The sequence below is a fragment of the Cygnus olor genome, chromosome 2, assembly GCF_009769625.2.
Source record: "Cygnus olor isolate bCygOlo1 chromosome 2, bCygOlo1.pri.v2, whole genome shotgun sequence".
NCBI classification, from domain to species: Eukaryota; Metazoa; Chordata; class Aves; order Anseriformes; family Anatidae; genus Cygnus; species Cygnus olor.
The window spans coordinates 22,281,255-22,352,855 of record NC_049170.1 but is presented as its reverse complement, the minus strand read 5'-3'; the positions used below and the strand labels follow the sequence as shown (position 1 = coordinate 22,352,855).

General features: G+C 42.8%; 2 protein-coding genes across 5 annotated transcripts; one reads left to right on the top strand and one right to left on the bottom strand.

Moving 5' to 3' along the window:
* Positions 1-33,302: 33,302 nt before the first annotated feature.
* PTER (phosphotriesterase related) lies at positions 33,303-56,214 on the top strand. Of its 4 annotated transcripts, none has more exons than XM_040548293.1 (6): positions 33,303-33,522; positions 38,390-38,431; positions 43,794-44,272; positions 46,573-46,838; positions 49,831-49,971; positions 53,351-56,214. In XM_040548293.1, the coding sequence occupies exons 3-6, from the start codon at positions 43,841-43,843 to the stop codon at positions 53,559-53,561; spliced, it is 1,050 nt and encodes a 349-aa protein (XP_040404227.1). In that variant the 5' UTR covers positions 33,303-33,522; positions 38,390-38,431; positions 43,794-43,840; the 3' UTR covers positions 53,562-56,214. The 4 variants fall into 4 exon arrangements, with proteins under 4 accessions (XP_040404227.1, XP_040404229.1, XP_040404228.1 ...); XM_040548295.1 differs by having other exon boundaries at positions 33,521-33,593; XM_040548296.1 differs by lacking the exon at positions 33,303-33,522 and adding an exon at positions 33,591-33,714.
* A 234-nt stretch (positions 56,215-56,448) lies between these two features.
* Positions 56,449-61,816, bottom strand: C1QL3 (complement C1q like 3). The gene is made up of 2 exons (XM_040548297.1): positions 61,004-61,816; positions 56,449-57,117 (listed from the first exon to the last, which is right to left on the bottom strand). The coding sequence occupies exons 1-2, from the start codon at positions 61,589-61,591 to the stop codon at positions 56,938-56,940; spliced, it is 768 nt and encodes a 255-aa protein (XP_040404231.1). The 5' UTR covers positions 61,592-61,816; the 3' UTR covers positions 56,449-56,937.
* Positions 61,817-71,601: the final 9,785 nt, after the last annotated feature.

Genomic DNA, 71,601 nt, shown 5'->3' with positions numbered 1-71,601 from the left:
ACTGTCAAATGCCAACTCATGTTTGGAGTGGTAAGGAAAAAGGTATTTTGAAGCTATGATAGCTGCAATAAATACAAGACATAAAATACGTAAGTCTTAATAATACAAGCTAAAGCTTCACTTTTCTTTGTTAGTGCGAGGTATTACAGAAAATAAACTAATAAGGAATTCTGTTGACTATGAAGATACAGATGATCCATAAAACACTCAGTGAAGCTCACAATTAACTTCTATAAAGACAAATGCAACAGGTAAACTCCATATTACAGACCAAAAGATGCATAGTACCTCGACAGGACTTGAATATTACAAGGACAACAGCCTCTGTATTAACCCCCTCACTGTGGAGGATCCCAGAAACAAATTGTCCATTAGCAAGATGATTAATTTTCCCTTCTTTTGCATATTGTTATGCCTCGTGTGTACTAGGACAAATGTGTAAGGACAAATTATCAAAAACAGCCTCTGAAATCCCATCTGCCCCTCTCCGCATTCCCAGCTTTGTGTACACGCTGTTGCTTGCTGCTTCCAACAAAAGGCCAGATTCGGGTCTCATTGACACCAGCGAAGGAAGGGAGACAGAAATCAGTACATTTAAGGTAGAAGGCAAATCCCTATAGCTCCACATATGTGAAAGAAGGAACTGGAATTTCCTCACAGAGGGTTTTCTGCAAACTAGTCAAGTCAGTTATGTGCCACACATCAAAGATTAATTAATTAGATATCTATAATTATGAAGAACTGATAAAAACCCCAAGGTACATTAACAGTATTCAAATTAGAGAAAGAATCCTTAAGGAAGGAAAAATGAAAGATTTAGAAGTGTATAGAAAATAAGACGGAAATAAATTTCCTTGCCAGGATAGATTATGCCGAATTGTCCTGATATTATTTGGGGTTTATGCATGATAATTGCTGATTTTCAACACAAATGAAATGTCCTAGATTTCATTTACCTCAATTTAAAATCATCTACATATGGTGCCATATGAGAAACTGTTAAGCTGGAAGAAACCAGCATTAGAGCAAGAATCATAAATTCACTTAGAAACTGGCTTGGATGATGATGGGAAAAGAAATGGGAAAGTTAGTAGTGTAACAGCCAAATCACAAGTTTTAGGATGGAGTATGCCTAAAATTTTTGCTAGTGACACCGACACAAAAATAAGGATGCACAAAATGGACTGGGTGCTTCTAACACCCCTCTGGGATGTACCAGCATCATGAAGGTGATTCAGAACAGAAAAAGAAAAACAAACAAACAAACAAACAAACAAACTTAAAGATCTCCAGGAAAGGAACAGAATAGTAACGCAAGTGGCACAAAGACTTATTAGGATTTAGTAAAAGCAGGCAACTCATTTTCTATTTTGGCTTCTCCAAGCCAACAGTCTCAATTCTGTAGCGTCTCATAGCAGAAGCTTTAGCGATCATCACCCACAGTTTATCTCAGCAGCAGAAATTTATAAACCAAAGCCAGACAAAGTGCTCGGCAGAGATCTCTGTTGTTCTACAGCTGAGTTTCACGGGGATCAGAAGCCGACTCCTTTCCAGTGCTGGGGGTGACCTTCTCGTCCGAGGGCCATGCTGCAGGAGCACTGGTGACACCTGCACCAGAAGCTGCGGGACAGAAGCTGGCTCCCAAGGCAAGCAGGTCTGCGTGGGCTACCAGAATGGAAGGTGATACTTCTAATACACGTTGCAAATGTTCTGTGAGCTTTCTTTTTGGCAGGCGTTCCTCTTTCTGTCTTTTTGGCAAACTGATCTCCTCTCTGCTGTAGTGCTGTGGCTTTGATCTGAAAGCCTAAGGTCCCAAGAGCTGAAGGCACTGGAAAGATTTGGGTGGCAGAGCAGCAGTAATGTCAAATTCCTTCCCTTCCCCTCTCATAGCACCTTCAGCACTGGCCCTAAATGAGATTTAATGCACAGTCTTGCTGGCATGCAGATCAATGGGGATGAAAAGGGATGTGGCCTTGCTGGAGGTCACACTTGTTTTGTCAGTAGTCTGCATCATTCTGCATGGATGTTTTGGGGCACACCGGCTCGCAAAGCATTTTAGTTGGATTTTAGCTGGATTTTGGTCGGGTGCTTGTTTGCAACCTGTTTTAAAAAACAGTCATAGTAGTGTCTACCAATGAAGTCAAGCAGCTTTACACCAAAAACATGCCTGGTAGAGAGGCTTAGACCACCTCTCTCAGGGCAGCGAGAACTACTAGACTGAAAACAAGCATGGGACCAGGCAAAACTGACAAGAGAACAAATCCTCTATGGAAGAAGAATGGGTTACTAAATATTTAATGTCAGTGTTGCACTGAACATATTTAGCCAGAAGAAATAGAGAAGTTAGGCCCATGTACTGAAGCTAAATTTATATTTATTTTTATGCTGGTGATAAACACGGATTTAAATAAACATCAAGTACTGGCAACACCTAAAGCAATTGGATTTGTTCTCGAGAAGAGGCCACGTTCTAATCTTTTGCCTAATAGAAGATGCTGGGCAGAGACTGGAGGCCACCCCTGCATGGTGAAATATCATTAAATACCAAATCCTAAAAAACACAGACCTCCTAAATGTGTGCAGAATCTTTATTTCATGCCTATAGTTGCATATGCAGTTTTCTATCACTGCAGGCACATCATTAGCAGTACAGTTGTGTATGTCTTTTGTATCTTATTTCTAAAGACAACTAAGTCTAGCTCGAGGTCAAGTTTTTTGAAACAGTCCTATCCTTCCCCATTAAACAAATATATTTTTAAAATGTGATTAAGCTGTATAGCAACAAGCAAACAAGAATCTTTTGTAAATTCAAATTTACTACGTGCAAAATATTCAATAAGCACGTACATACCTTAGGATCTTAGCAGTTTCTTTGTTTTGTTTCTTAAGTGACTTAGGTGCCCAACTCTGGAAAATTACACCTAACCACTGAATAAACTTTGTCATGTTCAGACATGCTACCCAAAGTCCTTCAGAAAGTCAGTGGGATTTACCCCGACAAAATAGCCCTATATACCTCGGAGTCAAAAAAATACCTGAAATCACTCTTTCTCTTTCCCAGGTGAACAGTGTTTTGATGAAAAGCTTCTTGAGCTTGAGTAGTGCAGCACAGGGAAGTGAGATGAAAGGGAGGTATTCAGACAGTGGGGTGACGAGAGCAAATATAAACATTTGGACAGATTTCTTACATGTTAGTAGAAGTTTTGCTGAACATCCACCAAATTACTCCTGCCACACAACGGGCGTAATGGCAGTGGTGCAAGGGCATGGCTAAGATAAGGGATTGCACCTCTAAGGATGGCACTTCTGCCTGCGTTCACCCAGATGTGACCACGGCCCTGCTGCTTCTTTCAGTCCTGACCTCTTCATGGTAGGAGAGCTGGTGGCCAGGAGCCTCAAACAAGGGAGCGCATTTATGTCTGAGCTCAGCTCTCTTCTGCTCCCCTTTCTGCCCGGCTGCAAGAAGTCTGGAGCCCCCTCTGCACATAGCACAGGGAAGCCCCAGGAGATCCAGGCCAACATCAGTGGTCACTGCAGAGCCTGGTCCTGCAATGTTTGCCCTTGAGAGCAGCCTTGTACATTTTTCTTATAAATAAGAATTCTTTTATTCCCAGAGCATAAACCTCCATCATTTTCCTCAGACTGAAAGGTAAAACTGTAGTATATCATAAGACAAAAGTTTAAGTCTTCAGCAAATGCAGATAATGTTACAGATTTCTCAGATTATGTTGGAGAAATTCTTTGATACTTGAAAATAATTAAAACGGTCTGGCATGTAAATGTCAAAATGAAGAAATTTAGCAGAAAATGGAGGAGAAATGGCCAGATCTTCCTATTATCACTTGCTGTACATCTCAAAAGACAGCTGATTCCCGGCTCTGTATGGGTTCCAGCATTCAGTGATTTATTGGGTAATTCAGCATTTGCCAGTATGTCTTGTGCTAATTAAATGCATCGCACTCTATTCAGAAATGTCACAATTGATTTGTCTTCTGCAAGCACTGACTTTATTTCAATCTTCTAAAAAAGATTTTATGAGCCCCAGATAACTTATCCTGGCACATTCATCTCCCAGGGCAGCTTCTGCATCTGAGGCCAGTATGGGAAGAAACCAACAGAGAACATCCAATACAAATGTCTCTTTTGGACAGCTTATTTATCTGATATGCGCTGTATATCCAGGAGTAGGTAGCCTATATGGTGAAATTACAAGCTGTTCCATTAATGTATAAAAACCCTTGAACATGACAGAAGTTAATATACAATATTGGCAGATTTTATTGGTTGATAGACTGAGCCAAGCAGCCATGCAGATTGAGAATGCCATAATCTGTAACAAGGTGTTTATTTACAAGCGGCTTTGTGACTGAATTCTGCTATTAACTAAATTGCATCAAGAGGAAATGAGCATAAAACAGCTCAAACTAGATAGAAGATGCCAAAGCATGCTTAGTATAATACTCGATGCATAAAGATGGAGTCCGAGACTGAGGGCTCTTCTCTCTGTCATTTTAATTCACTGCTTTCCCCCCACATGCTATGTATAACTGAATGCTGAGGGTGAACTGCAGCACATTGCTACTCAGTCATGGAAAATACAGTTACAGTGTACAGTAAAAAAACTGCTTTTTTTCTGAGAAAGTGCAATTCCCGACACAAAATAGTGGTTGAGCTTAATCAGAATTGAAGCTCCATGGTGCAAGAAAGGAAAGATTAGTTTTCATGTGACACAGAAAGAAAACAAAAATACCTATTTCAAGGGAGGGAATGCGTATTCAGAGAGGCAGCAGGAAGGTCAGCAACACAAACATTTTAAGTAGAGAATATTATTAGAAAACAATATTTTTCTATTTTATTACTCCTGTCCCAGACCCTTCATTGCTTAGACTCTTCTGAGACAGTAATTGTTGCAGAGAGGAGCCTTGCTGCCTGGATAAGAAACTTTCTGGACTAGCACAGTCTGAATTTGTCGTTTATCACATTAGCAACTGAATGGTGCATTTGTAGCAGTTTGGAGCTTATAACTGGGGGAGGACCCTGGGTCTATTTTTGCTGCACAGGCTTCTGGTGCTGGGCCACAACCAAGGATACCTACTACAAGTGCCTGTCTGAGATATGGCAGCAGCTATGACATTTAACTGGAAGACAGTGATTCACACAGTTTACTCCCTGGTGTCAGACAGTGACTCTGTGTACTCTCCCCGAAGAAAAGCAGTTTCAATGGCCACAGACATGGTCATTTGGCCGTGGCCATTCATTGTGCCAAAACACGGATGACTTGACTACAATTTGAACATCACCGCGAGGTCCTTATCTATTTGTAAATCTTCCTTGTCTTCTATTAGCTTTCTTATATGGGAAAGTGTGGGAAACCAATGTAAACACTAGAATGGTAAAGAAACTCTTGGGCACTTTATTCTGTAACTCCTAGACAGCAGCAATATATTCTTCTTTTCATGAACTCACCGAGCTCTGCTGTCTGAAACTACCTCTTTGGCAAAGCTGCTCCAGAATCTCACCACTTCAAGAGTTTGAAATGTTCTTTTTTTGCTAATGTACACCTTAGTATATATTTACATATTTGTTCTGTGCTTGTTTTTTGTTTTGTTGTTGTTGTTTGTTTGTGTTTGCTTAATTACATCTTCTCTATTCTGACTACATATGTCCTATACGTCTTTCTAATGCACAATCATATGCTCTCCCGGTTTCCACTCAGACAGCTTGCTAGACTTTACCAACCTATGGTTTAATCTCCATTCCTCCTGGTCATCCTCATTCCCCACACCAATTCTAATCTGAGTTCATCATTCTAGCATGCAGATCCAGAGCTATGTCCAATAATTTACATTGCACAATGACACTTATACTTCCCTCTTTATTTTCAGAAAATGCTTCATAGGCTACGTTAGTATCAAATTTGAATTTTTCACAATTACATCATAATTATTGCTGGCAGCCATTCTGTCATGGACTAACACATCCAGGTTTTTCTTTTCTCATTTCAAATCAAAGAATTCCCAGTTCATGTCAAAAGATCTTGTTACTCTCCCTTAAGTGCAATTACCTCTTATTCGATTTTCTATTACTTAATCTATTTTAGTCCTCTGGTCACCCAGTTCTTTCTTCATGATATTCTGATTTGTTGTTCTACACTATTTTCTTGTGCAATAAGGATGATGTCATACGTAAAGAGGAAAGGTAAAGGCAAGATATATTGCCTACTTACTAACAACAAGCCATTTGTTAGCAGAAAAAGTAAGTTTGACCAAGAGATTCCTTTTTCCATACTAATAATGTTTTCCATATTAAAAAAAAAAAAATGCAAATATGCTGTTTACACAAAAGAGGGGAAAATTACCTACTGGAAGACTCGTCTTTGCTGCAACTATATTTTAGCATTGCTTAATTTGTTTTTGTATCACAGATAAAGAAGGATGCCATGTACGTAGCCATCCATTTACTACTAATAAGAACATTTACTTCTGTAGTAAAGGGTAAATATTTGTCTCCAGAAGTGTTCTGGGATATCATTACTGCAAGAGATTGCTGAGAGTGCTCACAGAAAAGCAGTATTTTCAAAAACACAGTGTTTTGTAAGTGGCTGTTTGGAAAGTACGAATTAATAGTCTGGCAAAGCCTTAGAAGACTGCATTTTAGAGAACTCCTGAGAATGAAGGAACAAATCTGGTTAATGAAAAGAATCACCTCACATATTGAAACGTAACTGATTAGTAAAGTTATGGAATATGCTTCTATTTCATCAAGAAAACTCTGTCAGGTTGGGGGGGGTATGTTGATCCAGAAAGCTCAAATCTAACATGATATCCTTCTGTTCCAATAAGTCTTGCTTTCAGCTGCAGTAGCCAAGACAAGGCCAGGTTTAGGTCACATAGGCAATTAGTACTCACCAGGGTAACCTCCAGAGAACTCACTGCTCTTTTGCCAACCCATGAAATCACAGACTATTCCTGGTTACTTTGTTTTTCAACACAATTTTTTTTTTTTTTTTTACCACAGGAGATCATGATTTCAGACAGGGCCTCCAAAATTGCAAATCAAGTTTAATATTCCACTCTCTGGGTTTGTTAGTCTTCTGCTTTCACAAACCAGATAATGGCAAAGGTGTGCTTGAGTGAGATGGCTCAGAGTCAATACCCTTCTCCTACTTACACGCAGAAGTGAAGGTCCTGTGTAAATGTGACCCCCCTGCATGTCTAGCTGGAGACATGATGACAGTGTCACTTCTTGGTCTGCCTGTGGCACCGGGCAGCACTGCCACTGGGAAGATTGCTGGTGTCCCAGCCAGTCTCTGCGGAAAGAGCGCCATCACAGACTCTGCTGTGTGAGATTGCTCTCATCAGCTTTAAACTTAACTTCTTGCTTGAGCCCATTACATAGCATGCAGGAGGAGAAATGGGGCTTAGTCCAATTAAATATTCTAATCAGAAGGTAGAGTAAAAACGTACAGTTAATGCCTGGAAGACAGAAGTAATGAATCTTGGTTTCCCTGAGCACCTTCTAATGGGACAGTTGCTAATGCAGCTGCTTTTTCTTCTACAAATACAAAGCTGATGCACTTCTTCACAAACATTCCCCGTTCCCTTTCCTGCCAATTCGTTCCCATTGGAGTCATTGGCAAAACCCCATTGATCACATAGACAGCATGATCAATGTCTCCTGTACTTGCACGTTTGTCTTTCTCTTTAGAAGATATCTGACCGCATTTCTTCTCACTAGCACACTTGTTCTGCTTACTTGAAGGGCTTCCCTTTATGGCACTGTCACAAATGAGGATGGTCATCTAACAGAAGTGAGCAAAACCTTACCTGTGAGTCTTTCCAGGTGGTAAAGCTAGAGAGAGATAAATAGACAGGTAACAGTGTGCAGGTCAGCTGGTATTTAGCTTAAAAGCAAGTATAAAGCTTGGTAGGGAAGAGATGGCCCAGCTGCTGACTTGCAGGGCACATGCATCAAAGAAAAGCATTTTCTTAGATTCTTGGGATACACATGCACCATGGAGCAGCTCTAAGTCAGAGCTTTCCAGAGGTCCAGGCACATAGCTCTGCCAGCTGAAGCCCTGGGAGAAGTCCATCCTTCCTTCCTGGTGTCTGGAGCGCTCTCCTTGGGAGTGGAGAGTTTGCAGCACACCACAGCAATACAGATATGGTTGGCTTCTTCTCCTCCCCACACCACTTGTCCTTCCCAGCCAGCAAACAAATCAGCCACTCCTTCCATATTTCTGCATCTTCCTTTTGCATTCCCTGTCTCTTCGCTGTGTCCCAGTGGCTCCAGTCCTGAAAACAGTTCCCCGCAGGGCACTCTGTCTGGAGCCCATTTCTTTCCAACAGCATGAATTTTCACTGGGTGAGAGACAAACGCTGAAGTCAGAGAAGGATTCTCCTTATTTTTATTTGGACATCTGTCAAATAAAAGCAAGCATGTGCTGTCTGAGCCAGGTCCTCTCACTATGGCAACAAAAGCAGTGTTTTGAGAGCTTGAGCTCCTGGAAGGGAAAACAGGTTAGCGAGAAATCTCACTCGGGATGGTCACCCCGAGCTCATGCTTAATGGCTCCTTCACACCCCATGGCCTGGGGGAGCTGCTGCAGGATCCCCCACTTTGTGAGGAGTTTTTCCAGCCCCTTCTCCACCCTCACACCACCAGTGCCTGTGCCAGGAGCCCCCCTCACCAGCCAAGCCAGCCACCGAGCTCCTCTGCACCCCTCATCTTCCCCAGGGCTTCTGAGGCAAAAGAGCCTCTTCCTCCCAGTCGGTCTCTAAGAACCAAGCCTGGAAGGTAGGCGTGCATCCCCCCGCAGCAAGAAGACTGTGCTTCTTTCATTTACAATTAAAATACCATTCTTAAGCACCACATTTTGAGGCAGAAGTAAAATAAACAAGAAATCAACAAGAGCGTAGTTTGTTCGTTGAGAGAAAACTGCTAAATTCTGCCTTTGCTGCTAGCTCACTGGAGTATGAATCCCGTCAGGGCCTGGGTGCCAAGGATTCAAATAAAAAATAAATACATAAAAACAGACAGCTACTTCTAGCAGAAAGCCAGGATTCGTGCACGATAGACTCTAGAATAGATATTACTCAGTAGCTGCATCTGCTGAAAGTCTGGATCTTTCCCTGGAATCTGTCGTCTCACCTTCAAGCCCTACACCAAACCAGGCGCTTCTTAGGGACCGTGAGCTCGTGCTGTGGGGGTAAAGGTGGTCACAGGTGCTTGGGACAGCTGAGACAGCAACATGCAACCACAACACTGACAGAAATGTTAGCCCTGCTGTCAGAAAACCATAAGCAATAGCATAACTTGCGCCCCTTGCACACAGGCTACCTGCTTCATTGGGTTTGCTTAAATCGTCTGTGCACATCTGAATGCCCTGCGCTTGGCCACATCCAGCAGATCAGTCTGTGACATGTGAGCCATGTGGAAAGCTACAAGTGGATGTCTTGTCCCAGAAAAGGGCCAGGCTGTTGGAAGCGGCCTCAAAAGGCAGTCAGGAAATTTGCTGTTTCCCTGAGCCCCCTACGCGCTTCCCCATTCAGTTCTCCCTCTGCCTGCAGTTCGCATGCTAGAGGAAATACTCCAAGCTGAACTGAAGCACCCGATACTCTCATAAACCACCAGAAACATCTGTGCTCGGTAAGAGCGTGACTATTCACGGCGACAGGAGTCTGCAGAGCCTCAGCCCGCGCTGAGCAGACACCCGTTGCAGCTGATAGATGAGGTGATTACCACCAGAAGCGCTACCCAAAGGAAGGCAAAAAGGCAGCTAAGCGCTGAAGGTATCCTGCAGTCAAGTGGCAACCGAGTCACAGAATATCAGTCTTTCTTGTTAATTGCTGTGATTTTGTTCTAAGACAGCTGGAGGTTGGCAAGAAAGCAATTTGTTTCCTTCGGTGGAAAATAAAGGAGCTTCTGTGGTGTAATCCAGAAAATTCTTCTGAGAGAGCACTCGCTTGGGCAAGGTCAGGCCCAAAAGTGCACGGTTTTATCTGAAAAAGAGTTTTAACAGAGGAAGAATACTGTGGCAAGTATGACAGCCTCTCTTTGGGGCTGCCTGGGACTGAAGTTTTAATGAGAATTAACCCTTGTGGTCTGGGCAACAGGAAGGAAAGTGGAAAATTCATTGGCAAATGAGACATTTGTTTCTTTTCTGTGACTTATTGTGCCAACTCTGGCAAGGAGTACGGTGACAGCCAGGAAGGACAGAAAAGATGTTGCCTAGTAATAAAAACAAAATGCTTTTTGCAGGAAGCAGAAAGAAATGAGTCAAAAAGGGAATTAAGAGGAAGCTTCAGAAAACAGATCACACACAAACAGAAAAATGAAAAACACCAAAAGCTACTGATGCTTTAGAAGAAGTAGGGGAAAATAAGCAAGGGGGGGGAAGGACCTAAAAATTGACTGTGGTCCAAGAGAGGAAAACAACACACCATTGAGTAGAAACTGATCAGTCGAAGAGTCCATAGGTAAAAGACATCACAAGACAGGTCTGTATATCTTGCCACATCCTCAGCTGCCTTCAGTAAATCAGTAAATGTCAACCGAAATGACATCAGTGGAGTTTCTGGCCCAAAGATTTCAAATGGTTGTGATTAGCTGGCTGTCAATAGGCAAATGTCTAGCTGAGGTAAAATCCTTTCGAAAGGGAGACTGCAACTGTATCATCAAAAACAAATCATGGTGAAACCCAAAATATGGGGGAATCATCCGCATTGACTCAGCGATGTTTGAGAGATCCAACAGAAACCTGGAGTCCTATTTTTCAAATCGGGAAGAAAAATTGTAGAATCATAGAACAGAATCATAGAATCGGGGAGGAAAATAGGTGATCCAGATAGGATAAGAAAAATAGGCTTCCCAGATCCTGGGAAGCCTCATGGCCTTGGGTTTGAGCAATATTGTATAAAGCTGGGCCAGCTAATCAGATCCCACTTGAAGGGCAGGATTACAGTTACCAATGGTCACATCAGCGAAGCCCCTTGTTTCTGGTATCACACTGCTATCACTAAGCATGCTCAGCTGCCTTTTGGCAATTAATTTGCAACTTTTCATTTGAAATGCCTCGTTAGAAGGAAGAGAAGATAGCATGTGGGAGGTCAGCTGACATATTCAGCACAGGAAGCATCCTGCTCTTGACGGAGAGCAAATGGTGAAATATGACAAAAAATAAGAAAACTGCAACCACCAACATGAGGGTTCATCAAGCACACAGATTTTGGGGACATTTTGAAACAAACCTGACCAGCATGGCTACCTCCTATACGGAGTTTGAAAAAGCAGGGTCATTAAATGTGACTTTAACACTGTTCTGTGCTGCCTGGAATGACTGTAGTGAAGATAGGTACTCCAGTTTGGGTTTGCAGGGCACAACAGCACTGAATTCACTTCGCCTTGCATTGCTCAATCAGTATTTCTCATGGTGCTACCAATGACTACCTTTCCTCAGCACAGAAAGTCTAACAAAAGTCTGCTATTGACATTTACAAGAAAGAAGTCCTTTCTTCTCTCATTGCTAGTCTACTTCTCCTGGAGGACAAAAGATGGATCCACATGTTGGTGAGAGCATGTGTTGGCTAGCAGTCAGTCTGCATCTCAGGGAAACTTCATGCAATCAACTCTGCGTGGAGGAACGGTCCCTTACAGGACTCTGAAAAGCCTAACAAGAAATTCACTGAACCTAAACACCAAGCAAATGAAACTGAAAGTTGGAAATGTTTGTTCTTTTCTATTTTGTCATCCTTTCATTTTGCATGTTATGAAAATCTTCCTACTCTTTTAAAGTCTCGCTTCAGAGTATCTGCAACAGTTTCAGACCAGATGGAGTCATTCATTGACAAGCAATACTGTATAGCAAGTGTCCAATAATTAATAATTATCTTGGCATTTCATAATTTGGTATAAAAATCATCATATACTAATTTATTGCAGTTATGAATCCAACAGACAATTCCAGATGCCTGCTATAGCTTGGCACCAGCTAATGTTCTTAATGTACTTATGGTACAGCATTTTCATTAAAAATAAAGAGCTTTAGCAAAAGTTTACAACCAAAATACACAGGAAAACAGCTCCATTTCTCTTCCCTGCACTCAGACCCAAATGTATTACAGCTCTTCTCTGCCAGTTGAGTGAGTGTAGATCTTCTCTTGCGAAAGGGAACTGAAGTTTTGTGTCTGCCTGATGGAAACCTTGCCACCAGCTCCAGAGCCATGAGCATTTCTCTGTGCAACAAAATTAGGCTCAGATTTTGCTGTCTTTAAGGTGCACCAGGGATTTCTGGTCCATGGCCTGAGATGAGAAGCCTCCTAAGAAACATTACTACTCAAGTACAAAGATTTTTAACTATGTTGCACAGAATGTACAAATGCAGGTTTCTTCATCATATTTGATGAGAACTTGGCATTAGAGCAGAGACTGTTTTGAAAGGAGCAATAAGAAATCTGTTCACATAACTACTATATGACCCTATGTGATTTTAATACGATACCACTTCATAGGCCATTTTGTAAATCAGCGCATGATCCTACGTTTGCACCTTGTCTATGACCCCTCTCAAGCCTGGAGGTAGGACCAGAGCACAGCTACAAAGGTAGTCAGCACACTGCTGCAAATACGGTGGCCAGAGGCTCTTTCCCTTAGCTCCAGTTTATCACGGGAGGATAACTAAGGGAGTATCTGAGACATGGGGCTTTCAGGTGCTTTTCTGAGACATGAAGGTTTCAGGTGTTTCTGACCACCTTTCCCACACTGCAGCACAGTGCAGAAGTACTGGAATTAACGCCAGGTTTGAACTTCTCAAAATGATTTTGAATCAGACTAATTCAGAGCTCATGACAAGTACTCAGAGAAACTGAACTGCTTACTCACCTACAGATGCAAGGCATTTTCATTTTTACCTGGGGTAACTTCATTTTGGCTTATGATCTAACAGCATCTATCAGTGCAGTGAAGTATCTGAGCATTTTTCAGACATGAAGCAAAGCAGTATCTAAAATTATACTTGCATTTTTCCATGACAGATTTTCGCATGTACAGAAGTTTCAGATACGTCTGTGTACACTAATTAGATAGTTAACTGTAGAGTTAATGAAGAAAATGCCTATATGGGCATGCAAATGAGGGGTATAATTACAGAAGTCTCCAGAAGAGCTCTGAGCACACATGTTAGGGTTGGTTTAGGGCACCAGGACATTGGCTTTCCCCTTTCTAGAGGGATTCTGCACACACATCTCTGCTCCATCCCCACTCCAGCCTCCCCCCAACAGGAGCAGTGGGGGATGAGAGTGCCCAGACCACATATGATCCTCCGTTTTGCTGGTGGAATATTATGAGTCCTTTGCAATACTTGACAGTGTTTCTTCAAGTCATCTCTTGATCTTCTTCATCTTTGGGTTAAATAGTTTCATCTACAAATATTCAATATTCATTAAACAAACAAAAAACAACAACAAGCCAATGCGTTTCCCTCCCTGACATCTCGTCTCTAACCCTAAGGGGAACCACCACGTAAACCCCATGCACATGATCCAAGCGCCCTGAAAGCAGATAAATCTGAAACAAAGTGATGGCAAGTCGTGTGCCTGCTTCTCTCAAAAACCACGCTCATGGGAAGGGAGGAGCTGAGCTGTGATTATGGAGGACTCACGCTGATTTTCTAGCAAAGTGTCATTAATCTGCCAAAACCCATGGGCACCGCTGGCAGAGGCGAGTTTCATGCCATGCCTCCTTGCCCTGCACACCCTGGGAGAGGGAGGAGGCTCCCCAGGGCTAGGATGGGAGTAAGCCCCAGCAGAGCAGCCCCAGGCCACTGGGGAACAAATCCTTTGCCTACCAAATGATGTTGGTGGCAGGAACATCCATCCCTGCAGCTACCTGGCTGCTCCCCCCGCTCCCCCACCTTGGTGCTTTTAGTTAAAGGAGCTCCTCGAGGCAGAAATTCCTCAACATTTTTTCATGTGTTATTTGTAGCTCTGCAGGATCCTTTTTGAATAAGCCTCGGTTTCGGTGTTTTCTGCCAGCTCAGACAAGCTCTACAGACCTGAGGTTCCAACTTTTTCTTAGCCTCCAGGCAAATTAGAAATTCATGCACATTTTAGGAGACTGGAAATCTCAGGGGGGCACCTGAAAAGAACTGGAACACTTTCACAGCTAAGTCACACCAAGGGATGTTACCTTTATTCAAACAACCTTTACATAAGTGATCATTTGTACTGCCGGCAAGATGTCAAAGCAGTCGAGATAATCAGCAAAATGTCAGTCCTCCTGCTTCTGAGAGACTTCGCTGCAGAGCCGGCAGGGTCCCGTGCACCTCTGGGGATAGAGTTGTCGTGCTGCAGGAGCCAAAGCGAAGGTGGGATAGTTATAACATCCTGAGCAAAGCACCTGCTTCGATCGCCAGTCAGCTCCCATCCATGCTCCTCTCCACGGGATTAGGGTCTCCCCGAAGACCACCTAGCGGACAGGCCGTGATCCGAATGTCTCCAGGGCTTCTCCATCAGCACCTCGCTGGGGACAAACAGCCAGCATTTCTCAGGCAGCTCTGCCCTTTTGCTTAAGGCTGCTTCGTGCCTGCTAACTAAACTGATATCTCAATAATGGCAGATTAACGTCACTTTGCTCTACCCTCAGGAAAAAAAAAAAAATTTAAAAAGATATATATTTTTTATTTATAAAGGCCACTAAGTGGGAAGTGGCTGAGATGGAACTGCACCAGCCATTTGCCCACCTGTCAGTCAGGTGCTGGATTTTCTTCCTCTTTAGCAAGGGAGATGCCATCCTGAAAGCTGCACTACGATGCTGGGTGACGCAGCTCTAAATGCCACCAAGCCTATAAAGGGGGCCGTGAGTGATAAATAATTTACTTTTATCAGAGCTACTGAATCTTAACACAAGTTCAGCAACTGCGTGTCCTTTTAGTCCACGATCATGCCAGAAAAAGGGAATCACTTCAATAGTCTTGTGGTTGGATGTATTGACCGGCTGTACAAGCAGGGAACTTACCTTTCTTTTGCCTTTCATCCTTTGAAAGCCAGTGAGGCTGCTGTTATGGTAGGGCCTGCAAAATGCAAAAGGGAAACCATTCCGATTTGATTTTTGGAGAAGATTTAATCATAAATCAATGACAAACTGTCCCTGGAGGACACTTATATCCTCACCTTCTTTTCAGCCTCACTCCAGGGCTTATTGTATTTTATATGACCAGAGATATATAAAACTGCTCTGTCTCTCATTTCCCTCCCCACCATTAGTGTCTATGTGTATAAAAATATGTGTGGCCACAAAGGAAATTGGGTAACGGAGCCTCCATTAGCCCTGCAGTCTGTTTCAGAAGTGACAGCTAAACAGAAAAAACAAACAAACAAACAAACAAACAAAAACTTTTCTAACATTTCAGGCCTGTGGAAGACCAGGGCATAGTGCCCTTCTTAAACTTCCACTTCATGTTTTAATAACCCAACTGTGACAACAGCAAAAAAGAAACCTCTCCCATCCCTTCTCTTATTCAGAAAGCTGGAAACATATATATGTATATATATATTTTGCTTTGCATGTTGATTCTCATCTTGATTCCAGAGAAGAAACAGCTTGGGAAAGCACATGCCTCCCGTGAAATAACCAAAAGTCCAAACCACTTAGTGCTGTCTGTTCTGCTCCTGGCCTTCTGATCTCTGCTAATTGCTAAACTTTGAGTATGCACTTGAAATTTTCTGTGGGCAATGTAACTCTCTTCAAATACAAATAGATGCCAGAAATTTTATTCTAACTGAAATATAGAGAATGACATTTAATGTAAGTGTTTAATCATTATTAATTGCTTTGGTATTCATTGAAACCATGATGGGTTCATCTGAATGTGCTGCCTCACTTCTGAGAATGCTCTGAACATGTAGATATAGCAGATAACAGTAAAAAAGCAGAGTAAAGCCTTCTAGGAATATTATCTAGTCCATAGGTGTATATGTTCTAGCTAGTTAATTCAAATTATTTGACGTAAAATGTTTTAAATAAATAACCCCCACTACTTCACCCTATAAAATATTTTATTGAAAATCTGAAGCTTAAAATTTTGTCAAACCAAACCTATTTAAATTGCTCTTTTCTATTTTTGAAATAAATTGCTCCTGACAAGTTTTGTGATACAATCAACCAAAAAGAAAGCAACCAGCGGCAGCCCTGGCAGCCGGGCACCAGCTGGCCAGGCAGACAACACCCATCTGGCACGCAGTACGGCACCCCAGAGCCTTGCCAAAAAGGCCACCGCAGGCTCTTGTGAGACTCACCAGCCACTGTGGTGAGACTCACCAACCAGCTGATGGGCACGGAGACACCAGAGTACACCAAGAGCACAATTTTTGGCTGCTAACTATTCTCTCTTAAGATATGCCCATGTAGCAAGTCAGGGCTCCAACCTTTTAACACAGGGTCTGGTGCAAATTTCTCCACTTCTGTCTTCTCTGAAAAACCCTGTTAAAACTTTCAGCCTCTTTAAAAAATCAGAAATGTAGATGGACCCAGAGTTGCGTCCCAACCCCAAGCATTCAGCATCACAGAACGGTTGGGATTGGAAGACACCTCTGGGTCCATCAGGCCCAACTCCCTGCCCAAGCAGGGCCACCCAGAGCTGGTTGCCCAGGACCACGTCCAGGTGGCTTTTGAAGATCGCCAAGTGTGAGACTTCCAAGTGTGAAATCTCAATGGGAGATATGAATTCTCTTTCTCAATTTTGAGAAAACGTTTGAAAATATATGTCTTAAACTCTCTCCTTATAAATTTGTTGACAGAATCCCTGATAGAACTGGAGTCTTGCTACTATGCTTCTAAAGGATCAATATTGGAATTAGTAGGATTTTTTTTTTTTCTGCTAAAATAGCTTCCTGTCACAAATATGTCATTTTCACAGAACCAAAAATTTGGGGGGGGGGGGGGAAGGTTCAATAAAGATGACTATGCTGAAAACAAACAAGTAAGCAAACAAAGAGATTCAGAATTGGTATTTGCATCTAAGCCTCCTCGTCTCAGGTGAATGGCCAAAATACCGTCATTGCAGTCATTCTGAGGTGAGCAATGCCAGAGCCAGAATTGCAAGGAAGAATAGGCTGTAACCACCTTTCTTACATAGCATGACTTGTGATTTTAAACCTGAGACAGGGAACGAGCTTCCCCTTTCACACTCCCATCCACATAACATTTATGTCTGTCCTGAATGAGAACTGGTCTATCTAATATTCTCTTTTCTACAGTTTGAAAACAGGTGAACATACTTGGGTTCATCCCCGTGTGGAAAAAGAATCAAGAAAACTTTTCCAAGGAGGTTGAAAAACATTTTCCATTTGGACCTATTTAATATTACTAGTGGGTAGAGAGCATTTTCAGAGCTTTAAAAAAAAAAAAAAAAAAAAAAAGTCTTTTTACAGCATCATCTTTTTGCTATGTGAAAAAAGCTGGACAGCAAGACAGCTACCTTAGCAATTAAAAACATCAGCAAAACTCTAGCTAAATGTGTTTCAAATTCAGCTCTATTAAGTGTCAAACTCCACCAAATTATATGAATCGCCTTTTAATAGCCAACTGCTTGCTATCTAGCTGCATAGCATCCTTCTGGCACGTTTATGAGGACACATAGTGAAAACCAGGCATTTTAAGGTATTTCATGCCATTTTTTTCAAGTCAACACTGAAATTCAATACTCTTCAGCAGCTGTTACTTTCCACAGTGGTAATACCAGCAGTCATATGGTCTCCACAGACAGTAGCAATATGTACAATTAGTACATTGCTAATGCAATTGCAAACTAAAAATGATGTCCGAAGCCTTTCAATGTACTTACTCATGATACTAAGAAACAGCTTTTTAGTGGTAAAGATGGAGGTACAAGTTGGACAGTTCAGACACAGAAACTAAGGGCTGGAAGATTGTGCCTCTGCTCAATACTCACTGTTTACTACACAGAACACTGAGCTGTGATGTGTGCCATTATATTATACACAGTTGGTAGAAGAGGTAGAAAAAATCCTCAAATTCTTATCAGGTTTCCTCATTTTAAAATTAGCCCTTTTAAGACCCTGCACTGAGGTATCTAATTAAAAAAAAAATGCAGAAGAGATTAAGAAAATATCCCCTATCCAACAACACTGAGCTGATCCACTATTGTTCATCAAGTTGCAATCAGAGGCTTTGAGCTCTAAGAGAAAACCAATAGGAAGAGAGACAGGGGAGATATTTAAGAGGACAGAATAAAAAAAGAGAAAGGAGTAGGCCATGTGTGCCTAATACATATGTACACGTGGAAAAATAAAGGACCAACATGGTGAAACTCAATATTTAGGACTACAAGATCTTTGCAGACTTGGACTGATAGAAAAGATGTGTGGAAATGTAGTTATCTTGGTTTTGATTCTCAGAAATGTGAACATCTGCAGGCCATTTTTTGGTGTCTAAACATGAAGATCTAAGCTAGAGAAACAAACCAACCAACCGAACAACAACAACTAAAACACACAAAAAGGTTTTGTTTGTACTTTGCTGTATTCTTGTCTTCAAAGCTAATGACCTAACCAAGTAGAATGCAAAAGAGGTGGGAAGAGAAGCAAAGGAACAGAAGGATGAAGCAACTAGTCATGGTACAGGTGGACCTTGGGTTTCCAGATTCCTGATGTAGTACCTAGATGCGTCCCTGTCTTGGAGAGGTCCCACTATTTCACTGATCCATGTGAGAGCTGTTGGTAGAAAGTGCTGCAGAACTGTCGAGTGTTGTCACTGAAGCAGAGAGACTGAAAGCCTGAAAGAGAGACTTAAGAGACTACAAGAGGGTGAGCATTTATGGAGCAGAGAATTTTGTCTCAACATTTCAATATCACAGACACAAATTTTGTTTGAGTGACTGTGGATCATGTACAAATGCATCCTTTGATTTGAAACCAAGATCATAGAATCACAGAATGGCTTGGGTTGGAAGGGACCTTAACGATCACCCGGTTCCAACCCCCTGCCATGGGCAGGGACACCTCCCGCTGGACCAGGTTGCCCAAAGCCCCATCCAGCCTGGCCTCGGACACCTCCAGGAATGGGGCATCTACAGCCATCCTGGGCAGCCTGTGCCAGTGCCTCACCAACCTCTGAGTGAAGAATTTCCTCCTAACCTCTGATCTAAATCTCTCCTCTTTTAGTTTAAAACCATTCACCCTTGTCCTGTCATTATCTGCCTGAGTAAAAAGTTGCTCTCCATCTTTTTTATAAGCCCCCTTTAAGTACTGAAAAGCTTCAATGAGGTCTCCCTGGAGCCTTCTCTTCTTTGGGCTGAACATCCCCAGCTCTCTCAGCCTGTCTTCAGAGGAGAAAAGATATGAACAGTTTTTTTTGTTTGTTTGTTTGTTTGTTTTCCTAGATAAATCTTTCCAGTGATCAATTGCTTTTACTTGTTGAAAAAACGGGGTATTATTTCTAATCTCTTTTTGTCTAGCTTCAGGTTCAGTGTTTTTACTTTTCCAGATGAAGAGCTGTATACAATTGGTGATCTCAATACACAATGATCATATTTTTAAATCTTATCTTTGATAAGCAATATTTGAAAACTTACAGACTGAGCTTTCTGAGCCTCTTTTTTTCTCATGTTTTCTGACCCTAGACTCTTTCTTGTAATCCTTCCCTGAGCCCGTTTTGTGTTTTTCAGTACTGTTTGTGAAGAGACAAAAAAAAAGAGAAAGAATAGTGAAATAAGACCTGAGGCACTGCCACTACGGATTTGAGGTAATTCTATCTCCTACTTCTATTTGATATTTGCAGGTATAAGCACGGAGGAATTACATTGCTGTCCTGCATACAGCATCAGATTGGGAACTCAGCTTCTTTTGATTATTTGCTGTGATTCTTATCTCATTTTCAGACTTGTTGAATTCACACTCTCATCAATACTTTCTCTGGGTCAGGATCTTTGTATGGGGTTGAACTTAAAAAAAACCTATATTATTTAAGTAAGCACACCATATATAATATATCCCATTATGATTTTTGTATCTGTAAGTTTTACTTTTATGATTCAAAAATATTTAGTAAGACAATTGAACAGCAATAAGCCAAGAACAGATGTCTTGTCCCTGCCAGGTAATTATTTTTCCATTTACTGTTTTTTCTGTGAGACTTACTACACAGCCAAGTTCCAGATAATACGGTTAATGTCGATCACATGTTCTGTGGTATATTTTTCAAGTTTCAATTTGTATTTCTAGAAATTGTTATGAGAAGTGGTCAAATGTAAGTGTTGACTTTTTTATCTCTTGTGTGAAAAATACTTTTCTTTTTTTGAAAACAAAACAAAACAAAACAGAATTTTATGGAGAAAAGATACTACTCTGAAAAAATTGAGAATCTCTAACAGCCACTTTCTGTGAAAAATGTCGCAAATTCAGGGGCACTCTTTTTTTTTTTTTTAACGTAAATATAGAGTATTCATCTCTTTTTTTTTAATGTTCAGCCTATTCAAGGAGTAAAGCTATGCAACAACCCTGGAACCAATATCTGCAAACTGGTGTCATCCATAACTTTGACTATAACTTTGCTCACTCAGCAGTTATAAACTCTGTGTCTATGGGCTAAACAGACTCATGTTAATGTGTACATAGTATTATTTCAGCATACAATTATAACTAATTATTTAATATGTTCTCATTACAACCTGAACTTGGGAGTACGAAGACTAAGGCTTCAGAAATATAAACTGATCTTGTATAATGCATATTGCATAGCCGATGATTTCCTTGAGCTACACTAAACAATCTCACATGATAAAAGGTATTTTACCTTCTTTCTTTTTTTCTGCTTAAGTGCCTTTAAAAAGAGAGATTACAGGAATGAAAAACATATTCAAGGACATGTGATTTAGCGAAGGTAAATACAGTTTGTGTTCACTCTATAATGAGGGCAGGAACTAAATCTATGACCTAAGGTAGCAAGGAAATCCCCTTTGTGAGCATCCACTGATTCTCAGACTTCTAAAATGCAGACCTTTTGTACAAAGAGATGTAAAGTAGGAGTATTAGAAGGGGGTGAGGGAACAGACTTGTTCTGAAAAAACACATGACAGTGAGGTGGATCGTACTCAATAGGACAATTTATTTTCGAGAGAGGAAGTTTCTTAAAATGAGATGTTTAATATTTTAGCAACTATTAATCGTGTCTACATTTTTAGATCACAAATGAGAGAATTTGCTTGTATTTGCTCCCCTAGTTATAGAAAATATCCCCATTGTAATAGTCCACCATAGAAAGACACTAGAGGCCTAGGTTTAACCTAAATGAAGCACCTTTCCTGCAGTGAGATTCCAAGTTGATTTACATGCTCTTGCATCCTATGCCTAATGACAAAATACAGGCAGCTCGAACCTGAAACCCACGAGCTATTTTACAGTGCACACCAACACTAAACAATACTTCAAGGCTTGAAAATGAGAATGCTTCACCCTAATCCATAACAAGGAATTTGGGGACAGCACAACACATACCTACTGCATTTTATAACACATGCTTACACCCTCAAAACCTGTAGGACTACTTTTGGCTTAGACCCAAGACTTTGTCTGTGAGTTAGCTACACCAAGGCACATTTCCATGAATATATCAAACTGCACCAATTACTTTATGCTGGTACAAGGTAGGTCTGATATATTCTGTAGGTTCGCATCAGACCGATTTCCTAGTGAGCGAAGACAGTCCCTCGTGCTTCAGTACACCGAGTCTCAATGCTAACATGCTGATGGCCTGAGAAAAATGATGTCTCTTCTGATGCAACGCTTACGTATTGGAAGATCAAATACCGCTGAGCTCTGCTTTGCCTTGCCCCCTCCCTGTTCCTGACCCATATGTTCACTGACTCACAAGGCAGCTGGCAGAGGAGACAGCAGTGCATTCACCAGCACTTTGGTACCAAAAATCAGTAAGCCTCCTCTGGCTGTTGTTGGGTCAGCTAACTATCGGAGAAAATTTTATTACTGGTACAGGAATCTAACTCGTAGATCCTGAGAAAAACCTATCGTGATGCTACTGATGATGTCGCAGTTCCTTCCTATTTCACTGAAATCATAGTTTTAAAAATGCTTCTGCTGATCTTTAAAGAAAAGCCAGATAAATTCTCTTGATGCCCCCTTACAACCCCACAGCATGTGTAAAACCAAATCAAACGAACAAAAATAAACCCTATAAAGTTTTAATTAAGAAGAAAGATTTTGGGGCATTCAACTGCACTGAAAACTAGTTTTCCTCCTGTACCTGCAAAATGAAATGCAGGTACATTTGGGAGTGTTTGTACTGCTGCCTGTTTGACTGGCACCTTCAAATAAATTGTTCATGGTCCAAGTACTCAGGTGTAAACTTTACACAATTGAATTCTAAGTGCAAGAAGCAAGCAAAGCTTGACACCTGCTATATCATGGTTTTAAAAATATCTCTCTGCGTCTGAAGTCCTATCTGCACTATCTGATAACGCTTGCTTATCAGTCAGGATGCTAGCTCCCAAGTCACTCAAACACATGTGAAAATATCCTGTACCCTCAGATTTCCGCGTGTTTTGGTACCTAAAAGAGAAGCTATGTCTTGGACTTAAATTATTTTATAAAGGGTTACAAGAGGACTTAGTTATACTACCCAACAACTCTCAATATTAATCAAAAGTGATTAGCAGCACAAAGCTGTTACTAACATAACAGTCTTTGAGAATGAGGTCAATGGAACATTTAACTATGTGTTTAAACCAAAGCAGGCACCCAACCTCTTCTGTGGGACCATGTTTAGCTGCTTTATGAACTCATGGCTACTTATCCATCAGTGTACAGCACTTTTTACCCAAACCTACCAAAACACTTTCCCATAGCAAACAGACCTGGAAAAGCTGTGAGGAAAATCCAGTGACGTGTTATGAAGGAAGATGTGGCAGATGGGCAGATCTGTGATTTTAGCTCTCAGTGCTGCACAGCACTGCGATGCCTCCTTTTTATGCAGCGTGAGCGGGACAGGCAGAGACTCAGCCGCAGGAATCTGAACTACCTTATCCTTCCCTTGGGGTGGTCAAATGAAAGTCACATTTCTGGGGCAACATAGTGAAAACTGGAATCTTGCTGCTGACCCTCTGAATGTCCTCAGGACAAAGAAAGGAAATTCTCTAGGGCTGTTAATTTGGAACCTTTCATGAACACTAAATTCACACAAAAAAATTAAGAGGGGAAAAGTCATCAGCCTAGCTTAGCAGAATGACACGAGCTGTACCGAGCAGTGGTAAACCAACACAAGTGTGGAAGTGGGTCTATTTTCAAAGCAGTTGAAAAGGTACTGTTAGAGCACAGCACTAAACATAAGTAATTTATTCTGGTAGCAACTTCAGGCTGCCAAATGCATTTTAAGAAGAATCCCACTTAAAATGCATCCTTATAGCAAAACTTACCAGTATTATCTAATTGGAAAACAAAAGGAATGAACTGCTGTCTCCTTTTCAAGCAAGAACAGAGCAAGAAAAGAATATTTCTGTTTCATCAAAATAATAAACCTGTAGGTTACAATTGCATTTTCCTGTTTCAGTCTTAATAGGTCACTGCAATCACTATTATGCTAAGCTTTGGCTTGCTACATCAAAAAAATTAGAACAGACAGGCACCACTTTAAGGTAGTTGGTACAATTTACCTTGACTTAATAAGGTCTTTCTGTGGAAGGATGGCTAGGAGTATAAACAGTCCTACAGATATTTTCACACCTTTCTTTCATAGAGAAGAAAGAGAGAGGGGGAGGTTTAGCTTTCTCAGAACATCTGCTTAGTCTCTTTTGAGAATAACATCCCTGTTTTCATTCTATTAAACGTTAGCAAATATTTTTTTCAATATTCATCAGGTTCTGATACAGGCAATTACAATGTTTTTCCCAGGTTTTTCATGTCTGCGTGCTCGCCACTCTATTTTATGTGCAGGTACATTTTGGAGGCGACGTCCTACGTATTTCTTCTCCTGTGCTCTCAGTGGAAACACCAGCAGAGCTCTGCAGGCCCCACATCAGGCCCTCTTTGAGGACCTTCTTTTCTAGACAAGGTATCAAACTATCTTAGGCAGGTTGGACAAATGAGCAACAAATGTGCTGTTGTTTTGGGGAACATCACACTTGCCAGTAATGTAAGGGCATTTTAGTACGAGTGTGCGGGTGTCCTTGTCAAAGGAGGCATCCACTTCTCAGGGCTACTGAGGAAGGTGGCATGACTGGGGGGGAATCTATACCCAGGACCCTCATCCTCTTGATGGTGTTTTGGGGGCCACTGGACAGAAGATTTCTATACATCAAGCACTGAGCATTGAGTCTGGCTGGGTCCAAAAATCTGGCTTGTAATATCATATATGAGTTGTAAGTATTCCTACTAATTTGGTAAAGGAAGCCACAATCTGATAGAAACACAAGTAGCTGGATCAGACTCAATATTTCTAGAAAACTGGCACCCATTTTACAGACAATTGTATTAAATATTCATACCAAGTTAACATTTCTGGATTGATAGCTTTTCAAAGAGAAAACAAAAATAAAACCAAAATTTGTAAAATGTGCCTATTATCTCTGATTAATTTGTCCCATCTGTTTTGCTCAGAAGATGATCTCTCTGTAAACATGGGCTTCCATGTATGATTGTTGTCACTGGTACAAACAAAGGAGGAATTTCGGTAAGTACAGTTTTCACAACCCTTTTGCACAAGGGTAAGTGATTTTATAATCTACATGGCTATATGGGAACTCACAGCTCGTGCACGGTGATTAAAAAGGCATCTACAGTGTCCCGAGTGCAGTGTCTGAGATAGCTACTGTAATATTCAGAACAGCAAATGGTAGCTTTGCCTCCTAAAATGTAAGCTCATCTGATTTATCTATCACTGAGAGAGGAGCAAAAAACACTATTATTCATAATAGGAATATTGTGACTTGAGACTTGGTATGTTGTCCAACATAAACCAGGCAACAAATCATAGAACACAGCAGCCAAATTTTTAAGGAAAGAGTGCTTTCAGCTGAAAGGGAACTGTACTTGCCTTTTTTTTTTTTTTTTCATCTGGATATAAAACTAAGATTCAACAGAAAATAGGAATAGAAATAAAAATGCAAATATATACACTAACTGTAGCTATAGCCAATGAAATCAAAACATAGGGAAATGTGAAAACTCTTCCTGTGAGATTTTGCAACTGATGAACGCTGTTTTAAGATATGAGGGGGTACTGTCAGCTCATAATTTAGACAACACAAAAATTCATCAGAATGGCTTCTTTTGGTGTCTAGTCCTGTCTTCATGCATGTGTACTTTTGCATGCTTGTGTTTGAGGATGCATGTATGGCTTTCAATTCTTTGCTACCTTTTATCTTCCTTTTTTTTTTTTTTTTCATGGAAAATCAACACAAACAAACAAGAGAAGAGTGACTGGCACACCTCATGCTGGAAGTCTCTCTCCAGGGGGAAGTGCCTTTGCCCACACAGCACACCATTAAAAATGGCGAGGCTCTACATGGGAGCACAGCGCTTCCCACGTGCAGCTGCCTGCAGCATCAGGGGCTAATTAATGATGCAAAACATTGTCTAAAGCAGGAACTTGACTGAAGAGCAATAGATCTAAAAACTCAAGAAATTCCTTGTAAAAGCAAAATAGAACACAGATTTTTTCCTTGTCCTTCCCCCATGAACATTCAATATGAGAAAATCCCTTTTATTTGTTTGCCTGGTTTCCAGCTGGTTATTCTTGAAGAGCTGTCAATTCTCCCCTTTCCCCATGGCTACATCAATCCCTGCATGGTGAGCACAAGGCAGAAAGGAAACATTTTCACTTTCAAAGCTGGATTCCTGTCCCTGTTAGTGATTTTGCAACTGAAGAATTATGCAGGAAAAGGTAAATCCAGGTCACCCTCACTCCAGCAGTCCCCAGCTGCTGTGATAGCCCCTGGAAGTGACAGTAGTCAGCCTTGAAATTTCTGTGGCTAAGTAATATGGCTAGAAGCAATACCATCTAGTATACAGTTGGTATCATATAAATTAATACAGTGCAAATCTTGCTACTTTGCCGTTCAAACCCATAGCTCCTTCATTCCCTTTCAGAAAAGTTGCTGTGCTGATCAATAACTAGGAAATCTGTAAGAACCAGGGAAAATTGTTTGCTTTGTGAAGACTGGTTCTCTCCTGTAAACATTTGCTTTTAAATAACATGGACTGCAGCTGCATGCTAGATGGAGCAAGTCGGCAGAATTGGCTCACTGTAGGTTGACTTGAAAGGGGCAGTCATTTCTGTTCCTTTCAATCAGCCTCAAACGCGACCCCTTTCCCACCCAACTTGTGGTCAGTGCCAAGGGACTGCAGGATAGGGATCATTAAGCAGTGCTGAATGGACAAGTCCTAAAGTGAAGCAGAGGGACAGTCAATTGTAGGCAGAATGCAGCAGATTTATATCCACGAGGTGAAAGAAAAATGACTCCTAAATGGGCTGGAGCAGCTGTGAAAGTAGTCTGCCACAAGCAAGGATGAAGCATGGGAATCTCAGAGTAGAGCCTCTTTGCTCTCCAGCTCTAAAAGCAATTACCATAGATAAAAGCAAGTTCCTTGCAGTGCAGGCAAACTGACAGGGCTCAAGTCTTAAATAGCGATCTGGTCCCGGGGGAGCTTCCAGGTCACTTACAGACCTACTATCATGGCAGCTTTACTGGCTGGAAATATGAGAGTAGAGCAGGAGTGCAAGAGGCTGTCCCTACAAATGCACAGATATTGTCCAAAAAGAGGCATTAAAAAGAGGATTCCATATGAAAAATGACTGTTTTGATGCACGTCAGCTGTTAGGGGAATAGAATATAGCCAAGGTTGCTATATGGTAAGAATGAGCTTCATCTTTACAGACCAGAAGTAAAACCCTCAGGCATTTAAATGTTTAATTGAATCCCCTTTTAGCAAGCTAACTCTGATCACGATTAGCGTTTTGTAGTTAATTTCACAGATCAGACCAATTGCTGTGTAATCTCCCAAGCACAATTCTATAAGGCTTAAAACTGAATTATATTTTTGCTGTGAGCACAAACTAATTTTATTTCTCCAATAAAAGATGAAATAATAATATGTTGCATTGTATGGGGAGGCATCTCCTTGGTCTGATGTTATGAATTGGTTTATATAAAAATTAAAAAAAAAAAAAAAAGAGAGAGAGGATCAAGGTCAAAGTGAAGTGAAGAGACTGGCGAAAATACAATACCTTTCATTTCTCTAAAAGAAAGTTTTGAACCGTGTGTCTCATGAGCCATGACAGAGAGCAAAAACTGAGAAGACAGAGCAGAGCAAAAGGCTGGACGCTGAAGCATGGAAAGATATATGCTTAGTATTACTTAGAGAGACAGGTGAAAACAACGGCTAAGCGAACTAGTGAGAATAAAAGTCCAAGAAGATGCTGTTAAAGCTGAAGTGGTCATACTGCAAGAAGGGAGAATAAAGAAACTCCACTTGTGAAAAAATATAGACCAATAATATAAGTTTATAAGAAAAAGCCATCACAAATGAAACCTTTAGGATGTGGATGGCTGGAGACAGAGCTATTGAAGTTCACTCAACAGGGAAATGGTTAAAGGCATTGTGTGATACCTCCTCTGCTGTCTATGTAGTTCTCTGGATCAGGCTAGCTTGGTGCAAAGTACAGGCAAGCCAAAGCGTGCAGGAGTGCACCACAATCGCTAGAGGTAACCTAGACAGCATTAGTAAGTACAAACACTTGGGCTTTACTTGATTGAGCATTAACCAGTTTCTGATCCATCTGCCCCATTTGGGATAGCAGTCTGGATGTTTTGTGTTAGCAGCACATGCTTCTAGACTGCCGTCAGTTGTACCTTCTCCTGTGATAATCTTCAGAGTGCAACACCCATCTGGCCAGAACAAGGGCTTTGTTCTCCTCACTAATTTCAAAAGGGCTACTTAGAGGATGGGGCTTGGAAGACCTGATCCCATGCCCCTAAATTCACTCCTAGGTTTAAAGAACACTACTTACAACAGCTTTCTGTGCCCAAATTAGCAGAGAAACACATTTAAACAAAAAAGAAATGTGCTTTAAGCAAGCAAGCAAGCAAAAGGCTCATGACACAAATTTTGTCTTTTCTTAAACATAAGCAATCTCATGACCTTCAAAGGCCTTTCCCTAAGCTATGGTAATCTGAGGCTATAAAGGACAAATCTTGTTTACAATAAAGTAATGGGAGGCTGGGAATTGATTTAAGGAGATAGGATTTGATCCAGGGAGTTAGTGGGAAAACAAAGCTGTCTGGCCTCCCTTTATGGTTTAGTTTGAGTTTGTAGAGCCATCTCCATTTCAGTTCCTCTCATTAAGGAATTTTTCTCATTCTCAGTTTCTCTCATTAAAGATATAAAGTTTAAAAGGTGGCAACTAACTAGAAGAAATTGTGTTTGTACAGTGAATTGAAATCTAATGGCCTCAAGTTTTGCCCTCAATTACATCCGCATGATGATATTTGTAACTTTGGTACTAACTGCAAGTACAGAGAGTATCAAAGTAATTTAACTGCAGCTCTTGGGTTTTATCAAAAGAATCAAAGTAAGACATCAGGCTGAAGTGACCACTCTTTGTTTACCCATGTGTGTTATACCTGATCACTGACAGAAATAAACTGCATTTTGTACTCTGAATGAAGCCACCATACCACAGAGATAGAAACAAAGCAGTAGACGTTTCCAAAATTCCTCCACATAGTACTATAAAATATGGTGAAGGCAATAATAGTGAGTGAAACAGTAAAAGTCTCACTAATTTATTTATTTATTTATTTATTTATTTTGTGTGTGTACAGGTTAAAAAATAAATAAATCTTTATTTCTTGAAAAGAGACTGAAATATTTATTTGGGAACTTTTTGCTCTCAACTGGAAGCCCATTATGAATCACGCAAATTGCCCCACCATCCCATCTTCCACTACGGCAGTGCAACCAGGAATTTCATTCCTCTCCTCCTGTTCCTTTACTTTGTGACCATCAGTAGTAAGACACCTACAGCTTAAGGTTAGATCTGACTAGTAAACCTGTCATTTTCTAAAAAAAGTCTGTGTAGTCACTTGTCATCTAGATCAAGTAGATTTACATGCATATCTTTGGTAAGTTCCTCTCATCCCAGAAAACAAATACGTATTTTTTGTCGCAAATACCTCAGAAGTTTACAGACCCCCAGCAATACTTGTAAACAGCAAGTTTACAAAAAAAAAAAAAAAAAAAAAAAAAGGACATTTTTCAGATCAGACAAAAGCTTGACAATACCTATACTCCTCAAACATGAATCAACAAAAAAGGCACCACTATAAAACTCTCTTCTTGTCTAGTCAGACAAAGAAAAAACGGGTGAAGGTGGTGAAAGAACTGTATTCTACAGCTGGAAAGCTATATTGTATTCTAGAGATGCTTGGTCCTCCAAACTCTCTCAGTTATAACAAGCAATTTATTTTCTTCTGCACTATTTCCATGGATTTTAAGCGGATGCTGAATCTAAATACAAAGAGAAAAAATGTCATTCAGAAGTAATATTAAAGATGAATTCTTCGAAGTTTCTTAGTGATCAGCCTAGCTTGGCTTTTTCTATATACCCTCCCCCATCTTAAATAATAACTAAGACTGTAATATTAAGTTACTGTGTAGTCAAAAGTCAACAGTGTTCTGCTTTTAGCTCCAGAAAACTCCAACTTAGTATTCCTCAGAAACAACAGTTTATTTTTGCTGTTAATGAACAGCTTTGTGCTATTTTCTGTTAGGTATTACCTACTTCTTCCTGTTCCTTTTGCTCCTTGGAGCACCTGCAATTCAACCCTCACTGATGCAGCACATCAGAATTCTTCAAGAACAGCTATTGTCAGCTTTGAATAACATTGTTAAACAAAACAAAACAAAACAAAATGACAAACAACCAAACCAAAAAAAGCCTTCCAAACAAAACCCTGCCTATCATTTAATTCATCTCCTGCATGTACTGAAGGACTCCTGGCTGTTGTCCTGTCATTTCAGAGCAATGGGTGTATGCCACACTGACAAGTAAATTTGGTCTTTGCAGCCCTCTCAACTCATGAAACCACTTTGAAAGGGGGTGGGTGGGAGTTGATTTATCATGCTAAATAAAGGGGTTTTCTGAAGGATTAATTTTGCATATTTTAACTTTGCTGGATGAATTTTCCCATCATTCTGGGGGTTCCATTTATACATGCTACCAACTCGCAAACTGTGGAGTATATTGCACATGCATGCAAGTCCTCCTCTCACTTCATACTTTTCAATGGTATGTGCATTCACGTTTGTTATGGCACTTGCACAAAGATTGCTTTAAATGGCACGTTGCCTCATTTTCCTTTCCTTGCTTATCTTTCTGAAGAAAGAATAATAGCAATCTGTGATCTTTGGTTACTAATTTTTGTTCAAGCAAACTAGAATTCTCATGTGAGCCCCTTCTCTGGTACAGCCCCTTTATGCCACCTCCCTCTTGGTCACAACGAAGAGCTCTCCTCATATCCCAGTTGGCATGCCAGCTAGTGGTCTGCTCTCTTCTTTGTCTGCCCATGGAAAGAGGACAAACGATACTGAAGCTAATAAACCACTGGTATTTGGACCTTATTTTGTGTCTCCTGTTATACATTGGACCCAGTTTACAACAATGTCCAGATGGGAAAAATATAATTCACGGGCTGCAGTGCCCTTTTTGATAATTGCATGATGGAGATAGGGAAAAGAACGGATGTTATTTAGCCCTTAGCAGACTGTAACTTCTGCAAAAGCTACTGCCATCAAGCTTTTCTTTAGTGCAGACCTGGTAAAGCAAAGAACTTTTTTTTTTTTTAATAGCAAGTTGCTGCCCCTTGTTTCTGAACCATGTAATATGGATATTGTAGTTTGTGATGTTACTAACAGTTGCCACTGCTGTTTGTGTGGCAACATAGCTGAGGTTTCTTTTGGTTTTGTTTCCCACAGTTTCATGAGCCATTTAATGTGGTAACCAATTCAATGTTTCTAGGAAGCCCACAGCCCGGCTGTCAGACTTGGGAAAGGGGCTACAAAAGCCAGATATACTACATAAGGTTGTATATCACATAAAGTGTGAATGCAGTGTCATATGTACAGACTCTGCCAGATGCTGACTTGTTTTCACTGTTCACTACACATTTGGTCTGAACAAGACAGTCTCATTACTTTATGTTTACAAGCCTCTGTTTTGTAGGAGAGTGAAGCAAGGACATAAAAAAAAATAGTACCTTACTTTGATTTGGACATACTGAAGATTGCTTTAAAGAGAAACTCATTCTATGTGTGTAAAAATGCAGATTGAATATGGTTTTACTTTGTACCCACCCCAGTTTTAATATTGCCTTTATATTTTAAAACACAAAAGAGATGTAGAGTTGTAGGCCTTATGTAAAATTCATTGCAAATCTTCAAAATAGGTTTGATATGGCCAGTGACAAATGATGTCCCATAAAGCGCTGCATGACTATTTTTAACATAGCTCTCATACATAATTTCTCCTGCATTGATTGCCCAGCAATATGAACATGGTGAAATACAAGGCATTATAAATGACAGGCTTTCATATCTCCACTTAATCTTTGCTGGACCCATGCTCACTTGACTCCATATGAGAAGCAAATAAAAACAAGTGAGGCTGACAACTGGAACTGTCACAGCAGCTTAGCTCTAGCCATCTATCTATATTAATATCTGTTGCACATATGTGGTGACTGGCTGCTAATGGGAAACATCCCAAACATTTTACCTGCCTCACCTTCTCCACCTTTCCTTTCCCTTTACTGGGCAGTAATCTCCCTTTCGGCTGAGTCCCTACAGGCCCAGCCCTCCCCACATCAATACCACCAGTCATTGTGGACTCTACCCCTCACGGTTAGCATTCCCTTGATGCTTACTTTCAGTCTCTCTCTCTCCCTCTCTCTTTCTTTGTTTCCTTCCTCTTCCTTCCTTCCTTCCTTCCTTTTCCTTCCTTCCTTCCTTCCTTTTCCTTCCTTCCTTCCTTTCTTCCTTCCTTCCTTTTCCTTCCTTCCTTCCTTCCTTTCCTTCCTTCCTTCCTTCCTTCCTTCCCTCCTTCCTTCCCTCCTTCCCTCCCTCCTTCCCTCCTTCCCTCCCTCCTTCCTTCCTTCCCTCCCTCCTTCCTTCCCTCCTTCCTTCCTTCCCTCCTTCCTTCCTTTCTTCCTTTTCCTTCCTTCCCTCCTTCCTTCCTTCCCTCCTTCCTTCCTTTCTTCCTTTTCCTTCCTTCCTTCCTTCCTTCCTTTTCCTTCCTTCCTTCCTTCCCTCCTTCCTTCCTTCCCCCCTCCTTCCTTCCTTCCTTCCCTCCTTCCTTCCTTCCTTCCTTCTCCATTTCTTCATCACTTTTATAAAAGTACAACTTTCTCTTACCTCCTACCTAAGTTGTTTACTCCCAAATCCTTCTCATTTTTCATCCACTACCTCCACTTTTGTCCTTCACAGTAAGATAGATGATAAAAGGCCTAAGCATCAGAACGCTTTGGCTTTCATTCCCAGTTTTGCCCACTCACTTTCTGCATGATACTGAAAACGTCGCAGGATTGTCTGGGATCCGTATAAGAGCTAGGATCCAACTCCCCCAGGCAAGGAACACCTGTATTAAAGGCAGGCACATGAGAATCTGTTCACAGGCACTGTGCTGTACCTCCAAGCACAGGCTGAGGCTCTGCATAGTAAGGTGCTGGGCCATTGCTGGCCCCATCAGGTAGGAATGGGGACTGGGAAGGGATCAAAGTAGAAGGGAGAGGAGCGAGAACTGCAGTAATTCCCTCAGAAAAGCGTGAGGTACCCTGCCCAGGTTCAAGCGACATGTGCACAAGGTGGCTTTGCTGCAACTCTGACTGTGCGAGGGCTGGAGTTTGTTGTCCTTTGTGCCTTTGCCAGTCATTTTGCCAGCGTCTGCTTACCCTTCTGGAAAAAGGACTAGTACCATAGCAGGCGATGCTGTGAGCCTTAGGGAAATAAGACACTTCTGAGATCCAGGTGGGAAGTGTACAAGCTTCGGTGTCAGACTTGTTTTCACTTCATACTTTGCATCTGTGTTTTTACCCAGAATCACTGTTCCCGCCCTCCTGCTTGCGAGCGCTCAGAAGCACCTCTTCAACCTTGCTGTTATGTGCATCGCAAGGGCAAATTATAAAATATAAACGCATTCAGCACAATCCCACAGCCCCTCACCCTCCCCCAAAGGACTCGGGGGATCCAAGCACCCTTCCCTGCTGTGTAAACGTGGGCTGGGAGCAAGGACGGGCAGGGTCCGTCACTTGGAGCCACCGCTGCCCGAGGCACGGCTCCACGGCACGCCCAGAGGGGGCGGCCCGCTGGGGAGCACAAATTCCGGCGGTTCGGGCACGGGGGGCAGCCGGGGACGGAGAACGAGCGGCAGGGCCCCGGCCCCGGGGCCGCCCTGGCTCCAAAGTCCCCGCCGCCCTCGCAGCCGCCTCCTCCGAGCCCGGCTCCGGGTAAGTCCCGCCCCGAGCGGGGCCGGGCCGCGGCCGAGGCGCTGCCGGCGGAGGGCCCTGCCCGCGGCGGGGTGAGCGAGCGCGGCCGGGCCCGCGGCGTGGCTGCGGCCCCCCGGTGGCTGCCCCTAATGCCCCGGGCAGCGCCGGGCCGGGACCCTCGGCCGGAGCTGCGGGGCGAGGGCGGCTCCGGTGGTGAGGGGCGGCCGGGTCGGGGCGCTGAGGAGGGAGCTGGAGGAGGAGGAGGAGGAGGAGGAAGAGGAGGGCGCCTGCGTGAGGCGGAGAGAAACGGGAAGCGGGAGGGCTGGGGTCTGGGTAGGGGAGCGTCCCCTCTCTCTTGGGCAGCCGCTGGGTGGTGTTTTGCCAAGAGTAGCCCGCCGGCTGAGGCTGGCTGCGCAGCGTGGTGTAGCGGCGCTGCTATTATTAGCGCTGGTATTTCGTGTTGGTACGCCCAAAGTTATGTGCTGGAGCTCCGTCCCCTCCGGTACTCCTCTCCCGTCAGTCCCTAAGGGTGGATCCGTGAGGGAACAAGTGCCTCAGTCCAAACCTTGGACCTTCCAAGCCTGCCCTCGGCAGCCTCTCCATCTGGAAGCGCCCGCAGACCTCTGTGAGATGCTTCCACAGTTGCTTAAACTCGACAAGGCTTAACAGCAAAGCTCCAGGCTTGCTTGCAAGCCGCTTTGGGTTCCAGACACCATGTTTTCTTCCTGGGGTATCTTGCCCTTTAGGAAGCTCAGTCGTGGCTGAAGGGCCGCTTTCTCCTCACCTTGCAGCGGTTTGGGCTCACGGAGCGAGGGATGACCAGGCTGCCACCCAGCAGTGCACCCAGCGGTGCCCTGGGCACGGGGCAGCCTCCGTGCAGCAGGTCCTGGGCTGTGTGAACTTGGACCTGAGCTGAAGCACGTAGGTCATATGGGTGAGGAACTCGGATGAACACTTTCTGGCCAAACAACTACAGCAATATACATGACCTCCAGGAATCTTGCAGGCACAATTCTTTGGGTTTTAGGCCCGTTTGTTGCTGAGGATGTTGTTTTCTCTGTGCTGGTGGCTTGTGATAGCTCTTGGATGAAACAAGTTTTTTAGCCAGAGGTTCCTTTCTTTTGGAAAATTGTGTTTTGCCTGTCTAGAATTCTCCTGTGGTTTATAGTGGATGCGTTATTCGACGTTCTCTGCCATAATATGTTCTGTAGTGTTTAAAGGTTGTTGCCTTCTTTTTGCTGGGGGCTGTGTTTCAGTGATGGGCGAAGTGATGCTTGTAATAGGTAGTTTTGTATCATTTTGTCAGGTACTGTGGGATTGTCATATGAAGGACTATGTGCGTGTCATTTACTATTATGAATGCCTCTCGTGTTTTGGAATTTAACAGACATAATATTTACCCTTGTGTCACCATCATCGCATTCGTTTCTGTAGCCGTAATCAAAGGTGGCAACAATGGCATTCAGATGCTTAATTGCATTTCATAGAGGTGAACAGTGTTAACTTATTAAATTAATGCGTGGTGGAGCAGGAGCAAGTGTCACTGCCTGTGGTTAGGAAGCCATCAGCTTGCTCCTCACATATCACAATCAGTATATAGTGAACCATATGGCATCAGAGAGTGTTTATTAAAGAGTCGTTTCTCTGAACATTCTGTGTATTTTATTTCTTATTTCACTTTATGTAGATCTCAAATATTTTTTCCATCTCAAAAATTAAAACATTGAACAACATTAATTTTTCAGTAAGCTGAAACCAAGATTTCTTAAGGTTTCGTGGGAGCAGAGAAAGGCAGTCTTTTGCTCGCATCCGACACGCCACCTGTGTGGGAGGATTGGAAATCCTTCTAGGATGTGGAACCTAAGGTTCAAGTCCCTGGTTTCTGGTTTAGAGCAGAGTTTTGAACTGTTGAACTGTTTTTCTGGGGGATATCCAAGTCATTGCATTATCAGCTGTGTTTTGGAGGGAAAGGGAGTATCCTACCCCCCTGGTTATAAAAAGAAATTTCATCTTTATCTCAACTGATCAAGGAGGTTTTCTTGTAGGATTCTGCTTTGACATCTCATTGCTTTATGGTCACAAATTAAAAAAACATACCCAGAACCAAATGAAAGGAAGTTAACTCCTTCATCACTGCTGTTTGCATACCATCTGGCATTTTCAGATGGATCTGGAAATGTTGCACTAGTCTTACTGCTAGAACTCTTGAGGGCTGTAAACTTTATTGCAAGACTTGGTTCTTTGTTATTCGCTTTAGACTGGGTAGCAAAGATTTTTTACAACACGGCTAATTAATAGTTTCCAGGATAGAGATACTGAGTTTGTATCTTCTTGCAAAAATACTTAGTCATTCTGTAATACAAAAAGCCAGAGCAGTTGCTGGCTTCTGTGTCCAGCTCCTGTTAAGATTGAAGATTTAGCAATACCTGGTGAGAAAGCAAAAGGCTATGCAGGGGATCTGACAGTCGCGTCAGCATCTGTGTGTTGGCTGTGCCCGCTGTTCCGCTATTGTACCCAGCCAAGGGAGAGAACTTTGTACCAGCAGTTGTACAAGCAAGAGGTCGTTGGCTTTGACCACTGACAAAGCATGCAGACTCTGTAAAGACAGTCTCGGAGTTAAAAGATATTCTCGGAGATACGCCTGTCAGCTTCAAGCTTTTAGTTGGCTCACGTTTTCTCGTGAGAGTGGCTGTGGAAAGCTGTGTGGCTTCCATCTCATAACAACTGCAGCAGAGCAGTCACAATGGGAACTATGAAGCCTTTTCTCAGGGTATCTTCTCTTCGGTAGGTCTTCAGCTTGGTTGCAAGTCTGGGGATCCAGTTGTTTGCAGCAGCAGGAAAATGAATATGGTTCCATGCATGTAAGCCTGTAGAACCACAGAACGGTAGGGGTTGGAAGGGGCTTCTGGAGATCATCTGCTCCAACCCCTCTGCTCAAGCAGGGACACCCAGAGCACGTTGCCCAGGATTGTGTCCAGGTGGGTTTTGAGTATCTCCAGGCAAGGAGACTCCACAGCCTCTCTGGGCAACCTGTGCCAGTGCTCGGTCACCCTCAACCCATCCACCACAATAAAAGAAAGTGTTCTTCTGGAATCCCTGCTTGTCCCAGTTGCTGCAGTTGCCATTTCGAATGAGGCACTAAACCTTTTCTCCATGCTATTTATCTCCATGTGTTTCTTCACAGCCCTCAGTGGATCGAGCTGGCCTTGGGTTTCATTCATCTGAATCTTCTAGTTAGGAATGGTTCCAGTTCTTGGTGTAGTCTTGACCAAGAGGCAGTAATGAACAGCACCCTTCCATTGCCTAGATTTGTGTGGTGAGAAGGAAGGTGTTGGGTCTTTGGTATCTCACATCTCCCTCCCTTTTCTCTTTATTTCTGCGCGTAAAGATCTAGGGAGTGATTTGCTGTGGCTTTTGGTGAAGGCACTTTGCAAGTGAGTGACAGTACTCATCCAACATGCTTATTGAAATATTCAAGCTTGTGTGAAAAATGTTTAGTATCTGTGACCTTAAAACCAATTAAGCCAATGAGAATAATGGCAAAGGTAGTTAGGCATATGCTTAAGTTTCAAATTTGAAATTCAGAGGGAATGAAGAATGAAGACGTATTCCTAAAAAGCACAGGCTGCTGTCCTGTTTGGTGTTCTCATTGCAAGAAAGGGTGTGTGCTTGTAGCCCAGCGCCCACGAGGGGCAAATACGATTCACCTAGGGTAAAGAACACAAGTGCACGTAGCAGCATGCAGGACTCGCCCGGCCTTGCATGGACTATTGTACAGTGTAAAGTCTCCTCAGGCCTGATTTTTGGCCTAAAAACACTGTGTGCATGTAAAATATAATTAATGTAATGTTGGACCCTAGGGGAGAATTTTTCGATGACCTTTTATCAGGAGTAGTTTTGGAAGCTGCCCAAAGTGTAAAATCCCCTGAAGTTCTTGTAGAGGAGCTGCTGATGAAAAAACATTTATGGGGATGTTGGTCTCGTATCTCTGAGGAAAAGAAACTTCAATGTGACTTTGCTCAGAGAAGCCTTGATTTTGCGACCCTTATCTGCGCAGAAATAAGGTGAAACGAAAGTCTGACTCTGTTGCATTAGCAGCAGCTGAACTTTAACCAATTTGAGAAAAAAGCACTCAAAGTATTAATTACTAAGGCAGTAGTGCACATATGGCCCCGTGCAGGTCACAGGGGCTTCCTCTGGTCCCAAAGGTCTCCTATGAGAGCCACAGGAGAGGCTGCCCTCTGTCCTGGTGCAGCTGTTGAACTGTAAGGCAGAAGCCTGCTTTGTGCATGTCTGCTCAGAGCCAAGGGGGAGCAAGAGCGGAGTACGCAGGGAGAGTTTTCGCTTACCCTTCCAGGTGAGCATTTAAAAGCTTTGCTTCTCACTTTTTGTATATTCCCCCGAGAAATCTCTAGGTTTTGGATCTGTTGGCCAATTTTTACCCAGTCAAGAGATTACAGATACCTGAAATGGTGAGGTTCTTATTTTCTCCTTGACAATATAGCCACACAAAGATGAGAAACTGATGTTAAGGGAAAATCTACAACATATGCTCCTATGGGGTTAGATGAGAGTGCTTGCAGGAGAGAGATGCTGTAAGTGTTCCCCTCCACTCTGAGAGCTTTAGAGAAGGCGTGGAAAATCCCCCATGTGGCACAGGTCCTTAGGACACGAAGCCTTGCCTCAGTGTTATGTGCAAGGAAATACTCGTATGCCACCCTGATGCAGTTTAACTGGGAACTAGGAGGAAAGCCAGCACTCTACATCCTTTTCCCTTTAGTACACTTCTGCACTAAACAAGCGGCTGTGAAAAACTTTCACAATGCTTGTTTATACCGTGAAAAACTGTCATGGTACTTATGATACTTGTTTTTTGTTTAATTTACAGAGTGTGAAGCTAGTGAAAAAAGATAACACTGCCTCTGAATAGGTAAGGTTATTTGCCTTGGCTCTATTTTCTGAGTTAGCATGAAGTTCAGCAAATCATGTTAGTCTTGTAGTTCCAGTTTGGGAGAGGAAAAAGATCAATGTCCCTTCTGATCATTGAGCTGGGGAAGGATGTTTAGGACTTTAATGGAAGTAATCTGCTCCATCTTCAGAGAAGCCCATCTGCCATTTCTGCAGAAGAGACAAGAGTTTACCCAGAAACATGCATTTTTTCATTGTCCTTTCACCCCATTCCCAAATTCTGTTTCTGAGGCAAAATAACCCAGAGGAGACACTCTCTGGCATCTCACATAACACAGAGACAACTGTGTCGTGAGAATGCCTGTTTAGGAGGATGGCATCACAGGCCGTCAGCCACCTTTGGCGCCGGAGGAGTGTCTGCACTTGCTGACACTGTGCATGAGCAAAAACGTCGTGCTTCTTGAAAGCAGCGTATGAGAGGGCTGGTTTTCAGGCATGCTTGTCCTGTAATTAAAGCTTCTATGTACATTTTTGAAGGTGAAGTCGATGTGGAACCTGTCGGTCAGAGAAGTAATAAAAATTGCTTGTCTGATGGGTATAGGGGAGAAAAGTCCCCGCAGAACTGAGTTCCTTTCACCCCACAAAGCTCTGCAGAGCTGGCAGAACCATGTGAGAAGAGGGAAGGAAGTTCTGTTTTTAACTTCATCCTGAAACAGCCTGCATGTGTTCTCGTACCCTGTGCCTCTCCTCTTGCATCGTCTTGCTAACATTTTCCCTCATTGCAAAATGATCAAATACGGGGGATGCTGAGATAACACAGAATAGATGAGCTAATGGGCCATAGATGTGTCCTATATTTCTGATACGGGGCTTCTCCATGCTTTGCAGTGGTCACTCACAGTAGAATTGAATGCTCAAAGCATTTCCTCCAGCTGTGACTACATATCGAACCTCTGCTGTGTCACCTTTCCTCAAATTGCATGACTGTACAGGGAAAAACCCTCTTATAATATGCCCTCTTCATGCAGCCAGGGCAGCACGTGTTTCTAAATGTCAGCCGTGTGTAATTTTTTTCTGAACATAATAAATACCCATTCAGCCATTCATTTTGCTTTTCTGTAATTTTTGTCACAGCAATCTCCACTTAGTGTCCCTGTAATCTCGCATTGTAATGTAACAACAATACAATTATTCTCATACAAGTCGAGAGAATCTGTGCTAATACCATTCCAATGTGCTTACCGAATCAAAACAAATGCAGCGTTAGCATGTGGAAACCACGTTTATGCGATTATAATGTTTCAGCAATATGAAATTACTGTAGGAAGCAACTAATCCAAACCTAGAGAGACTTCCCATTACAAGACCATTAAAATGACACAATGACTGAAGTGTGAGTTTCAGATGGGAAAAGCAGAAACACGACTCTTGCCATCAATATTCAAGCAAAACATCTCTTGAATTTAGTGGAGTTTTTACCAGAGTAAGGAACGCAGTACCGTGACCTTTTTAGCAGCAAGTTTCTTTCCTCTTAATAATACCTCTAGGAAAAATATTTACTTCTCCAGTATTTAACAGGAGGGTGATGGTGAGAGTTGTATTTCACCATACAATGAGTAGTAAAGATTAGTCCAGAGTTTTTTTAAGGAAATGTTAGGTTGTTGTTTCAAGGCTGTTGTGAAAAAAAATATAAGAGTTTTGATTGTATATTAAAGATTATATCTATTTTCTTTTTATCTGAGTATATTTCCAGGAAATGTAATTTATTTCTCTTTATACAGCACCTAAACAGAGAAACCTTGATGTGTGGGGGAGCGCCTTGGCAGTACCAGAGTATAAATTAGTGATTTCTAAAACCAAAATACATCTTGTTGCCAGATAAGAGCCTACCTGTTTATTTTTTGTCATAGAAATATGAATTCCTTTCCCCTTTTTCCTCTTCCATTCTCTCCCTGCCCCTTCCATTGAACTGGGTGAGGATTCAGAAAGTTTATCTAACATGTCTCATGCAGGGCCATCTAAGATATACTGGCTTGTCCAAGATTGCTTCTTGGCTCCTTCCTTAGTCCATGGAAGGAGGCAGATGTTAGAGAAAGTAACTTGTCCTGTCCTGTCACAAATATTCAAAATAGGCTGGATGAATTGCCTGTAGATATGTCTTCCCATCTCCAGTATGAAAATAGTCTAGACAGTTATTTTATAAGGACGTGTACCATTTTAGATGGCTAAATGAGAGGGTATGAATTCAATCCCCAGTGTACGAAAGAAGAAACTTTCCCAAAAAAAGAAAGTTCTGTGTAAAACGTGGCATACAAGTCATTAGAAAACCGCATGAACATTAACGTATGCATGTTTAAATTAAGCAGCAGTCATTATTCAATTTGAAAGCTGTTTGCACATAAATCTATTTTAAAGACACTAATTAAATTATGGTTCCGTCAGGTGAATCTTATCAAGAATAATGTATCATTATAGCATATTCATGGCATGCTGTCTATGTAAATGATGGTAGAGAAGATACCAGGACTGTGTTTTTAAAAATAATTCTAGTCACGATTTGTTGGCTGTCTCTATTTTTCTTTTTTTTTTTTATTAAAAGTGTTGGTTTTCTAAAACTGTTAGTAAGCAGGCACTGACATTAACGTTAATCATATTTTTCAGGAAGATAAAATTAGGCCTGCTTTAAATGCTGTTTATGTCAGTTTCCATTTCTGTGATGCTTCTTATAGTCATAAAAGCACTTGGGCTCAATCAAAAGGTTCAATAGTAGGCATTGGTTTTGTAAGCTCTGTATGTATGCTATAATCTGAAGTACAGAGCCTAAAAATCAACGGATTCATGTCTGCTGCAAGAGAAACCTGGCACTGGAACAGGTAATTTTAGATGTTTCCTGCTGTTATAAATCAGAAGACAGCGGCCTCAGGCTGTAAGATCTCACACAACCATAGGTTTTCACAGTGTATGGGCCAGATTAATTGATGGTAGTCTAATTTAGCTATGTCAGAAAGGAATTAGTGGGAACAAATGTTGAAAGTAAACTTTTAATTATTGTATTTCTTACATTCAAAGGAGGAATCTGAAAGTGAGCAAAAAATCTGAATCAATTAGAATGGCTGCTTTGAGCCACTGCACTGTCAAAAAAAAATAAAGTGGAAACTTTTTAAGGAAACCAACTATAATCACTTTGTGTCTAGTTCTATTAAAAGAGCTTCAGTACTTATATACTTAAATAAATACAAACTTATTTATATAGGTCTGTTTTCCTAACTTAATAAATAGATTTGAAAATTGTCAATAAATGTGGAGAAAAAAATGTTTCTCCAGTAGAGAGTGGATATCACTTTTTATGCTATAGGGACTTCATTGAATACCAGAGCATAGATACCTAATGGAAGAAAAATAAAAATTAAAGAATACATTATCATAGTCACTTTGCTGTGTGTATAACAATGACCCGGATCGTTGAGCTTTTTCCAGACTGGGGCGTTGTTCTACAGAACACTGGCTTTATTCAGGAGTGGAATTAATGGCTCAGTTGGACAACTTAACTGACTTGCAGTTAGCAGTAGTTTCTGACTAGGACAGGTATTTTGCTTTTCATTATTTTCTCAAGAATAATATTTTCTGAAATCATGCACTTCTGAATTTATTTGGCAAAAAAAAACCCACAACATTATAATAATCAGCCAGCAGTCTGTTCCGCGAGAGTTATTATTATTCTGCCTTCTCAAGTCAAGACACTAGTCTACAAATGCAATTCATAAAAGAACAGTTCTTCCTACGTGGGATTATTATACATGTCTGGTTGTACACAAGACAAGCAAACACAGTCAATCAGTCCTTTCTTTTTCTTGTGGATGGCTGACTTTTCGTATTAAATTAACTGCTAGCACTCAAACATCACTAGACAGGTGGTATCTGCCTTTTGCAGGAGCGGGGTCGCTATTACATTGGTACTCTGACAGTGAGTCTTTCTCATGAAAAGAAAGTATCCCCAAAGAGATACAGGCATTCTTGTGCCCTTTGATATGTAGAGTTCAGTGCCCTTCAGATTTCAGTTTTTCTGTCTTCCTGGTAGATTAACATTAACAGTTAAAAAGGAAGATGTCCTTTGAGGGCTTTACCAGTAACAAACCCATGTTTATGATATTATTCACTAAAAGGGAGACAGAAATGGGAAAGACCTCTCTCTTTAATCAATAATGCATGCTCTAGTTAGTCCTGTCCTCTGGACATGATTAAACATGTATTTTGTTTCATAACTGATGATTTTGGTTGACTAGGGATTATAACTACATATCCTCAAGCCTTTGCAACTAGCATCAGGAAGATCTAACATGAGCTGAGTAGTCAGCTATGTTTAATGTTAATACGGCACATAAACTATGAAGATCATCCCCACCCTCAAAAGAAAAAAAAATCCCCCCAAATCCCAATGGAGACAGCTGCAGCTAATTCTAACCTGTAGAGATCCAGGCTAAACTTTCACAGAGCAGATGCCTGTGACATGAACCAATTGTAGACAGCAGCCCCAAGGTATGTCTTCATCACCACTCATTTGATGTTTTGAAAAATAACCTGCTTTCATTTGTATTAAAGATGAGGGAAAAATCATCTTAGGGGCTGAGCCATGGAAATGAAATGTTAGGCTAAGGTCTGTTCTTAACTGGTAAAACATTTGGCCAATGAAGCTGACAGAAAAAGCACTTTGGAACCAGATGGGAATTTCTGCCCAGCTGGATGGGGGCCAGGTTGTGTTTTCAGTGACTGTTGTCAGCTTTGGAGGAGTTGCCCTGGGGCTAGGCCAGGCTTCCCCAGCAAAACTGGCAGGAGGACTCGAGCCCCTGCTAAACGCCCGAGAAGATGTCACCCCATCCCTGCGTTCCTCGTGTGGAGGAGCAGGGGAGGTGCCCAGACCCAGGCGGGTTCCTCGGCATGAGAAGGGGATAGCGAGTCGTGGAGGACACAGATAAAGTGAAAGTACCAGTAAGGAATATTCACTGTTGGTGCCAAGTATGTTCATCTGGTGGCTCAAGCTGACAAAAATTGACAGCTGCTGAAGAGTAAAGAATCCTAAATAAACATACAGTGGTTGTTATTAGATAGGAAACATTTACCTTAATGTGGTGTTGACTGTAGCACGATAAATGATAATTTCCTTTTACTGGAATGTGATATTTTTACATTGTTAGAGTACTGATGAAAGTGTAATTGGGTAAAATAGATGCTTTGTTTTCATATTGACTGCTCTGCTTGGACTTAGCACTTGAAAACATTCTAACAAACACACGGCATATAGGTATGTGCGTGTGAGAGAGGAGAATTCAGACATTTTCCAAGAAATGTTGGCTTTTTCTGAAATTTCCTTTCTTCTTCCTTCCTAGACTTCTGTAGAATCTGTATTTTCTCCTTTTGAAACTGCTGAAGAAAGATGCCTTCCCTGAGAGGAAAAGCCCAGACTGTCTTGGGCCTTGTGGAGCCGGACCAGCTTGGCTACACGTTGACTCATGAGCACTTGTCTATGAACTACAGCAGCTGTTTTTGTCCACCTTCACCAGGCCAAGAGCCTTTGTCTGATGGGCCCATTGAGATGAAGAACTTGTTTTGGATTAAGCAGAACCCCTACAGCCACAAAGAAAACCTTCTTTTGTGTCAGGAAAGGGATGCTGTAAAGGAGGAGCTGTTGCATTTTAAAGCAGCAGGCGGTGGGACTATCGTGGAGAACACTACCACAGGAATCGGTCGGGATATGCAGACTTTGAAGAAACTCGCTGAAGAAACTGGAGTGCATATTATTGCTGGGGCTGGGTTTTATGTGGATTCCACTCACTCTTCTCAAACACAGGCTATGACAGTGGAGCAGGTAAGTCTTAACCATCTCTTAGGAGCCTCTCTCCTATGGATCATCCCTGGATGAGTCAAAATTGGAGAGAAGTTCAAGTAAAATAGATGAAATCTAAATGTTCTTAATTTGCAGAATTTAAGAGCACTGTTACTGTTTGTGTGCTATAGCTGGACCAGCCCTACTTGTGTGTACTGGGATTATCTGTCAGCATTTCCAGTTCTTAAACTCCATGTTCTCTCAGGGATTAGTTACAATGCAACAGTAAAGGAAAATAAAATATTTCACATGCGGGATTTTGGTACAACACCATTTATCCTGTGCATTTTACAATTTTTTAAGGAGGAAGCATTATTCCTTATTCCTCATTTGTCTATTTTCCTGGCTAATTACTTCCCAATTAGATCACCCAGAATTCCTGTAAAAAGCATAAATAACTGCAGTATTTATAGGACAGTTGTAAATCATCGCTCTGCTCAAGCTGCCTGTTCTCTCTCTCTTTTCTGCCATTTTCCCATTTTTTCAGGGCAGAATCTACATCCAGTTGTTTCTGCAGTGCCCAAGACAATTTGTTAATAATGACAGAGGTCCCCAGATACTTCTGTAATAATAAATATTCATTCATCTTTTATTAAGAAAATGTGATGATAGGGAGAAGGAAGCGGAATTCTCCAAGGCTGGAGGCTGTGAATGAAAATTTATAGAGCTGAATTATTATTATTTTTTAAGTCTATCACAGTTTACAAATGAGTCAAGTTCTTTTTAATAATAAATGCTTAAAGCTTCAGCAGGTGTAATGTGACATAGCACTGTCAACTCTGTGGACCCTATTGGCCCAAGCTGTATGGTCCAACTTTTCCTAAATATTTTTACATCACTTGGAATTTGATACAAATAGATTTCCTTGGGCAAAGGTTTCCCTTCTGTATCTGGTGGACTGCCGAAGACCCACAGATGTCCTGTAGTCAACAGTTCATCAGTACTTAATGCAGTCCAAACAACGATCAGTTACTTAACAAGGGTTGTGCAGGGATTGCACCATGATAACTGGTGGTTCCTCATTTGCTAGTGAATTTATCATAGCGATACTTTTCCTGATTAAGCAAAGATAATTTGAATATTCTGTTGCTTGCTTTAGCTGAACAAGAGAAGTATTGAGGCTTCTGGTAATCTGTGTTCGTTTAACACGAGTGAAGTTGCAGAGCTGTTTGGTGACACAAGGGTGTTGCTGCAGGAGAAATGTTCTTCAGGTTGCTCTCAGGAGAGAAGTGAACTCCGTGTCTGGTTGTCCCTGGAAGTGGTTGGTAGATTGGTTATACATGAAGCAGAAGGTGTGTGATCATAGGATAAAGTGTGGGGCAGAAACCTGCCGTAAAATGTGTTGTATCAACCTGTTGAGGAGACAAGATGTAGAGTAAAGGTAAGTTAGAAATTTATTTGAAAACTGATGTGAGCTTTTTTGATTTCCTGGGTTTGCTTGAAAACCTTCTTCCTTTGTTCACTTTATTTTTCCTTAAAATCGTAATTTCTTTAACGTTCAGGGACAAACGTTTAGAACGTCATCATCACTGCCATTTTGTGCTCTCAATTCTGAGTGTGTTCTTGAAGATACGTGCCTATTCTGGAAAAGAAAAGCGAAAGATTTTACAACAAGCTGATTTTATTCAGATTCTGATGTCTTTTTTGCCTATGAATATTTTAAAAGCAAGCTAATTTTGACCCTGTAAGTTTGTCAGCTGAGCTTTGTTCTTGTAGTTCCAAAGTCAGCAGAGTTACAGTAGTTTTACATTGGCATTCCCAAGAGCAGTATTTGCCTTAAACTTGTCTTTTCAGGATCTGTGGCCCAGAATCTTTGCCAGACTTCCTTCCTTCCCTGTTTCAATGACAAGGATTCCTTAATCTCTGAGCCCTTGTTTAGCAAGAAATTACCTGGAATTGTTTCTGGATCCAGTCTAGGACTGTAAGGCACAACGTTTTATCCTGGAGTTGTTTGGTTTTTTTTAAGAAAAATTAGTCTCAGCTTAAAGCAGCATTCAAATTATATGTAGACAATCTTTCCTTGCAAACCCAGGCAACCGTGTGAGTGCTTACTGTTAAACTGATTTGCTCCTGTGTTTATTTTGGTCTTAGTTAATGGCTAGGTTGGCGTGAGTTGGCAGAAACCAGATTTTAACGGCAGTGTTTTCACACACCCAACTGTTATTTAAGTAGGGTCAAAAGGACCTCAGGAGTATAACCAGTGCAGTGTCCATCAGCCAAATGTGGTGCAGTTTAACACAGACAGTGTTACTAACCAAACCTCTCAGTTTCCTGTTCTTTAGCTTACAGACATTATTGTTGGCGAGATACTCGACGGAGCGGATGGGACTAACATCAAGTGTGGCATGGTGGGGGAAATAGGCTGCTCCTGGCCCCTGACCCAGAGCGAACGCAGAGTGCTCCAGGCAACCGCGCGCGCCCAGTCGCAGCTCGGGTGCCCTGTGATCATCCACCCCGGCAGGAACAGCGATGCGCCCTTCCAGATCATCCGCATTCTGCAGGAAGCTGGGGCTGACGCTTCCAAAACTGTCATGTCTCACCTCGACAGGTAAGGAGACAGCTTCTTTAGAGCTTAATCGGCTTCCAGCACTTCAAACTGGATCAGCTCTTAGGTTCACACTGATAAAATGCTCGAGGGGTTTTAAACGCTCCTTTTGAAGGTTTGGATGCAAGATTAGGAATAACCGTAACCATATTAGGAAAAAAAAAAAAAAAAGAGGATTCCATTAATTGACATCCCTGTGCAAATCACTGCATTTAACAAGCGCTGGATGTTGAGAAGCTCCTGCCAGGCTGGGTGGGAAGCTGTTGGGCTTCCAGCACTTTTGAAAACGGGGCTACTCTTAAGGGCCTGACCAAAGTCTCACAGATGCTAATGTAATCATTGATTTGGCTGGACTCTGGATCTTTTCAGTTCTGCTACCAGACAGAAGAAATAAAAAGAAAACAGTTGGATTTTGGATAATTGTCATCTTAGACCCCAGAGCTAACTTTTAGTTTCCTTGAGAGCAAAACCCAGAAGCCCTACATCAGACATGCAGAGGAATTGGGGTGCTTTTCTCTCTCCAACTTAGAAACACAGCCTCTATTACCAAATCAGTTTCGTGTGACCTTGTGTTGCTCGTGATGACTTGGAAAATGTCCAAGCATTGATTGGTTTGGACAGTTGCTGAATAATGGAGACTGTTTGTGGTCGTATGACTCTCAGCAATCGGATTGTTTGTCGTCGATGTGAGTGTAATACAGGCAAAAGCACTGTGCTCTAAATTTCTAATGATTATAGGCTCTTATAAATCAAGTGTCAGGTTGGGTTTTTTTTTGTATTCATACAGAGCTCAGTGTTGCGTGGTGATTTTAGGAGCATAAAATTCAGTGCCATGAAATTTTATTTATATTCGATTATATAGAAATGATATGGGCTTTCTTTATTTACCTGCATTCCATTGTATGTCTAGCTATATTTTTTCTCAATTATTAAGACAATCTGACGGCTTAAATCTTTTTGTGAAAGAGGACTGAGCAAACTGCAGTGTCAGTACTTATGTAGCCATTTTTGCTACAACATAAACATCAGTTCTGATTTTTTCTTGCTTTCATACACTGTTGTAAATCATTGAATTCAGTGATTTATTGGTGGAAAAAATAAACAGCGTAAGTAGGAAAACAGTCAAGGCAGAGGTGCAGTTTCGCTAACAGCCGCTGATACACAATATGGCTTTTCCTTATTCTGCTTCTATCGTTATTTTCACACATTCAGGTTGGCACTTGCTGTAACAAAGGCTCTGAACTGCTGTGAAGTTTGGCTTTGCAGGGTGCGTTTAACATTTTAAGTCTCTTTCAGTGAGAAGAATCCACGTGGGAGCATCCCAGTCCCTTAAATGTGAGATAAATTTGTGCAGAGCTCCATATTTCATGCCTGCTTTTGACACAGACAGAAGGGCAGTTTTCAGGTGGATTTACAGTCAAATACAAAAACTAAAATGCTGGCTGCCATGTTTTGCAATGTAACATCTTAGAGCAAAAGGTTGCAAGTGTCCATCGTGAAAGTACAGTGCCCATGCAGGCTAGGGAGGAACAGCTGCTGAACCTTGGCTACCGAATTGCATCATTTAATTGGGTTTAAGGTTACAAAGGCGTCTTAGTAGAGATCAGCGTACGCTGAATTCAGCAGCTTTTGTTAGAAGACTCACCGCAGCTGCTAGGAATGCTGGTCTGAAGATGGCTTGGTGGGTGTCCCTGTGGTGACTTGTGGATGAGGTCCAAACCACTTCCCTGTGTCCCATCTCCTCTTCCTTGAGTTCAGGACCACTCAGGGACACGTTGCCCAAACAACCTCACTCCAGCACCCAGGCTGCCAGCTGGAGGAGCTGCCAGCTACTGCTGTTGCTACGTCAGCAGGGCTTACAAGGGGAAGAGTGGCTGATGGAATTAAGTTCTCCTGGCCCTTGTTGGGACAGAGCTTCCAAAAGCACAACGTTAAGACTAGTTCTCAAAAGAAATTGTTCTGGCTGTGATTTTGAGATACACTGTTAGTGGGGTTTTTTTTGTTCTTTGTTTTTAAAAACATGTAGGATCACCTGCACAGGAATGAGTACTCCTGGCTAGTTTTGGTTACCTATGCTGCCCTGGTGGAAACCTGTTTTTTTCCCTAGATGAAAAAAAATGTGTTGTCATAAATATAAAAGATAAATTTACCAGGTATCATTTGAGGGTTCTGTGGTGGGGTTTGTTGTTGTTGCTGTTTTTCATTTGGATAGTTTATGCTATTGGTAAAAACATTTCACAGAAAAAATATTCCAGAGAGCTGTTATTTCAGTTGTCATTCTTTTCCAAATGAGGGATGGGTTTTAGCAGCTTTGTTCCTTTGCTTTCCACATCTGATGCAGAGCCCATGCCTCGGGTTCTCACAGTCCCATTATATATTTTGGTAAGAGCATTTCCTTGAGGTGTTCTGGGCAGACCCGAGCACAGGCTAAGATATATTGCAGTTCTGGTGACGGTCTGGAGACATCACTGTACATTATAGAAACTAAAGACAAAGTTGTGTATTAACGGTGTTTGATGGATGAAACAAGTGCTGGATGTAGCTGTCTCCGGTAGCTGTTAAGAACGTAAATCTGTCTTATGTCAGTAATCTATTGTCCTTTTTTTTTAATGTCACTCTGAATTAACCTCCTCCTTAAATGTCCTTCCTTGTTAGGTTGTCTATTGAGAGGTTTAGTGATACCAAAAGTAAGTAAGTTTTCTGTTTCCCTTTAAAGATGATTGTAAATGTTTTTTTTTTTTTTTATTGTATCACGGGGGAAGAGTTGCTTTTGCTTCATATTTGTTTAATGCATGAAGTCCCAGCTGAATGTAAGAAGGACAGTGTTGTCTACCAGGTTCAGTTGCATGTGCCAAATGGGAGTTCTGTTTTTCAAAATCGTCGCTAGCTGGTTTTGTTCCTTGCAAATAGGAAGTCACAGAATACCTCACCTTCACACCGTGAGATTTTTTTCTTCCCGTTACAATGCTGACTTTGTGTTATATATGTTCTGCAGGACTATATTTGATACAGAGAAACTTCTGGAATTTGCTAAACTTGGATGCTATTTAGAGTATGACCTATTTGGTACGGAATTTCTTCATTACCAGTTCCATCCTGACATCGACATGCCGAGTGACAATGAAAGAATTACAAGGTATCTGCTTCAGTGCGGTTTGAGCAATAGCATTGCCATTGACAAATGAATATTATTGGTACTTGTCTTAAAGGGCATCACGGAGTGATTCTGCTAGCAGTTCAAAAGTGTCTTTTTTCATACTAAAATAATGGCAATTTTTTCTGCTGCTGTCACTTCTTTAGGGCAGCATGTATAATTTCTTCTATCTGCAAAGCAAAATGTGGAATCAGAAAGTCATAGAGTGTGACTTGAGGGAAAGATCAAAAGCTACTCTAACTTCATTCTCTGTCCTAATTCCATGCTGATTTGGTTGAATTTTATCATTTACTGCGTTTATATATTAATGTATTATAAAAAATTAAAGTGTTATAAACGGAGAGGCTGGAGATAACAGGATTTATGTTAGGATTTGGCTTCTGTTGGAAACCTAGTGTTGCTACTATGCCTCTTCTGAGCCTATTACATCTTCTCACGAGCGTCTTACAGGAGCAAAAGTCATTAGTTTCATCGGGTGGATTTGGTCCTGTGCTTCCATCCTGAAAAACAGCCTTTTGTTCTTCCATGCATGTCATCATTTATCCCGCCCCTCTCCTGTTGTCCTTTCCCACTTTTGAAGGCTGAGAGCCCTGTCTCCTCACAACTCCCGTGCTCTTCACAGCCACACTGTGACAGTATTGGCCCTAGTGGCCAGATACCTCTTCCCTGCTTCTCTCTCAGCTCAGCTGCATGACAAATCTTTGTGCTGTGCTAGCACAAAATATTGCCAAGGAGATGCATTCCTTGCAGAAGCTGCCTGAGGCAGGTATGGCCAGCTGGGAGTGGGCTTCTCCCTTCTTCCAGTCTGTCCAGGGGTGTGAGCCTCCTTCACCGTTCGTCCTCAGTGTTCGGGTGTAGTCAAGCGGCAGCTATCTGAGGGATGGGATGCCATCGTGCCCTATGTCTTGTTTCGCTTCCAGAGTCAGAAACAATTCTTTCCTTCTCTTTCAGGAGAAAGATTTTAAGGTCCCTGATCACTAATGAAGGAGCTTTCTAGCTTTCACTTACACTTCAGACAACGCTTTGCCCTCACTCTCAAATTAGCTGCAAAACTTTTCTTCTCTGTTTTCAGGCCGCTCTCCTAAGAAGGTATTGTGGCTGCTGTTCTACTTACTGCCAGGCGTTTGCTGCTGCTTTTCACACTAGAAATAGTTTCTCTCTCTAACAGGTCTCTCAGTCTTGCACACGGTATTTTAAACTGCTGTGATGAATCTGCAGTTTTTACATTCAGAATCGCTAAAGTTGCTCCCCTCTCCTGTGCCACAGTAGGTCAGCGTGTACAGAAGCACTGAGGAAAAGGTGTAGAAGAATGGAGCATGCCCTGGTTAGCAAGTGTTTGTTCAGCCATGGCAAAGCTTTTATTCCATCCATGGTACTTGCTTAGCCACCAATATTTCTCCTTAAAATTCTCAGGCAGTTGAGTGTTTATCACAGCAGGCTGCTTATAGGAAGAACATACTAAGAGTTTGTCCTCTCTTTGTATGATGTGGCTATCTGCACTCCAGCTAGAAATGCCATTGCATGGATTTTGTTGAGTTTTCGATGCATCCACCCTGGGCATATGTTGACAGTGGAAGTCTCCTTGGATTGTCGGTTTTGTTTGTGATTTTTTTTTCTGGTCTAGCAGCACCCCAGAGATGGAAATCAAACTGATCTTTAAATGTGTCAGTGAAACATATTTTGGCCAAACTAAATGGAGAATATATGCTCAGGTCTTGTCTGTCCAAAAGATGAGTAAACTTCTGTAGCCATACCATACCTAGTCTAACACAGTTTAGCTGTGTGTGTACTGAGGCATTTATGCTGCAATCTACTGCCAGTGCAAGTGGAAAACTGAATTTTTTCAAGAAGAGTTTTCCTTTGAGACAGCAGGAAGTACTAACTAAACTTACAGAAACAAGCAAGAAGAAGCAACAAATGAGGAATACAAAGGACCGAATGCCTCCACACACCACAAAATGGGTCCAAACGTGAAAGGAGATCATTCTAAGATGATGTTTGGTCAGCCAAGAACTTACACAGTCACTCCAATGCCATTGCTCTTCTTCTCTTGTTAGCTTGTGTTCTCTTTGTATTTCAAGGTGGAGAAGATACTAGTGGTGTTGTAATCCTATAGCGTACATAGAGCTGTGTGCTATACAGCACTGTTTATATTGTTTTTATGAAAGACACTGATTTTTTACTAAGTTCTATCTCACTTGCCTTCTTTCTGCTCTCCATATTGATGTATCTCCTCGTAAGTAGTTGTAATAAAAACTGACAGTAAAGGCTTTCAGAAACAGTGTGGTTACTTATAAAACCAGTGTTTGCTTTCTTGCTGATCAAAGCACAGGCAAGAAGGTGAAAATTAGAATTTCACAGTGCTGGCATCTGGTGGAATTGGGTGGCTTAGTGAGGAATGAGCACTTCCAGGCCTGCTCTGTCTGTCTCTGCCCCCTCAGTGCTGCAGCTTGCCGCCAGTGCAAGTGGAAAACCGAAACTTAGCAGAGTCATGCAACAGAGAAGTTCAGACACCTACCGAATAAATTCTAAAAACTGGGCTTAGCAAGGGACTAAGGTTACCTGAGTGCAACGTAGAACAGAAGGACGCCATGTAGGAGGCTTGCTGCAAGGGAATGACCAGAAGGACGAGTTTCGTTTTGTTATTTTTTCAAGCTGACTTGTCAATTTGCCAAGTCTGCTTAGCTGGACTGCTGAATTAACTCCTCTAATTTGCTGGCACATGCTGGCACTGTACAATGCCTGTCTTATTTATCTTCTTTAATGAACATCTTTGAAACATGTTTGGTTGATAATTGCCTGCATGGAATATGATGCTGACAACCTGGTTATTCTAATTGGGAATAAAGCACGGATGTGAAAGTATTTGCCTTGTTGAGCCAGGCTTCACAAAGGACCTGTCAGAGGCAGGGTCTGGTCCTCCACAGTTGTTATGGGACCAGTGTTGTGACAGCAGCAAGAGCTAACCCCATGAGTAGATCGTGCTGGCAAGGAGTTTTTGTAGGAAATGATTACTTACTCATGTATGTAAAAACTGTGTCGCGTGCTTGGCGATAATGAAATTCTTGAATTCCTCCATGGACCCGTGAGACTGGAAATTCAAAGTCATGCCAGCTGGAAACAATTTTCCTTGTCCACATTGCGATATTTGTTGGTATGTTTTTATTATTATCATTCAATAAAGTAAGTGTTTTAGGTTTAATTAAACATCAGGAACATGTCTTCTGAGTACCTTAAAGTAGTTATTTTCTACTAGTAGTTATGATGCCGTGTAGGAGTGCAATAATTTTAACTACTGATCAGTTCTGTGTTGTTGCAGAGTGAGAGCTGTCAGTGACAGGTACACTTTTTACCTTTGCAGGGTTCGGATGCTGATCAATGAAGGCTATGAAGACAGAATTCTGATGGCTCATGATGTGCACACGAAGAATAGGTTGATGAAATACGGAGGTCATGGATATTCACATATCCTTAAAAACATAGTTCCTAAAATGCTCATTAGAGGCATCTCCCAAGATAAAATTGATAAAATACTCCTAGAAAATCCAAAGCGGTGGTTGACTTTTAAGTAAGAATAATGAATAAATTTATAAATTCCTATTTTATAGGGGAGCTTGACATAATTCAGATTTGTTTCAGGAGAGCAGTCATTTAAAAACATGCTTATTGTCAGAGAAACTGGAAGGTATTCATGTTACGAACAACCTGATTAGGACTTTTCTTTTTAATTAGAACAACAAAACTATGTGTTTTCTCCCTTCTGAAAGTCTGCTCATGAATGATTTACTGGATATGAGCCTACCTGCAAAATCTTTTCAATGTATTAAAATAGTTGTTTCCAGAGAGTAAGCTAATAATACTATTACGTTATCCAGGAATATTTTTGAAGATGCATCGTCAGGGCTTTGAAGAAAATTACAGTTTTTAATTAAATCCCCCTTTTCCACAGGGTGATTTTAATTAATTAATTCTTGTAATATTGATAATCCGCTAATTATCCTTATATCATTTAAATAATGCTAGATAAAAGGTCTGGCACTTTGAAGTACCTTCCAAGTAGAACAGAAGGCAAAAGAAATGTCAAATAATTCTAAAAAAATGCTCTTTCTTTCTCATTTAATCATTTACTTACTTTAAACTGAACATGTAAAAAATACATGGAAAGAATTATTTTTGAATAAAACAATTTGTAGACCTTTTAAACTGCGTGTAGTATTGTTAAGGATGTCTATTTTTTAACTACATTAGTTTTTCATTGGGAATTGATGGAATCTCACAGCGATCATGTGAAACTGCAGTACAGACCAGCTTCTTTTTGCAAGGATGCAACACCAAAAGGCAAAATATATTACATAATACGGTTTTAATGAGTTGCAATAGTTATAACAAAGGTTGTGATATAAGTCTTTACAAATCAGTATATCAAGATATGATGAAAAAGGAAGAAATGTTTGCCTTATATGTGTTTTTCACATTAAGTGTGTTCTTTCCTCTTGTCTAACTTTAAACCAGGGCAAGTGATTTATCCAAAAAAAAAAAAAAAAAAGGTCTTACCCAGTAGCAATGGTAGCCTGATTTTGAAAGCTTCTTCATATTTGACCTTATATGTCTTGTAGTATTGACCTTTTCCAATAAATACCTCAGTAAATATGCGTTGTTAGTTGTAAATTATCTCTAGCTTGGCACATTACTGCTTGCTGCTGCACAGACGATCTCCAGCTACACTGCTGCGAGTGCGCTAACCATGGAAAGCAGTTGTGGACTGAACAGACGTGAAGTCAGTTACACGTCTGTTATTAAAGTATGTTACGTAGTAGAAGAAAAACAGAAGTGATCACTACAATGTGCAGATATAGTTTGGCACTTTGTTATAGACTAAAAGCATAGCCATTCAGATGAGATGATACACAAGCAGCTTGCAGCACGATGTCCCTTTATAAAACCTAAATGAATTAAACTGGCGATCCTCTTAGTCTAGACTACCTCAGCATATCTTTCAAACCGGACAACTCAAAACAGAAATGAAATGAGCAATATGTTCTGTTTAAGAAAAGCTTCGCTCATTCAAATGAGATTTTGAGAGATTCTTAAAGTCTTCGTCAGTCTTCTACTGAGCAATCAGCACTGAAGAGCTTTTTGTCTCAATGGCAGACACTTTAGGCGTTTTAGTGCAGATAAATCTGAGTTTGTACCCTTAGTAGATTAGACAAGGTTGCATGTGGCAAATTGCATGAAATTGAAATGCTAGGGGTAGCCTCTATTACTCTGTAACGATTTATACAAATGTTACCTTCAATTTGCCAAAATGTTAAAAATAACCTAACCAACTCTGCTAAGGAGCCGGTTAATGACCTTGCTCAATTTTTAGATTGAAATCTGCGAGTTTGAACCTGAGAGAAATAGACAGCCTCCCCTCCCCAAACCAAAACAAATAATGAATCTGATTTCTGAAGACAAGTATTCTGTGGCTATTAGTGGTATGACAGATTTTAAAGCATTTTTATAACTATGTAACTCATAGTACCTGTGTTTAGTTTAATTCTCCAAGCCGTTAATCCTTTATACATATTAAACTTCTTTCTTTGAGCCTTAATATATATATATATCTCTATATATGAATGAGAAAAATAGGTTTTAATACACGCTTCTTTTTGCAAGTAAATATCTGCTTCTTTCTTTGCATATGTGTTTTCATTTTTGGTAGTATGCTTATCTGTGTCCATTTCATAGGCACGCCTTACCACAAATGGCTAACTAGCTACCACGGAAAAGGTCTGTGTCCCACCGTTCTCTCTCAGGTCACATCTCCCACTCTTCCTTTGTGGGGATAGTCTCACCAACTCCAGTGAGACAAGACACCGGCGACAGCTAAGGTTTTGACCCATTCCTACAAAATTCTAGTTGAACATCTGCAGTATGCTGTCATCACTATTTTATTACAAAGTGTACCCAAGTACAGTCTAAGTGTTGAAGGACTAATGACGACTAATTGCTGCAAAGAAAACATTTGACCTTGGTCTGAGGATGTTGATGCTAGGCTTGCTAAATATTTACACGACTAACCATCAAGAATGGGCCTGTAAAACTGGCTAACTATATATTTACACGTTTACAAATGAAGAGCCAAATCCTCTTTCCACTAACATCAATGGGAGTTTTGCCATTGGCTTCAGTGTAATCGGGGATTTGGTCCAATATAATAGTTTGTCAGCTGTTAAATATTTCAGAAAAAAAAAAAAAAAGTGTTTCTTCTACCCCTCTTTTTCTTTTAGAACATAGCTAAGGGGAAGACAAAATTTAAACAACTCTGGTGGTTTGACTTTATGTTAAAAGTCTAATGTAAACCTACAAAGCAGGAACATTGAGTTAAGGCTTGAAGCTGATTACTTTCTAGTTTTAAGTGGAAGAATAAGAAAAGTACAAGGCAAACAATTCCTTTGGAGAGAGAAAGTATATTTCGATTACGTCTTCCTTTTATTGTAAAATCATTCCTCACCACACTATGAGTGGACTCTAAGCATCATTGTTAGCGAGTAAGTCACAAGAACCAAAGCTGAAGTATGGATAAAGCAGCAAGATCATAACACATCGAAGTATCATATACACTGAAGAAATAGCTCAGTGTCTTTAGTGTTTTTTTTTCTCCTATAAAAATTTGACCTGTGTACGACTTCATTCACATGGACACTAACAATGAGGAAGTATTTGCTTTGGTGGTAGTGGATCACACATCTGTTTAACTCGCTTGGTAATTTTTTTAACATAAGGTTTCTCTGTGTTGTACAGATGTGCATCAGGTAGCATTCGACTTTTTTTCCCCACTAGTGAGGTGTTCTGTGGTCGATCTCTGCTGGGGTGCTTGTTTCATTGACTTTTGCCACGCAAATCCATTGCTTAGAAGAGCGAGCTTCATTTTTGGACTGGTTTGGTGGGTCTTTTTACTCGTTATCAGTCAGCATAAATAATAAATCCAGAAAATGTGCTGTATTTGTTGTTGTTTCCTCCGTGTGCTTTTCCTCCGTCTAATTTAATGTAAACTTCATCTCCTGGCTCCAAGTGAAGAACCACGCTGTTACTGGCATAGTCGTAATTCTGATCAGCATCCTGAGCAATCGCACTAGCTCGAACCTACATAAAATACATGAGGAGTGGTTAAGAAAACTCTGGTAATTTTTCCTGCATGGTGAAATTAAAGCATAGCCTCACGATTTTATTCAGCATGCACACATTGACGCTTTAAATGTCTAATAACATATATTACAGTTTTTTCTTATGGGCACTGCTTGTTTTCTCCTACAATACAGTATTTGAAACTACAGCAATAACCTGCTTATATCTCAGTCCTCTGATCAATACAAAACTGCACTGCCGTAAATACTTTGTGCCTTTTTAAATACATGTGTAGTAAGAGCTAGAGTTGGGAGCACCGAATCTAGTCGCATGCCCGTTTTACACTGGCGTGACTTTTATTTCAGCGGAACAATTGATTGACATTGGTGAGGGTCCACAGTGAGGCCCTACTGATACCAGGCTGGAGTGTTTCCAGAGGCGATTTATTGTCATACTGCTAATAGTATCATGCTGTAAAGAGAATTTAAAAAAATACCCACCCACCCACTCACATGCTCGCTCCAACGCACACAGGCAGGTAAGGTAATCTAGTCAGGGTTTGGAAAAGCTGTTAATGCCACATTTCATTAAACAAACATTTAATTTCTGTGTAGTATAAAAGATGCATATTTGAAAAATCAGGGGTGAGTCGCTGTTTACTTTGAGAGCTCTTGGAATTTACAAGCAATGGAGGACTTCTAATTTCATTTGCAACTTTCACTTAAACATGCTTTTTTTTTTTTTTTTCATTGCTCCCTTGCTATTCCACAACTGATTAAATTTGACGTTAGTAGCAAACTGGAAGTAGATGTATGTTGGTTTCCAGCAATGAATAGTCTGTGGCATTGTAAGTCTTCAAATCATTTATATATAATTTGACCCTGTTTGTTAAAATATTTAAACTTAGTTGTATGAGATTTATATCGCATCATCTGCTTGTTGCTTGTCTTTGTTCTGGCGTAGTTACAGAGCAGTAAGTGATTTAGTGGCACTGCAAACCTGAACTAAGTAATAATGCATGACTTAGCGTACTATATGTGGGACTTTATCTCTTCTGAATTGAAAAAAATAGGCTATAAGTCACAAATTTCCATGGATTCCTTTCAAAGTTTAAATGATAAATTTCCAAATTAAACTTTCATATGATATGGTCTCACATTAATATTGAAATGTTAAAAGGTGGCGGGGGGGGATGTCTTTACCATGGAGGATCTTATGGTATTACGCAGCTTAAACATCACTGTAGGTGGAAATTATTTATACATTTCTTTATACATCCTGTATGAGTGAGAAAGGCTTAAAAATCTTGCAGTGGTTTGACAGGCTGCAAATTTAAACTGATGCATCGCATGGTAATAAACCACATCTATTTCAGGACTTCTTGATCCTGAATCGCCTGGTATTGTTTACAGAGGGCATCTATTTTGCTAGTGTTTTAGCAATAACAATTCTAAACACAAGGTATTTCGTCTGGATTAATGACTAGCAGGGTGGAGTTGAAGGCTCTGGGCCATTAACCCTAGAAATGCCCTCCAAAGAAGATAACGTGGGCTGAGACTGTATTGCTAATAGAGATGGACAGGGCAAATGGAAGGGAGTAAAAAGGCTACAGCTGAAGGAGAAAAACTTTCACAGAAAATGACTATTATCTTGCATGTTGGCAAACGAAATGGTTTAAATTACTTTCCAAATTTCCATGTAGACCATAATTAAATGCTGCTTAGTGGATTTCTCTACAATTTTGTACTGCTGTGGATAGTAAAAGCAAATTCAAATTGTGTTTGTGACTGGCGTGAGGAGGTCAGCATATGGACACCGAATACGCCAATAATGGACATTTCATTTTAAGACCTGAGATCGTATGTAGTGGCTGAAGGGGGAAAAAAAGGGACCCTGGATTCAAAAGCCTGGAAAGTAAAGTGCAGGTATTACTGCCCTGCGAATGGTGACAAACGTCCTGTAAACCCCAGCGTGCTATTTTCAAGTTTTTTACCTCGTTTGGTGAGGCACCATAATTTTTTTTTCTTTTAAAGCCTGGCAGAACGGTCTCAGATGAATTCTCAGCGTCCTGCCGCAGGAGCGTACGTGTACCTCGAAATCAGAGCATTAAGGCAGGATGCGTTCCATAAGCTGCACGGCTGCTCCCTCATCTTTCACAGAGCTACGCTGGGACACCCGGACTGCAGGCACAGAGCAGCTGAGCTGCGCGATCTCAGCACTTCCCCGTGCTTTATAACTATTAAAGAAGGCGATGTGTTAACACTGGGGACCTTGAGATTCCTCAGAGGCACTGCGTAGGAATGCTATTTTTTCCTCTAAGTCTCACACTTTCCAACGGCTTTTTCTTTGTTGGAAAACACTGAATTTACAATGTCATCTCTGTCAGACGCCATTTAGCGATTTACTTTCAAAACTTCCGAGCTTTCCTACACATCACAAGGGGCTGACTGCTGCCACGCCACATCAGCGCTTAGCGTTTCAGGTATAAATCGTAACCAAAAGGAAGCGCTGCTGCATCAAAGCTGTCGATTTTGGATAATTTGTGTGTGGATATTTACCTAAATATTTATCTTAGCATAAACATACAGACGTATATGCCTAGACACCCTCCCCTTTTTTATTTTTTCCTCTGAATCGGTTTAATTTGTCTGATGTCTGGTAGTGGAAGTGGTTATATTTGGGGACGCTTAGATTCCAGGCTCCGTTTAATATTTGCAATTAGTTACTTTTTTTAAAAAAGTAGCAGGTCTGGGAAAAGTAAACACTTTAAAACGCGTTATAAATAGGGACCAAAAATGAATTCATGTCTTAATTGCCGGTAAAACGGTATCCCCACGGTGGACGGGACTGCCTTTACATGGAAGTGAATATACCACACGGCGCTTTGTTTTACTGCTCCCGGTTTGTCTGCTGCGCTCGTATTTACGGCAGACATCTCCTAATTTAATTAGCGGCTGCTGCTGCCCTCGTCGCTCCGTTCCCCGCTCCCTGTGAGGAGCCACCACCCGCAGGAGCCGTCCCGGAGCCATTTGCTCCCCCCCGGCACAAGGGCGCGGGGCGAGGCGCCGGGCCGGGAGGGGAGCGGGCAGGCGTGACGGGGCTTAACACCGGTAACCCCCCGGGACGGGGCTTAACGCCGGCCGGGCTGCGGGCACAGCGCCGCGCCGCCCCTCGGCGTCCCTCAGGCAGCCGAGGCGGAGCAGGGGCGGCGCCCCCAGGGCGGGGGCTGCTGCCGGCCGCGGGGCGCTGCGAGCGGGGGGCTCCGCTCGGCTCCCCCGGCCCTGCCCTGCCCGGCGCCGCCCGGGTACCGCTGCCCCCGCCCCGCGCCGCCTCCAGCGGCCTCCGGCTCCCGCTCCCCGCCCGCTTCTGCCGGGCGGCCCCGCCCGCTCCCCTCACGGGTCCTTGTTCCCTCACGGCTCTCCCTTCACGGCTCCCTGTCCCCCTCACGCCTCCCCTTCCCCTCACGGTTCCTTCTTCCCTCAAACGCCTCCGGCTCCCCCCTCACCGGCTCTCTGTCCCCTCACGGCTCCTTGCGACTCCCTGTCTCTTCACGGAGAGAGAGTCTCTTCACGGCTCTCTGTCGGCTCTCGGCGCCCCGTTCCCCTCACGTCTCTCTGTCCCCTCACGTATCCCCTTCCTCCCCCGGCGCCCTGTCCCAAGCATCCCCTTCCCCTCACGGCTCCCTGTCCCCTCACGTATCCCCTGCCCCTCACGACTCCCTTCTTCCCTCAAGCGCCACCGGCTCCCAACCCTGGCTCTCCGTCCCCCCGGCTCCCTCTCCCCTCACAGCTCCCTGTCACCCCCCTCCAGCTCTCTGTCCCCTCACGGCTCCCTGTCCCCTCAAGTATCCCCGTCCCCTCACGGCTCCCCGTGTCCCCCCGGGCGCTCGGGGCGCGGCGCCCACCTGGTTGTTCTTGCAGAGGTCTGCCCACATGCTGGTGCCGTCGCCGCCCCGCATGAGCACATGGTAGGTGAAGAAGTAGATGCCGGGGATGGAGCAGGTGAACTTGCCGGTGGTGGGGTCGTAGTGGTTGCCCAGGTTGGTGACCACGTCGTCGAACTTGAGCACCTCGTAGCCCTCGTGCTGCCGCTTCAGGCCGGCGTAGAAGGCGATCTTGGGCACGGTGCTGTAGGTGGCGGCGCTGATGGCCCCCGCCGCGTTCAGCCCCGGCGCCCCGGGGGGGCCCGGCAGCCCCTGCCGGCCCGGCTCGCCCTTCTCGCCCGGCGGCCCCACCGGCCCGGGCGGCCCCGGCTCCCCCGGGGGGCCGCGGGGCCCGGCTTTGCCCGGCCGGCCGGCCTCCCCCTTGGGGCCCTGGATGAAGGTGGGCAGGGACTGCATGAGGCCGCGGTCGGGCGTGGCCGCCGTGCTGGGCGCCTTGGTGCCGCCGTAGGGGTCGCAGACCATGCGGCAGGTGCCCAGCATCTCGTAGTGCGCCGAGGTGCCGGCCGAGCTCACCAGCACGGGGATGAGGACGACCAGCAGCAGCACCATCACCACCCCCAGGGCGCCGGCCGCGATCAGCCGCCGCCTGCTGCCCACCAGCCGGCTCAGCGCAGGGCGATCCTCTTGCCTGCTTTTGGACAAAATCTTGCTGGTTGTGCGGGGACCTCCTCAGAGCCGAAAAGACGCCGAGCCCGAGCGAGCCCGGCTCCCCCGGGGGGCTTCGCCGCCCTCCCGCTGCCGGCGGAGGCGCCTGCGGGGCACCCGCGGGTCCCGGGGCGCGGTGCGGCCGCTGCGGGAGGAGGGGGGGCAGGAGGGACGGCAGGAGGGACGGACGGAGGGACGGACGGAGGGACGGAGGGTGGACAGAGGAAGGGCAGAGGGAAGGAAGGAGAGCTGCCGCCTCCCCGGCCGCCCGCACTTTTATGCTCCCGCCGGCGATCGACTTTTTTTTTTTTTTTTTTTTTTTTTGCTCTCTCTCTCTCTCTCTCTGCACGCTGTGCCAGTCCGAGTCAACTTTCCCTGGGACTTGCCTGTCGCGGTCGCCCCGCTCTCTCCTCTCTCTCTCTTTCCCCGCAGAGGTGACGGGGCTCAGCCCCGCTGCTGCCGCCGCCGCCGAGAGCCCGCGCCGCCGAGCGCTGCCGGAGCCGGAGGAGAGCGGGATCCTGCCCGGGTGCCACCTGCCAGGAGAGGAGGAGGCTGACGAGCGCGCTGGAGCAATTTATAGGCACCCAAAAGCGCAGGGGAAAGGGGAGCTGCTTTGGCATCTCATTCCAGCATCTGCTCTGCTCTTCCCACTCACAGAGAGTTTGGCATTACTCTGGCAGTGTGGGAAATATATATATTTTTTTTCCTCCCCCCCCTTCTCTCTCCCCTCCCCGGTCCCCCCCCCTCCCCCCCCCCCCCTCCGCAAACGGATGAACAGTGAAATCGTGAGGCTCACTCACTAGCTGCATCGTGTGATGACAGCTCTTTCTGGAGCAGACCGAAAGGAAGAGATCTGCTTAGCAGCCTCTGGGCACCCTTCAGGTCACCGATCGAGAATTAAAAGGTCAATCCACCTCCTGCTTAACGCACCCCTGAGGCCACCCTGCCATGTTAGTACTTTCTGGGAAATATCACTTTAAATGTAGGGATGCTTTACTGTTACCGATTGTCCAAGTGGAAGTTGTTCGAAAATATGCCTCCCACCATGCACGGTAATAGACATTAGCTTCTCTCACAATTTCGGATCTCCCTCTTCCCCCCTCCCCAATTACAATTATAAATGCAGAGAAGGAAACATTTCTGTTCATAAATTGAAAGTGACACGCTCATAACTGGCTGTAGTGTTTCCCAGTGTTAAAACCAGACGCTGCTTTGCTGACTAAGTGACACAAGGAAAAGAGTTCCCTTTCGTTCAGAAGCTGAAGGAAAGTGTGGGGCATATGCAGATCAACAGATGCCTGGACCTGAGAAAAAACATCTCTCCGGCTTAACTTGACGGCAGCAGAGTGTTTTGTTGAGTTTTTTTTTTTTTTTTCCTTTGGTGAAAGGTTTCTCCTCCCCCAAGAGCTGGTGGGCACCTCTGTGACAGGGTAGGAAGGTGAATGTGCAATATTAGTGGCATTTCTCCGGAGAAAATATTAAGCAACTTGTCCTGCTCACAAATACACAAGGTACACAAAGAGCTGTTTAAATAAACAAACAGAATTGATTCCTAAATCATACTTCTGTATTCAGGAGCAACGGACGTCAATCAAACGTGGGTGACATTTGCCTGTCAATACAGGGATGATGGCTGGAAAGAGTGTGACTTATTACAGCAAGGCAGGAATCCGAAATGAGCAATGGCAGCAAATAGGACAACAACCAAATAATAGCATCTCCAGTGATGATCAGAGGGCTGTGATCTTGTCTTGGATTTTATTAGCACGAATCCCCTCTCCCCTTACCCGTTCTCTTTTCTTTCTTTTCTATTCCACAACACAATAAGGTCAAACAAGCAGGCAGTGGGAAACAAAGATTCATTGATTCTTCCTTTTAAGCAGAAATGTCAGCAGCTCCTTTTGCTCTTTCCTGAGAGACTCAAAGGCAGTGAGTGTGTCCGCACCGTGCAGAGATGGGCCAGCCCAGCTCCTTATCTCCCCACAAAACTCCTGATAAAGCTTCCATTTCCCGCACTCGTAAATATCTCCCCCCACCCACCCTTTTTCTTTCTTTCTTTTTTTTTTTTCTTTAATGTTCTGTCTTTAAAAAATTCTTTATCTGGTACTGACACAAGCTCGCCAGTTCCCTTAGCAAAGGGCTGCCGCTCAAGACCCGGCAAGGCAGCTGAGCACATTTGGAGGATTATATTTATATCTCATCGCTCTCTTCACCCCATAGGAGAGGGCTTTCAACACCGCTCCTTCGTCCTTGCAGGAAGAAAAGAAAAGCTGTGCCAAGAGAGACAGGTCAGTCTCAGGCTGGAGCTGGGCCCTTGGGGTGCTGTGTTTAGTCATCTCTAACCCGGGAGGTTTTCATGACATCAGGACGTGCGTAAACCTCCACTGCAAGTGCCGTGTGACATACCAGGGAGGCAGCAGTTCTTCTCCTACCCTCAAAGAGACACAAACCGATCACGCTCTGTCAAGCTGTGGTGACTGGGTGGCACCTGAGCACCGGCTTGCCGAGCGTACCCTTACTCCAGCTACAATAAGCCTGCTTCGTAAAGCAAGGTCCTGCCACACCTACCACGCTTACCTTCTTAATGCTCAGCTTTATCCTCATGCATATTGCCAGGAGTCTCTGTGCTCATTCACTCGAGACTTGCAGACTTTCTCTCAAAGAAGGCCCGCGAGCCAGCCGCAAAAATCATGGTGTAAGCACGCAGAACAGAGAGAACAGGGTGAGCCCCTGTGCGGAGCTGTCCACAAAGACCGTGTGGTAGCTGGGAACACAGCCTGGGATGGTGAGTACTAGACCAGTGCTTTAGTTACCAGAGCATCTCAAGGAAAAATATTTTTTCCAAGGAAACCAAGAATGGAAAACCAAAGGGCTGAAAAGTTACGCACCGGAGGCCTCAGTACTCAAAGTTAAGGAAAATGTGGAAACGTCTTTTCACTATGGGACTTTAGTTTTCCTGAAGTGGCTTGCCATAGTATCAAGTCACTGTAATTAAGGCCTGGGTACCATTTATGTTATAATGCAATCTTCCCTCCATGCTAAAGATGAAGACTGACAGCCCATTCCCAACAAAACCGTTACACCCAGGCTAGCTGCTGCAGTGATCAGCGTTACATTTCTTTGCACCTTGCCCTAGCCTTTCCTCCTGTTTTCTTACCTCCCCGCTCTCTTGGGGCCTTTACACATTCAGCCCCGCAGTCGGCGTGTAAGCTGTATCCCCTGCAGCTTCTGCCATTTGAAACAGCCTGCCCACAGCTCTTTCCCTTACTGACTAATTAGTTAATGATGTTCATACGGAGCCTCAAAGATGTAAGAGCGTAACATGCATGTTAATTCTACTTGCGTGTGTGAGAAAGCGTGTGCTGTTGCCTCGGCACTAAGATAGGGAAAAATCGGAGAAAACCGAACAAGAACTTACGCAGGAAAGGCGTCCTGCAGTCGCCTGACACAAAATGGCTCCTTCTGCCTGTGGTGCTAAATCCAAAGGGTTAGCCCAGAAAAAAAAGTCTGTGAGAAAGGGCAACCCTTCACCAGCTCCAGCGAGCAGGAGTAAGGCAGAACAAGGCGTATGCCGAACAAAGGACCGCAAAAATGTCCCGCCAAGTTCCACCTGGCTTCTGCTCGCTCCTAGCTGCATCTGTTTGGCTTTTGCCTATATTTTAACTCTTTAAAAATTGGTTTAGACAAGAATTCTGAATTCCCATCAATGTAAAACCTCAGGCATTACTATGCCGTATCTTAAGAAATGCTGGTTGAACCATATATGTAAAGGTCAGCATTTCAGCCTGGGTACCAGTGGTCAAATTCAGCTGTGGTGTGGTCAAAGAGCAACATGCACTCACTCCAACAGGTAGTCGGGTTCAATGCTACAAAATAAAGTTATGGTATAAATGGGGGAAATTTTCGTATCGGTATAGATGGAGCAAAGGTGCCATGATGAGGAGTCGAAATGCCATTGCTGCTATCCTAAGCCATTCCTGTTCCTATTTCAGTTCTGTGCACCCATCTTGCTAATATTTCATGTCATAGGTCTTGGAGAGGCTCCCGTTCCACTTTCTGGTAGGGGCTAGTACAGGCAGGATGAGCAGAGCTCTCCCAGAAATTTGTTTCCATCAGCACTGAAGAACGTCTGTATTTGTTGTGGTGGAAGCTGCCCACTGGCTTCCTTCACAAACTTAAGGATTTCATACTTATTCAAGGAAACTCAGTTTCTGTGTACAAAAATTTAAAAAAAAAAAAATGTTTTGCTGATTATTTGGAAGGTTTTACCTGTCATTGGGAACATATGAAGTCTTTCAACAAGATGTTCTCAGCTATTCAAGGATTTAAGCCTCTTGTGTGTGTATATGGGATTGAAAATATTGTAGATTAAGGTTTTTTCACAATTAATTACGCCCTTTGATAGAACCAGGACGAGCAGTCTCTGACCCTGAAATCAAACAGGAAAATGATTCTGTGAAAATGTGTTTGGCCTCAAAAGGGTTACAAGCACTTTTCAAATCCAAATGAGGGGGGGAATTCAGGGAGGGCTGTCACTAAAGTGACAGGGCTCAACAAGGAGAATTTGCAAATAAATTCCACATCTTTTCCTTTTTAGTTTTTAATCTGAAAAGATCAGTCAGACATGACTGGTTACTGGAGGGGAGGGTGGAGGAATTAAAATGGAAAGATCTGTACCCAACTCATGTTTTGACTGCTGAATTACTGCAGATATAAAAACTACCGTGGAAGTAAAAATAAGCCTTAAGCACACAGAGAGCTAAAGATTACACATTTAACTGACCAATTTTAAGGATATAAAATAACCACGTATGACACTTGGTAATTGCTAACATAAACAACAGCAATTAACCACAAAAGATCTTCATGATTGCATGTGCCCTTGTTTATTCCAGAGGCTAATCCACCAGTTGCCAGATATAAAAGGTTGTTCTTGCAGGTTTCTCCTCTTCTCCTTGCACGCGTGTGCCCACGAGCTTGCCTCTGTCTTTGTCTTCTGGCTCCTACCTTCCCTCCCCATTCCCGAAGGGGCAAATATGTGGTTGTAGTGATGCATGCCAAGCGTGCGGTCAGTACTTTCTGGCAGTGATACCGGTACTTCTTTTCCAGAGCTGCTGACACCTGCTCAGTTGATGGCTCTTGCATTGGTTACAGAATACAGCCACAAGAGCTCTGCTTGTTACCTGGGGTCAGTTTCACAGTCTCTAGGTAGATCTGTACCTGCTGAGACCCTTCCTCTGACCTGTCACCCCACCAAGCGCCAGGCTTTGCTTTGCTGAGGTGCTGTCACTCAGCTTCTGAAGACATGAAGACATCGCCAAGAGCCACGGCACGATGGGATGGCCCCCGAGCAATGGCTTGCACCAACTGGTAAATGCCTCCTCCACAAATAGCCTGTTTTTTAGATCCAGGAAATGGTTTAAAAACAATGAGTTGTGCTACACAGCACTGCCCAGCCTTCCTCACAGGATCCCAGGTACCCAGTGCCCCCAGAGACCACGACAGGGCCTGCTTGTGGCAGGTTCCAGCCCTCCCTTGGCCTGGGTCAGCTGCACTTGCAGAAAACACCTTTTTTTTTCTCCCTGCTACCCCTCCAGTAGGGCGGACATTTTAACTCATCGCTGACTTGATGTAGAGGTCTTGGCTTCTGCGATCCCCTCTGTAAGAACATCATCAGCCGAGATGTTTTTCATGTAGGGTCTCCGGTTGACCCCCACCTTCAACTCCCCCTTGATCAAAATCCATAGCAGGTAAACCTGCCATAAGCAGGCAGACAGAAGAACTCACAATGTTCATTAATAAACCCCAACTATACAGATATTCATAAGTGCTATTAAATCAAGGAGTACCGCTAATAGTGAAGGATACGGTGTCGGCATTCTTATGAAGATGTAAATAAGAAACACAAAAGGATGGAAGATAAATGCCTCTAACATGGGAGTAAGATTAAACAACCACTTTGTCCCTGCTTAAAACTATACCAATAAGCAAAGGCATAAATCATGTTGCACTTCTATTAAAAATTATGTCAGTTGTTAGAGTCAATCAGGAGGAGATTTCCAGGTGATTTGCCCATGAGTATGATTCCAGTTACCTCTGGAATGGTTATTAGACTGCCACTGCTATTAAAGAGAGATGTTGGGGGAAAAAAGCAAGAGCAGAGACAAGCTTTTCTAAACTGTCATCCGCGATTTGCCCTGCCTCCTCCAGACCTGAAAGACTCACCTTCCGTTGTTACACCAGCCCAGCAATCTTCTGGTGTTTCACACCACAGTCCTTTATATTCATCAGGAGGTTGATGGATGGGCAATAAGAATGGATAGCTGGGAGTGGAAAACTCAAAATTAAACTCCCAAGAGTGGCAAGTTGCCCAAGAGATTTATTTTTTCTTCTGTCATCCTCTCGACTGATTTTCTTTTTGTGCCCAATTATTGATTTCTGGAGTAGTTAATGGCATAATTTACTTTGCAAATTGCAATTATTTCTGACCACTAATTTTTCTTCCTGTGTGTTTCATTTGTTAAAGCAGGAGGCTCTTTGATCCCAAACAGTCTTCACAACAAAATGGCACACAGTGGAATTTTTCAAGATCCCACAGGTTGCTTAACCCTTGACTATTACGGTAGGCAACTGCGCTCAGGACTCTGTGACATCTGCCCTTGCATTGTTAACAAAATACAACTTGCCTTACAGATCTGTGGGCCTGATCCCTCACAAATTAGGAGCAGCTCCACCGACGAAGTTACAGCTGAGAAGTTAACACATGCGCCTGGCATCAGAATTGGGTCCACGGTTTGCATCGCATTTAGAGAGTCGCAAAGCACAGCAAAGTGCCACGAATACTCTCCTCCTCCCAAAAGGGACCGATTATCCCTCCACACTGAGGAAGGGACCGCGATGTTTCCTCGCAGCGTTGCAGAGATACGAGCCGTGCAGGGAAGCACTGTGTATGCTTCTCAGCTTGGTGTACTGCTGCTGTCATTATTAACAGGCTAACCCATGCTGCATGTAACTCTGGTTTTGGCACTTGTGAATTTAACTTACATTTATGCACTTAGCAATAACAACTAAAAAAAGAATGCAGACTGGAGAGAAAAATCAAAGTCTTTATCACTTTCTGAGATATGTATGTGTTCTTGTGCTGTGCTCACATTTTTGGCTAGGCTTTTGGTACTCTTTCTGTGTAGCGATACAAATCTAGTACGCACAATTACTGCACAAACCCAAAAAGCATCAGGTGAGAAGAGGAATGTGACTGGCTAAAGAGCTTGTCTACCATGTGGGGACTGAGATCTTCTACTCTCCAGAAGGATACAATCTCAGCCAGACTTTTCTTTTCATATAGTGAGAAATTATGTATATGTTTATAATACCCCCCCACACACACACGCACATGCACACATATACACACACATAAAACTGTGCACGTTTTTGCTGGAACCAGAGTAGAACACTAAACCCTGTGGTTACTTCAATTCAGCAAGCATTTTACTGTCGAAATACAACCAAAAAGGAGGACGACATACTCAATATTCTGTGAAAATATTCTCAATCGCTAGTGTACACATGGAGTTACTCTACTGAGCTAATCGATGTGCCAAATTGCGTTTGCACTTAACACACGAGTGACTCCACTGGCCTAAAATCAGTGCTCGCTCCCGTATTACTATGCAGTGAAGCTCACTGAACTTGTATTAGAGTTTCCCTGGTATTTGGAAGAGCAGAATTTAGCCTGGGATCTTCTGTTTAATTAACTTCAAATCACTAATGTCAGTCTTTAAATAAGCAAAAGAGAAAAGAATCTTTTATCAAACTTAATACCTGGGAGAGAGAATAAAATGGGATGAATTTGCATGGAGTGTCCTGACAAATGCCACTTCTCTCTGATACACTGGGAGGAATCAGAAAAAAGATACGCAAGAAGAGAGCAGTGAAAAGCAGGGGCACTGCTGTGGGTGAAGATTCCAAAGGGAAAGTCACTTCCAGAGAGCAGCTTTTTAAAAACAACATTGAGACTGTAATGCCTTGAACATAGTTAGGCATTTTTTTGAAAATTAGTTTTGAAGAAGGAGCAGCTCAACACAGAAAGGCTGTGTGCTGGAGGAATCCTTGCACTTCAGTGCATGGTGCAGTGCTGTGGTGCAGGTGAGCAGCAGGCGACCTCAGGACAGCTTCGACCAAATTCTTCCTCCAGACAACTTGTCTGGGAACTGCTCCTCCAACATTTGTCTTCCACCAGGTAGGAATACTAACTGCTTTAAGCACAAACCAATTTGCTGCCAAATTTGTCACTCAGATTCCTCTATTCAGGAGGGATGGCAAGCAGAAAGCAACACGCTGTCACGCTGCCAACTGCGGACGCCATGGGATCCAGCCATCAAACAGCCCGCGCCCATAGACCTCGAGTCAGAGTTCCCTCTCCATGCATTTAATCAGCTCCTATTCTGCGTTTAACACATATCTGTTAACAGCTTTCCATTCTTAATTACATCGTTACCATACCTCCTCACTCCATTTATTACAACTTTCTGCATTCTGAACTGCTAATACGTAGCCGATTTGAAGCCAGTAGGTCGGTATCTCGATGACACCATCACATCTGCACTTCCCTTCCTCTTGCTACGCTCCACGGACAGTTAAAAATGCAGACTTTTTTTTTATTTTCCAATGAGCAGAGATTCTCACTGGCTCACCGCTACACTCTGGCGTGTCAGTTTGGAGTAGCCCCATTCATCTGCCCAGCTTCAGACGAGTGGCACAGAGGATGGATTCAGCCGCCCTTTCTGTTTGCTTTCCAGGGTTCCCTCTGTGTTCGCTCAGAGGACAGACTTCAGTGCAGTGGATAATGCTGATGGAGGGCTGCGAGGGGACGGTAAGTGCAAAACCATCACCGACACCCTGATCACTCGGACGATTCATTTGCCTGGCCGACCACACCTGCTGTGCTCCCATGTACTCAGGTGCTCGTGCCAGGTTCCCTGAGTCTCCTTGCGGGAGCACTCTGAACACCCACGGGCCCACAGACACTGCTCTGGTCTCAGCTCTTTATTCCCGACAAGCTTCAACAACACTTATTCTCTTCATGCTGGTTCATCTTCAGTTACATAAAAAGTTAAACGTGCTAACTTCCAGTTGCTTCAGGTCAGACCAACTCTACAGAAGTTAAAAATAAAGACAAAGTTGATTTTCTGTCAGCACTTAACACATTTAGGCTCAATTTGAAGCCCTGACCACATATTTTGTGAACATCTGCGGTCAAGGTGATCTATTGCTTGGCTCTGCTGATGTTTGTACAAAGAGTGCAAGGGTCTGAGGACTAGATAGGGTTACAGAAGGCCAGGACTAGATGTTCCAGGTCTGGGCTGAGGAAAACAGCATGACCAGTGCTTTTGTAGAACTAACTCCCAAATCCCAAAATAAGAAGGGAGAAATGGATAAAGCTAGGAGCAAGCAGACAGATCCAAGCCACGTCACAGGATCCAAACAATGTGCCTACACTGGATTACTGAGCAGTGCCAGGGCACATCTCTGGGCAGAGGACAGCCACTGTTTATCCCATTATGTAGCCAGGCACATGGCAATTTGTACACCCCAAATACAGAGGTTGGCTGGTAGCACAGGCTGAAAACCCTCCTGCCCAGGCAGAGTGCATGAGGCCATCTCAATTCCACAGTGTTTAGCAGTGCCGATGCAGGCCAGTTGGCAAGAGTCCCTGTCCCATCCAATTCAGTCTTATAGAGAGCAACTTCTGTGGTGCAGGGACTTGAAACCCTCTGCAGCTCTTACCTGCAGCTTCTAGGACAAGCCTGGGACACCCTTCCCAGGCTGGTGTCCATGCAGCTCCTTGGGGTCACCTCCTCGCCTGGCCACAATGTCTGATGGAGGATGTCACCCTCACCTGCAAGGTCTGGAGG

What these genes read in the sequence shown, in the direction of transcription:
- PTER (XM_040548293.1), top strand. Translation starts at nt 43,841, where the DNA reads ATGCCTTCCCTGAGAGGAAAAGCCCAGACTGTCTTGGGCCTTGTGGAG. An exon ending in AGGCTATGACAGTGGAGCAG is followed by an intron (nt 44,273 to 46,572) that starts GTAAGTCTTAAC and finishes CCTGTTCTTTAG; the next exon opens with CTTACAGACATTATTGTTGG. An exon ending in GACAATGAAAGAATTACAAG is followed by an intron (nt 49,972 to 53,350) that starts GTATCTGCTTCA and finishes TTACCTTTGCAG; the next exon opens with GGTTCGGATGCTGATCAATG.
- C1QL3 (XM_040548297.1), bottom strand. Translation starts at nt 61,591, where the DNA reads ATGGTGCTGCTGCTGGTCGTCCTCATCCCCGTGCTGGTGAGCTCGGCC. An exon ending in ACCTCTGCAAGAACAACCAG is followed by an intron (nt 57,118 to 61,003) that starts GTGGGCGCCGCG and finishes TATTTTATGTAG; the next exon opens with GTTCGAGCTAGTGCGATTGC.